Genomic DNA, 72,089 nt, shown 5'->3' on the forward strand with positions numbered 1-72,089 from the left:
TTCTGTGTCCTTGGCACAATTTATTACAGTTCTTATTACACAAATTACTGTAAATATCCATATGGGGAAAATGAATTGTAAAATATGAGAGGGAGGCTGATAAATAGCCAAGTTTGTCAGCCACTTGAAAGGACTATTTTTTCCCTTAAGATTAAGCCACTGATTTGCACGTTTTACTAAAATAAGTTTCATCTATTAAAAAAAAGGTTAATTTATAACTTGATCTCAACTCAAGTTTTGACAGTTGAATTTTTACATAAAAGCTGCAAAATTTCAACTAAAGAACAAATAAAACATTCAGAGGTAAGTTTATTCCAACTTCAGCAAATAAAGAATCACTGCGTATCCATTTACGTTATTTCTCTGGTCCAGAATGATACACTTTCCATTTAAAATATTTGTGATCACGCTTCTGTGTGTCATGGACAGCTTCTAGTGGGCATTGGTATATAGTCTGTTCTTGATGAAGACAACACTGGAAAGATGTTGCCTGATCCCTGGATAATGCTGAATGTGACAAAACCAGCGAGACACATTAAGATATTTCTCCTTTTCTTGAACTGTCAGGTCAACCTAAACAGAGATTAAAAACACACACAACACAGACATTGCATAAGAACAATTTTCAAAATCATTTGCGTAGAAGATAGAAAACTCAGGGAGAAAAATTCCAGTTCTCAAAAGCCAATATATTTAGAAAGGAGGAAGAGTTTCAGCCACTTAGAAGAGTCATTTGTTTGATGCTTTTACATTCAGTTCAACACTGGGCATGCCTTTTAGGGAAGTCTCAAATTTTCAACAAACGCCAAGAATTACATTAACCCAGCATCTGGAGGTCCAAGTGTTACAGAACTTGGGTTCCCTCAGTGCCCAAGGCTGCGCGGCTTCAAAAAATGAAGAGGTCCAGATGAAGACTGGTGGACAGCAAATATTGAGGAAGAGTATGAAGTTCCTGGAGAGGGAGGGGGGCCTGAGTGGGCTGCCCTCAGAGTTTCTAAGTTTAGGGGGTTTTATGAACTCTTTTGCAGAACTTTCTTAAGCAATCAGGGTGTGTTGAGTCGTGCCAATCAGGGCTTTGGTCAAGTACATATGTCTATTAGGTTAATGTCCATGTGCTGATGGTCTTTTTTTTTTGCTGACATCTGGGGGCCCAGGTCTTAACTACCTCTTGCCTGTGATATTGACAAATACTTCTGTGGTTAATTGTCTTATTTTAGAACGTTTTGCAGAAGTCATTTCTGCAAAGGCTGCAAAGCAGAATGTTGGTATGATCCTGTCTAAGCTGCAAAATAGGATGTTAGTGCTATTTATCCTAGCTGTTCTGACTCCATATTTTCTTGTTGGGGACGCTGGCTCTGATCACCAAACTAACAGAAAGAGTTTTGCTTTTTACTTTTCGGAAAGGAAGATGGAGAAAGGAAGACAATAGCTTTCAAAAGGCTAAGACATTGGTTCTTTCTACAATATTTTTTAGCAAATCCAAAAGCAAGTTTTATTAGGATTTAACATGCTTAACAAGGGAATACCATGTAAACTTGAAACAAATATATACTTCCTTTCTATTAAACTCTGGGGAAAAACTGTACTCAAGAAGACAATGACCCACTTAATTTCAAGTGATTATTGCCAAACACAAGAAGGAAGGGCTATTTCCAGTGGCATATGCCTCAGATGAACAACAGACCTTCTCAATTTGGTCTGCTACAAAACTGAACTCTATCTCCAGTGAACGTAGTAGGTCACAATTTCCTGTCAAGCTACAAGAACGTCCAGAGATTTGGTTAGAGAAAGACGAAAAAAAGAACAGTTGGTGCCGGTCATTTCACTGGGCTCCAATTCCAGAGTAGGTGACTCAGAAACTTTTCTCTGAGACAAATCTTGGACTGGAATCATAGAGTTGTCAGATAAAGAGAGAGCCAATATGGCAGTAACTACAGCTATAACCCATGTTTAAGAATAGGGCAGCTGGCTCCTTATCATGTTGTTAAATTAACATTTACTCAACTACTATTACAAGTGTCTGTAAAACGGACTGGCATATTCACACAAGAGGAAAAAAAAAAACCTCCTGTGGTTCAAACAGGAGTTAGCAGGCAGCTTGTTGGAAGGTACACCTAGTGAGACAGACGTCTTGTGGCTGTTCAGAATTTAGCACATATTCATGTCTACAGGCAAATACTCTGCTATGTTACTGAGTCAACAACATTGAAGGGCAAATCACTCTAGTAGGCAAAGTGTATTGCAGAATACAAAACAGTATTAATAAAATTAAAAGCAGACACACAGTATTCTCTCAATAAATGTTTACTTGAACTCATACTCCCATTTCATATTTACTATGAGGCAATTTAAAAAGAAAATTGATACAAATCATCCTGTTTTCCTTTTTACCTTAGATATGAGGATATTACTGTATCAATATCTGATATCTGAACATTGTCTTTGGTGGCCTCTGATGTCCAACTCTGTTGGCTCAGTTTACCTAAATTATTAGTAGTGAGTCTCCTGCTTTTGCTACATAAAAAAAAGTTAAATTTCAGATGTAGGTCCTTACTTATAAGCTGCTAAACAAATTATAAAAATATACTCATCTTGTTTAAGGCAGTATACGGTTACATCTAGTTATCAGAAATATGTTACTATAACTGTTTCACCTATAATATAGTTCATCTATGGCCTGGAGGTACAAAATTAACACATTAGTCAAAAAAATTGGCCAAGAATGTCTTTTCTTAATATAAAACGTACTTTTTATTAAAAGAGAATTCATTGCTTCACATATGAAGAATTATCTTATCCCTAAGAATTATCTTACTCCTAAGAATTATCTTATTCCTGGTCTGTACACAGGAGGCAAATAAACAACCACTACAGAATAAACTAATTATCAGTTTATATTTTGAAAGGTAAAACACGTTTTGTATAAGAGCTGACACTTCATTCTTTTTCCAAATCTTTCCCATATGAGAACCTCATCACTGACTTCAAAAGAAGACACAGGATTTTTTAAAAATCTCAACAACTAGTAAACACAGTGACAAATCTAACAGGAAATGGGGGGAGAGTTTTCTTCATTCAAACATACATACGTATGTACATACATATATTTGAAATCAACTTCAGCAAACCTCTTTCGCGAAAACAAGATACTATACACAACAAAATCAATATTCTCCAACTTAAAAATTTCACACTAAGTCTCTAGTGTAAGAATTATGAGTAGACTCATGGCACAAAGGAATTTGTCACTTTTTGTTTTTTGGGGGTACAAAATAAACGTTGAGATTTTTTTTATTTTAGAGAGAGAGCAAGTGAGTTGGGGGGAGAGAAAGAGACTCTCCAGCAAGCTCCCCACTGAGCATGGAGTCAAATGCAGAGCTCCCTTCCACAACCCTGAGATTATGGCCTGAGCTGAAAGCAAGAGTTGGACGCTTAACTGACTGAGCCACCCAGGAGCCACAGTACAAAGTAAGTTTTATTCCAAGAGGTTCTAAAGCTTCTGCTAACATTTCCAATTTATTCCAATAATTTTTAACTAGATGATCTACTTCAGAGAATGTAAATCTGTTCATTTTCCCTCAGAAAAGTTAGCCAAAAATACACAAGAACTTTCCCAAAAGGTTCAGGTTACCACTTACCTTCTTCTTAGTTTAAACTCTGGAGCCTATCCCATGAATCTGGGAAACTTGTAACTGATCTCAATTTGTTATCTCTGCCACATTTCTGGTAGACATTTTATTTCTGAATTTACTGTAAACAAACACAAAACAGATCCCTCCCCTGCAAAGAAAAACCTTATAATTTTTTAGAACTTTTTAGATGGAATCCCCTGGGCCCTCTCACGTACAACATTGGTCTTCCAGCATCCCTCTCTAGTTGGCTAGTTTCTTTTCCTTTCTTACAGCAGGAAACACAATGTGACTTTTCAGTCACCACTTCCTGTTTCTTACTGGCCCCCATGCCAGTGTGTCTATAGCGATGATGCTTGGCTCCTTCTACCTAATCATCCCTTTTTACTTATATAAATTGGCTCCCTATATCTAGTCTGAACCTTCAAAGCCAAAGAGATGATATTCTTAGTCACCAATTTCCCACAAAGACATGTGAGCACCATGTTAAGTGACCCATTCCAGATCGGGGCAAGGGGCCGCTTTGCTATCTTCAGGACATTCTTTAGTCGGTGCTCCTGGACTGCACTGCAGCTGTTTCTTGTACTTTTCCTTTCTTTCTAAAAGAACAACGTACCTCCACTGGTGTTCCTAACTTCAAAACAAATGTATTTTCGTTGATAACAATCTCAGTCAAGCAGCACATAACACTACAAAGGATTTCAATAATCTTGAGTAACAGTCTGTTCACAGGGACGGCTATCTATGAGTGAAATCACTTTAAGAAAGCAATGAGTCACTGGTAGGATAATAAACAGCCACGCTAACTGGCAGTTTCACAAAGGAAGAACAACGTAATATTCCTCAAAGGGAATTAAGATAGACCAGATCTTATAATTAGAGTAACTTAGCCACAACTAAAATTGGGCTCACAATGAAACAAAATACTGTGGGATTATCTGATGACTTGAAGGTTCCCTGACTGCTGTTTTGTACACTGTGCTGATTACATATTAAGTATTTAATAATGGGAACAAATAAATGAAGGAATGCATGAGGGCAAAAATAAATATGCTGCCAAAGCAAACAAAGTACAAGAAACTGTCTCGTGAATGTGAACAGGTAGCCAGCCTGAGCTACACATGACTCTGCCTGAACTTAATACTGAACAATCCCCTTTTTCTCATCTGGATATATTTACACCTAAGTCAAGAGGGTGTCATTTAACACCACTGTGCAAGTCTATCAGAGCAGAGCTTTGAGTCTGTGAGGAGTTCCTTGAGAAGGTGTTTATTTCTCAGATGTACTTTACCTGCACACAGACCAGGCTGAGAGAGATGTTTTGGTTATGGACTCATTTCATGAACGCACAGGGACGGTGAGTTGAATGGTTTATATATCACTCCATTCACTGTTATTTTGAAAAAAAAAAAAAAAAAAAAGAAAAGCGGAATATCCTTCGTAATATCCTACTCACTACATGTAAAGGGGATATACATCCCAAAACAGGAAACATAACTGGGCACATTATCATTAAATATTGTTAATGTAACCCGAGTTTTAACATGCTGCATGGAACAAAACACTTCTAACCTGCTTGAAAATCAAATGCTCTCCAGGGCACCTGAACTTATAATTAAATAAATCTGTAGTCTGTGCTATTAATATTTTGCTTTATAGAATTATGACCTTGTTCACACTGCTGGCCAAGAAGTTCCAGAAAGCTCCCTCCTCCTGAATATTTCCTTTCCCTACTGCATGACCTGCATAAGCCAGAACAGAGAAAAACGTAAATACACACTTGGTTTGCAAGAGTTACACTTTATTACATGGGAGAAATGCTGTCCTTAACGAGAGCTCTATGCCACAAGAAGCCCGGCCTTCACTAGCCTGCTGACAGCATCACACACAGGGTTAGAGATGACATTTCTCCTAATATTAAGCTTTTAAAATGAAGTAATGCCATGTTTAAATGTTTTAAAAATGCCTACAAGGGTGCTGTTGTTAGATAGAAGTTGTTCTTTTGCTCCTCTAGAAAGTAGCCATGGTCTTAACAGTGGGCTTGCCCTCAAGTCAAGCAATGGACACCTCCTAGTTTAAAGACCGTAGATTTGCCGCCGGGATAAAGATAGGTAGATACCGTAACAGCAAATTCTCTTTAGCTAGAGGCTTTCGTATTTTGAAATGAGGTAAACTGTGCCACGTCACCATTCTACATTAAAAGTTACTAAAATATTTTGAATCTAGAAAATAAGAGAAGGCTGCTGTGATCAAATTTACTTCAGCTCTACTTAAACTGTCTTCACATTTGAATAAGGTTTTAGAGTTAATCATACTGAAGCATAAACTAAAGACTGCACTGTAAAGATATTACAACCTAAAACAGGAAGTACCAAGAGGAAGAGACTGCTAAGTATTGCTGATCTCAATAAGCATCTAGTTGTAAGATGCATGTGCGCAGAGCTGGAAGGGATACAAAGAGAAATAAGACATGATCCTCCTTAGTTCCCTTATTTTGCTTAAAATAGAGTCTTATCTCTTTGAAGTACAAGGAACATTTGTTCTACTTTTTTCCGGTTGTACCAATAATTATTAGTAACTCTCCTTTCACTGTCAAAACTATTGTTTTGAGAAATCAGATGGTCATTCTACTTATAGGCAAGATTTATATTCAAACTTATCATAAGCCTTCTAAAACAACACAAATTCCCTTAAATAGCCAAAAATCCTGCAGATATTTTTCTGACAATTTCATGATTCTCCATTTTACTTTATTCTATTTGCCTCTTTAAGTTTTCCATAATATTCTGACCAGAAATTAGCACTTTGCCTTATTCAGTTCTTTTCATGTGAAACAGTCTTACCTCTGTGAAGAGATCAACAGTTGCTTAAAAATAGGGGTTTGTATTTATGTCTCTCAAGAACAGTATTATGGACACATATAATGAACTCAGTAAATACAGTTGTAATAATAGAGACTAGCAGGGAGTGAAAGATCCTATTAGGTGGTTACCGTGATAATGTTATAGAACTGAGCACGATCCCTTAGGGATTTTAGAGAAACGATGTTTAGTAAGTTGAGTAAATCCACTGAGCAATTAGAGCTTGAGGGGGGATGAGGAAATATTATCATACATTATGGTATTTGATGGTGTATGACGGGCGTCCCCGTACACTGTGACACCTGCAGCAGAAGATGAAGTTTGTTTTGGCTCCTCCAAAACCCAGGCTGTGTCTTCGCACAAGGCACTTGATGTTCCAAGCCCGAGTTTCCTTCTCTATCATAGAAGGATAGTATTACTAGCCCCATCTCCTTTCGAGTTATGAGGTAAACTGAAAGATCTAGAGGAATGCGTTATGTTATTCCGTTTACGGAGAAGAGTGCAGACGCTATGCATGTGGGAGGCATTCCGTCAGATGGTAGCGTTACAGAGATGAGGTGCTGTGGTGTGTGGCTCAAGCAGTTTACGATTTAAGAGACAGACATTTTCCAAGAATGACAGCAGAAACTGAAACAAACCAGAGCTGAGGGAGTCTGTGAGGCACAGAGAGAGACAGAGCTAAGGGCACTTCAGGATGCTTCAGGAGCCCGAGAGAGCTTCGCCAGAAGTCAGTGCTGCAGCTGCGTGACACCTGCTGAAATGTGCATGAGTTTGGGAGCCAAAGAGAAAAGCAGCGCGCGGACCCTGAGGAGAGGGAGCACAGGTGAGAGACCAGGGAGTATGTTACAGCTGAGAGAGGGGTGTGTGGGGAGAACAAGGGCAATGAGGCCGGCAGGGGAGGCAGGGTCAACTCGAAGGAGGGGCTCCGATCCCAGGCAGTGAGGAGCTACTTAATTATTTTGAGAAAGACACAATTGTGAGAAAAATCAGTCCAGTGGCAATGCAGATGGACTGTATGAGATGAGAATGGTGGCAGGAGGCCATTTCAATAGCTCTGACAGAAAATCATGAATTCTGGAACTAGGGCAATGTCTCCCAGGATCACAGGAAGACACGTGAGAGAGGCATCCAGGAGGCGGAAATAAAAGAATCTGATTAACTAGATGCATGAGGTGCAGAATACAGAAAAATGTATGGGTTATTTTTTTCCCACGAGGAGAAGCTGGGTGTTGGGAAGATGTTTAGGTGCAGACAGACTTAAGGAAGCACAAACTCTGGAGCCAAACTGCCTGGTTTCCAGACCAGGCTGTGCCACTAACTGGGTGATCTCAAGAAGATACCTGACCTCTCCGTGCCTCCCTCACATCATTTGTAAAATGGGGATAATAATAATAGCACCTACCTTGTGGGGCTGCTGTAAGGATTAAACGGGTTAACATTTATAAAGCATGGAGAACATAGGGAGCGCCATATAATGTTTGTAAATAAATTTAAGATGGGATACAACTTAAAAAAACTGACCAGGGGGCATCTGGGTGACATGATTGGCTGGGCGTCTATTTCACCTCAGGTCTTGATCTCAGTGTCCTGGGATCAAGCCCCAGGCTGGGCTCTACATTCAGTGGGGAGTCTGCCTGAGGATCTCTCTCTCCCTCTACCTCTGCCCTTCCCTCACTCACACTTCACTCTCAAATATGTAAATAAACTAAAAAAATAAAGAGACTCACCAGATAAGGGGAAAAATTGCACATACGGGAAAGAAAGGATATAAAATTTGGGACAAGATCCAGAAACGGGGCAGGAGGGTGAGTCCAGTAAGAGGGCAGTGAAAGGGGACAAGGCAGAAGAGGACGAGCACGCAGTGGGCTGGAAGGTGAAGGCATTCGAATCAACAGTCTCCAGTTTCTAGGTGGAAGAGGGAGGGCGGCTCTGGGATAATGACTGAAGATAAAAGGGGAGTGAAAGCATGGGGTTAAGGAAAGTACTAAAGGTCTGGGAATACGCCTCAGAGCAACGAAAGAGCTGGTTTATAGGAGAGCCCGGCGGAAACTGGATAGTATAAATTTATAGCTGTACCAATCTCTACTTTGGGATGACTCTAACAGAGCTCAGCCTAGCCGTGGGACTGAAGGCATTTATTAGAACTGAACAAGAGGTGGGGACTTACAGGCATAGGGTGGTGAATGCACCATGGAGCAAAGAAGCTGCAGATACTTACAGAAGTTACATAAAAGGGGATCTAAGTTGGATGGGGAAAAAGTATATGGGTCTGGAAAATGCAAAGGAATCCAATTGCCTCAGATAATGATGGGATTAGTGCATAAGCGATTAAGAACTAAGGATTAGAGGTTGCACAGAATATGGGGCACTGCAATTAAGATGTTAGAAGGAGAGTGGGATGGTGGTGATGGGGGCCAGGCAATGATGATGGTCAGACTCAAAGGCTCGCAAGAGAAGTAGGTGTGAACAAGAGTAGAAACAAAGATAGGAAGTAAACGCTTTAAAAAACAGGAAGCTACTCTATTTGATGGAACTGTAGAAGGAATATGGCATAACATACCTTGTATAAAAATAATTCATTTTTATTTGAGAAGGTGAAAATGCAAATTTGATTTAAGACAAATAAAAATCATTCTGAACATTACAGAGAAAAAAAGCTAACAATACTCACTATAAAGCGATGAAGTCCATAGTACAATAGGATATCTGCTAAGGTAAAGTTATATCCTGTAAGGTAGACTTTATCTTCAAGATATGAATTTAAGTCCTAAAAGAAACAAAAAAACAAAATTTTAATTGAAAAATAAGTAATAATTGGGTGGCTCAGCCAGGTAAGCATCCAACTCTTGATTTCAGCTCAAGTCATGATCTCAGGGCTGTAAGATCAAGCCCCACATCAGGCTCCACATTCAGCACAGAGTCTGTGTTGAGATTCTCCCTCTTCCTCTGTCCCTCCCCCTACTCATGCATATGTGTATGCACTCTATCAAATAAATAAAATCTTCAAAAAAAAAAAGACAGTAATTATGAAGTTAATTACCATATCACTGGACTTCAAACATTTATAAGACTATGAGAAAACAAAACACTCATTTTTAATTTGATAAATTTAATCTGACATTAATAGATTCAGATTCATCCAAAGGAATGGATCATATACCAGTCACCTCATTTTAAAAAATAGGGTTAATGTTATTAGTCCTATTTTATTTTAAGGAAATAAGAAAACATTAAAAAATGCTATTCAAAATGCCACCTATGACCATTTCAAAGATACCAATGGGCATCTTGGTATGCCCATTTGGCGGGAGGGCAGAAATAATTTTGTAAATTATGTTGTTACATTTACTTTTTCCATTAAAACATAAAAGCTCTTCAACAATTTCTCTTAAGATGATTATAATTTATTGGTTTGCTCTGTTTTTACATATGTATATTTAAAAACTTTTAATTGTAATACAATCATGTTTCCATCTTAGCCACTTTTAAGTGTATAATTCAGTATATATCACGGGTCTTCACACTGTTGTGTAACCAGTTTTCAGAATTTTTTCACCTTGCAAAACTAAAACTCTATTCTATTAAACAACTCCCCATTTCCCCCTCACACCAGACCCCGGCAATCACCACTCTTTCCGTTTCTATGAATAGGCAACTTTAGATACTGCAGGTAAATGTAACCATAGGGCATTTGTCTTTTTGTGACTAGCTTATACTTAGCATAACACCATCAGGGTTCAGTCATGTTGTTAACCTGAGTTAGAATTTTCTTCCCTTTGGGGCTAAATAGAATTTCATTGTTTATATATATATACCACATTTTGTTTATCTAGTCATCCGCCAATGGGTCCTTCTAGGCTATCATCAATAATACTGCTATGGATGTGGTGTACATACATCTCTTTAAAACCCACTTTGAATTACTTTGGGTATATATCCATAAGTAGAATTAATACACACACACACACACACACACACACACACACAACTAATTCTACTTTGATCTTTTGAGGAATCAGCATATTGTTTTTCATAGCAACTGCACCATTTTACATTTATAATTGGGTTCTTTGTTTTTTTGTTGCTGGGCCATAGGAGTTTTTTTTTATATATTTTAGATATTAACTCTTTACCAGTCACATGATTTGCAAATATTTTCTCCCATTCCATGGGTTGACTTTTCACCCTGTTGATTATGTCCAGTGATGCAGAAAGTTTAAAATTTTGATGTAGTCCAATTTATCCATTTTTACTTTAGTTGCCTATGCTTTTGGTGTCATATCCAAGATAACACTGCCAAATCAAATAACATGATATTTTTTTCCCTAAGTTTTCTTCTAAGAGTTTTATAATGTTACATTTTACATTCAGGACTTCAATCCATTTTGAGTTAATTTCTATATATCGTGTAAGGTAACATTCCAACTTCAACTTCATTCTTTTACAACTGGAGATCTAGTTTTTCCAATACGTGTAAGACTCCACAGTTTCTTAAAAAATATTTATTAATTTACTTGAGAGAGCGAGAAAGAATGCAGGCATGGATGTGGGGGAGGGGCAGAGGGAGGGAATTTTCCAGCAGATGCCATGCTGATTGTGCAGCCCCATGTAAGGCTCCATCTCACAACATGTGAGATCATGACCTGAGCCAAACCAAGAATCTGACACTTAACCAACTGAGCCACCCTAAAAGATTCCAGGTGTTTTTGTTTTTCAAAGATTTTATTTATTTATTTGACAGAGAGACAGAGATCACAAGTCAGCAGAGAGGCAGGCAGGGGGGCAGAGGGAAGCATCCTCCCTGCTGAGCAGAGAGCCTGATGTGGGGCTTGATCACAGGACCCTGAGATCATGACCTGAGCCAAAGGTAGAGGCTTAACCCACTGAGCCAGCCAGGCGCCTCAAAAGACTCCAGTTTTAAACACCACTTAAACCTACAGAAAGTCCTTTGCCATTTGTTCTCCAGACCACAATCATCAAAATGCAATGTTAAGTTATACACACAAAAGAATTCATTTTAAATCTTTAATAACAACAACAACAACAACAACAACAACAACAAAATACTACTAAGCACTGAGCTCCCTCAATGGTGAATAAACACTTTTGAAGGAAAAAAAGAATTAAAGTACATGTTAAAAAATGAAATAAAAATCTTAAGAAATCCTAATCCAAATCAGAAGTAAAGTCTGACAGAACAACATGAATTAATTAATTACCTCCCAGAGAAAATAAAAAATGTAGATTAAAAATCACATGAATACTTTGGGTTCCTCTCAAAATTAACACATAATTTAACAGCACAGGAATTCATGATGCATTGATTATGCTGCATTCAAATCAAATGAGACAAAAGATTCCTATAGCCTTTAGACAAAGGTTTATAAATCAGTTACATGGTTTATTATCAGGTATTCTCATAGGCTCCTCCTCTAAGGACTAGTTACAGAACACTGCTCAGTGGTCAATAGCATTTATTCCAGAAAAATGCCTTAAATTGTAGAGAACGTTTTTTTTTCCTCAAATCACATCCCAAATACTGGGCACATGGTAGTTCCATATATTTGCTGAATTGAATTTAATCTCTTTGAGTATGCCCATGTCTTCATCTAAAGACAGTAATTTTCTTTTTTAATTTATTTATTTGACAGACAGAGATCACAAGTAGGCAGAGAGGCAGGCAGAGAGAGGGGAGAAAGCAGGCTCCCTGCTGAGCAGAGAGCCCGATGCGGGGCTCGAACCCAGGACCCTGGGACCATGACCTGAGCTGAAGGCAGAGGCTTTAACCCACTGAGCCACCCAGATGCCCCTAAAGACAGTAATTTTCAAAACACTATATAAACATGGGAATTGCCAGGGTTGGTAGAGATGAGGGCATAAAGGAATTGGATAAAAATGAAACAAATGCAGAAAAATCAAAGTAAAATTTGGGTACAGAGAGTGAAATAGACTGGTATATAAGGAGCTACCACTTAAATTCTAGAGTGATCTGTGAATGGAGATGATATCTCTCCAAGTGTCTTCAGATGAACAACCTGGATAAAGTTAAGAATAAAATAAATATATCTTCAATTTAATTTTAAGAAGCATTTTTAAAAAACGTCTAAACCAGTAACTGAGCACTGCTCTGCACAGTGCATATTTTCTTAAAACAGAATCTATGCGTAAGTTTTTGTTATAGAGACTCTCAAGGTTGTTGTCTTTAAAATGTTTTTGTAATTAAAAATTTTCTGATTAGTGATATAATTCAAATCTTCTCTGCCATATCACAGAATTTCACATATTCAGAATATTCACAGAACATTCAATATTCATTTGTTTTAAGCAAATCTTTCACATGCTACTACCAAAGTTTAACAAACATTTCCCCCTATAGAGTTCTACCTGAGGTTTTGTTGGCTAATTAGTATTAAACTTTCTAATAACATTGAAAAAGCAGGTAATAAACAGCTATATATTCTCCATCTAGATTCAACAACTGTTAGTGTTTTGTAATGCCTGTCATTTTGAAATTATATATTACCTTAATTATGAGCCATTTTTAAACTTAGAATAGCAGTTTTAGCCTGAGATGGAACTTTAGAGAGTAAGAAAGTAAGTAATACAAAGATAAATAGCCTGGTATTAAAAACAGGCAAAGAATGCATACAAGGAAATTTTTAAAAATTATTTAAATCCTGGTACACCTACATGAGGTAATACTAACAGGTTATCAAAAAGACAGCATCAATGAATATTTTGTGGACATGAAAGATGTTCGCAACTGTCAGTGAACAAAAAAATGCAAGTTACAGCAGCCAATAGCTGCCCACTTTTAAAAAACACACACACATATCTATATGGAAAGAAAAGCATGGAAAGAACATGAAGGGATTTCAATAAATATCTGATGACCAAGTTTAAGTGTTAATTAGCACTTCTCTCTTGGTGGGACTACTAATGCTTGAGAATTTTTTTCCTTATATTTTTAAAAATTTCTTTAACAAGTATATACTGCCTTTAAGATAAAAACAGCAAAAAGCAAAAGAAAAACAGAAAACGCTTTCTCATCTATGCTCATATGGCCAAAAATCACACTGCAGTCGATTATACAATACATTTGTCTCCCCCACTGGTCTAAGCCCTGTAGAGGCAAAGACTGTGCCCACTGGGTCACTGTACCACTGCCTTTAGAACTGCATCAGGCCTATCAGCACAGGTACAAGTAAGGAAACTGGCAGAGCAAGGATGACAACCAAATAACCTGTTCCTTACACACTTCAAAAGTGGCAAGATCTCTAGTCAGATTCTCTTCATTGGAATTTCAAATATTTACATATTGCAAATACAACACTTTGGTGGAAGTACTTCCATGTTCTTAATACCCAATCTCTGAGTACAACTTTTGAACTTATAAACCTAATTTGGTGAAATCCTGTTCACATCTTTCAGAATGAAGTACTTTATTACTATCCTTGATTCTGGAAAATTTTAAGAGATAGTTGTATTTTATTTGCCTGAAATCCCACATTCACTTAGAGGTAAGACATGCGTGCTTCGCTCTGGAAAGGCTGCTGAGCACGGCAGAGGACAGTGGGAGGGGTCAGTATGGATATTAATTAAGCATGTGTAGTTGGTCAGGATAGACCTATAAAGGAACAAGGTCGGAAATTCATTTTTTATCAGTTCTCTTGATGATATCTTTCAAAAATATAGTTTAAACCATTTCCCCCAGAGTGATCAACGAAAAGCTTTCAGTTCTATGAGACCTTCTTTCACAACTTATACTACCAGTTTATATCATAATGGGAACAAAATTACAAAACAGAAGGGATTCCTGCAGTGATATGTGGTTACCTGGATATCTCTAAGGTTCCTTCAAATTCTAAGCTTCTATTAAAAAAAATTATTTTTGATCTGCTTTATTTTTATGTAAATAATTAATAAAAAATATCATTTAGAATGTTTCTCACTGCTGGTGACTCTGGAGCCATATTCAGCTTATACCTTATATCAATAGATTCTTTTGTTCTGATTTTGCTTCTTTGGAAAGAAAATACAAATCTTAAAGCAGTAAGTCTGAAGGAAAAAAATGCGGGTTTTTTTCAGATCAATCTAACAGGGTTTTTTCAGTAGCTCCCAATGATCCTGATTTACTTCTTGCCTTCGAGAAAGTACTTTACTGCTGAGTGGAGAAACTAAGTATTAAGACATTAAAAAAAGAATCATACAAATAATGGTTGAGTGTTAGAAAGAAAAAGCATATAGAACAAGGACCCGCATATGTTAGAGAGAGGTGGTCAAAAACATTTCTGGGGAAGGGACATCTGAGCTGAGATCTGAAGGGGGAGGGCAGGCAGAGTCTGTTTGCAGCACAGGTAACAACAGGTACAAATTACCCTGAGGTAGAAGGAAACAAGAAGGCCAATGGCTTCGGCTAGTGAATCCCAGGGGAGAGAGCTTCCTGCTACAAACAGTTCATGCGTTTTAACCTCTAAAGAGAAGTCACCATACCTTCAACAGAGTGCGGATATCCTCTTTATTGGAGTGTCCATCTACTCGAGTTACCCTGTATTCCAACCACTGCTGAACGATTGCTTTTTCTTCTGCAGTGCTCCCCAGCAAATATTCTTTGTTGGCCTGCTTGACAAGATGAGCTGCTATAGTAGTGAGTCCTGTTAGACTTGGACCATTGTTTGTCTGAAGAACTGGAATCTTAAAAAGAAAAAAAATTCTTTTGATAAATTTAAAATACAGATCTCAACAGGACCTCAAGTTCTAAGGACTTGCTAAATCCCTCACTGGTTTTTCAAATGCCCTAGGATTCTACTCTAAGATACTAAGATATTCAAATGAAAATCAGGAAAATTGTAGTTAAGATGTTATTTACAATTTGATAACAGATGTTTCAAGTGAAACCAGTAGTAACATTGCAAAAATCAATGTTTCTACATTAATTCATAATCATGCATACACAAGAGGAAAAAATAGAAATCCCAATAATATTGTATTAATTCTAATCAAGATTACCAATATCCTCTTTTAGCAAGATGAACATACTTAAATAAACCTGACTTCTATAATAACAAAAGGATATGATTACAGTAATGCTGACTTAATGTCAATATAGTTAGAACTACCAAATGAGATCTGGGCTGGTTTTAGTGATAAGCGATCTAATATAATTATATCTTGTTAACACAGGTATGGACTGTGACAATGACTTGGTTGCCATGAATTACGTATCTACCAATTTTCAAATCATTTAGAGTGAAGTCACTGTTGGCCAATATTTTATATCTAAAAAACATTGCAAAATATAATTGGGGGCACTGATAATAGTCTGGGCTTCAGGTAATCATCCGAAAAATATTACAGTTTTTGTTTCCCTTATTAGAACAGCAATACAAAGACTCAGATTATAAGAAATTGACAATTAATTTAAATGTTCTTGATGCACAACCAAGAAATTTAAAGCACAATGAGAAATTTTTAAAAAACGGAAGGTATCATCTGATGGGGAGACTGACCAATTACAAGTAACAATACACAATCTAAATGACCCAACAAACCAAAAAAGCGTATTTTCTTGGGAAGACTGGCTGATTTCTGCAGTCACTAAATAGTATCTTGTATTTGTAAAGTGATTTACACTTTGCAGGGCCCTTTCATGCTCACCTATAGGTCAACAGGACTCTGCAAAGTATCAAAGATACTAACCTTTTACAGATACAGATTCAGAGGTTACCTCCTACAAGTCCAAGGAAGTAATGAAAGCCACTCTCTGATTTTCCACTTCTCACCTACTTTCCATTTACTACTTAGCTCCTAGAATTTTCACTTTTGCCTTCACATTCAAATGAAGCCTCCACCTCTAAGATCACGAATAATATCCTTTTAACAAATGCACTGAAAGAAAACAAGAAAACAAAAAACCCTCTGGGGATGCTGGTTCTATTCTATTTCTTGTTGGTTGGTTCCTTGTCTGATTACCTACCTGTGTTCACTTTGTGGTAACTCACTGAGATTTATTTGCTTTTCTGAAGGTATGCTATACTTTAAAAACAAAAAAGAAAAACAAACAGAAAGAACTTGCAATCAATGAGTGTGTAGGAGAAATGACATTTAATTCTAAAGAGAATTATTTGTAAAAATAAATGATCCACCATCCTACATTGCTGACTCAAAAACTTCCCTGGGTGGCTCAGTGGGTTAAAGCCTCTGCCATGATGTTCAGGTCATGTTCAGGTCATGATCCCAGGGTCCTGGGATTGAGCCCTGCATCGGGCTCTCTGCCGCCTGCTTCCCTTCCTCTCTCTCTCTGCCGGCCTCTCTGCCTACTTGTGATCTCTGTCTGTCAAATAAATAAATAAAATCTTAAAAACAAACAAACAAACAAACAAACAAAAACCTTCCCAATTACTTCCTCATCACATCTTCTAAGTTGGTAAGTAATTTCATTATAATCTTACAGACAAAGAACCAAGGTCACCTGCTTTGTCACAGCAGAATCAGGGTCTGGATAAGGTAAGATTGACTTGAAAGTCCCTTCTCTTTCCTTCCTACAGCCTAAATTACACAAATCTTATGTAGTTGCAATTGTGGGATATATACTTTTTCTACATTCATTTTAGGATGCCATGGTCTTCTAAGTAATCATCGTCGATGGCTAGTAAGTAATATTATAATATGCTGATGTACCATACTAAACTCTACATATACTATATTTTTTCTATAAATACCTATGATAAAGTTGAAGTAATAAATTAGGCACCGTAGTATGAGATTAACAGCAATAACTGATAATAAAGTAGAACAATTATATCAATATACTGTAATAAAAGTTATATGAATGAGGTTGGTCTCTCTCCAAATATCCTATTCTACTGTGCTCACTCTTCTTGTGATGATGCAAGATTTCAAAATGCCTATATAATCAGATGAAGTGAGGTGAATCACGTAGGCATTTTGACACAGTGCTAGGCTACTCCTGACCTTCTGATACTACGTCAGGAGAATCCTCTTTTTCTGGACATGGCTACCACGGGTAACCAAAACCACAGATATCGAAACCATGGATGGGGAGGAGATACACAGATGGGTGACTACTGTATAACTGGTAATGTTGCAAAGAATGCTCTATTGATGTGAAGAACAAAGGCTAAAGAAAAAAATTAAATTTCCTTAGAACTTACAGCCCAATGACAAGTCCTCGAGACAGGCAGAGTGACATTCCTCTAGGAACTCAACTGCCTCCATCGATGTTAATACTTTGCTAAAGGCAAAAGGCAACCTTAGCTTAAGAGTAGCCTGACCTCCAGGATCCTGTAAGTCTTCTTTAACAAATAAAAATCCCTTTCAAAACTTCCTTTATCTCTACCCCCCAGGATATATGTTAGTACTCAACCTCCAAGCATATGGCCCACTGATATATGTCTGAAAGGTCTCATGACTAAGGTTTTACTAGACAGTAATAAAAGATCTTTTCCTAACAACAGCTAGCACTGCAAGATCCTAGAAACCTTGCTTCCAGATTCCTTAGAGACTAATGCTATCCTCAGAACTCTCCCAACTTGAAAGTATATAATCAGTCACTCCTCACAACTCCTGTAGAGCTCTTTTTGCCCATGGGTGCTGTCCCTGTGCTTAAATAAAACCACCCCCTTTGCACGAAAGATGGTTCAAGAATTCTTTCTAGACAATTTGTTCCCAAACCCCAACATTTTCACACCATTGCTGGCTTACTGCTGTCAGTTGTCTCTTCCCCACCAAAAACAGACCAAATACTTTTATTTATTCCCATCCCTTTCACCAAACATATAAATAGAAATAGAAACTTTTAATAGCTGCCTTTTGCTAAGATCACCCCTCACCAAAGAAGTTTCAATTAAAATAAGAAACCACACTCTGAACTCCACAAAGCCCTCACAACTACCCTCAAACTATAATTTTGGGCTTATTTCGCATTGTAGTATTTTTCATATTGGTCTACTCCTTGTCCCAAACTTCCCAATCTTTCATAATTTTGGTCTCACACGCTTTAAACACCTTCTTTTCTGTGAAGTTTACCACGAATTCACTCTCACAGTCAAAATTAACTTTCTCCTCCACATTCCTCAGCAATGTCTCCTCTGTTTAGTATGTGGAGGCCAAGAAAAACAAAGCTGTACCCACCTCAAGTTTAGCCTTGACATAAGTACAGCCATCTTGGCCCTGGCAACCATCTTAGGTCTCTGTAACCGGTAAATGACCCCTGGCTCCAGGAAGACTGACCAAAGGCTTTGAAAACAACACACCATACCAAAAACCAATTAGGAATAGGATAACTTAACGAGGTAATAAGTCAAGTCAGGAGTAGGATAGCTTGACGTTGTAATAAATCATGTCAGAAATAGGATAGCTTAACACTATAATAAATCACAAGAACACAGGGATGGCGATCGTGGCCCAATCACCTACTGCCAAGTCCACCCCTACCCTGTCTTTAAAAACTCTTGACTGTAATCTGGTTTGGGGTCCAAGTCCCTACTCCGCTGTGTCGGGTATACTTGGGCCCAAGTGTAAGATTCTCAAATAAACCCTCGTGTGCTTGCATTGGTGTTGGCTCCTTGGTGGTCTCTTGGACACGAAACTTGGGCGTAACAAGTAGATGTTCTGTCTTGCCTTAAGTTAATTGCCAATGGCTATTTCTCATACTAGGTAAGCTACCTGAAGGCAAGACTCATGTCTTGGCAATGTTCTCCAAAAAACAGAAACCAAACTAGGGAGCAGTGGGTGAAAGAAAGGAATCAGCATGAGGCCAGAGGAAAAAGCAAAAGCAGGTGGCCTGGTGTCCAATCAGTGGGTTCATCTTAGGCGAGCCCCCAAGACCTTCCTAGGCTTCAGTTGAACTTACGTGTAAAAACTACACTAGGACTGCTTTTAACATAAACCAAACAAGGGCCTCCTGGGTGGTTCAGTGGGTTAAAGCCTCTGTCTTCAGGTCAGTCACGATCTCAGGGTCCTGGGATCCAGCCCCACATTGGGCTCTCTGCTCAGCAGGGAGCCTGCTACCCACCTCTCTCTCTGCCTGCCTCTCTGCCAAATTGTGACCTCTTTCTCTCTGTGTCAAATAAATACATAAAATCTTTAAAAAAAACCCCAAAAACAAATGAAGAACAGAAAAACTAAGAACAAAAAATAAACATCACATGGAAAAAAATCTCAAGGGGGGGGCAAAAATGTTACCTATCCAAAGTAGTCTCCTTACAATCATTCTCATTTTCTAATGCTTTCCAACCACGTTAAACAACGTTTATGAACGAAACACAAATGTTCTTCACTGTCCTGAGAAATCTGAGTCCTTAAATCTTACCAGCTTCATACTCGATTAACCTTCCCCTTCATTCTCTGCACGTCTCACACTGAACCTGAACTCAGAAAAACCTTCCTTGAATCTCCCACATTGGGCCAAGACCAAGTATGTGCTCTCTCAGCCATCTCGGCTTCAGTGTAGCATTCTTCACTTACTGTAATTAAAATAGCAGCAGTCTTTGTCTACCCAGGTTAAAGCCAAGGTTCCTGGGAGGAAGGAGTGTGTCCGTCTTCTCAATCACTGCTGCATTCCCCAGTCCCAGCACAGGGCTACCTGACACCCCGTTAGCTCTCTGGAGTAGCCGCTGGACACTGAATGAAAACTAATGTTACAGTAAGTGCTGTCACTGAACCTAAATACGGGGTCCTCACATCGACCTAAGGGCTCTCTGAGGACCCTCCTCGCTTTCCTAAAACAGACGACAATTTCCCAGGAGGAAAAGTTCAGGCAACGCCGGAACAAGGCAGATACCCCTGAAACCCTCAGGAGCCAGGGCCGCAGGAGACCGAGAGACGCCAGCCAGCCCGCCCTGCGGCGCAGACACGTGGGGAGCAGAGCCGCATTCTCCGCCTCTGCCGGCCTGCCCATCTTACCTGGGTTCAAAGGGCCCGCTCTTATCCCACCTCTTCCCCTCCACGCCGCCCCGCTTCTCACCTGGCGCTCGCCCTGAGCGCTGTATTTGTTCCCTTTACTCAGCCCCAGGGATTTCTCCAGCAGCGTCAACTCCGCGGCCGCCGCCATCTTCCGGCAGGAGTGCCTAGCAGAGGCGGGACCAGGACAGCAAGGATTTCCTGCATTGGCTGGGAGGGAAGGCCCTCTCCCACAAACGGCACCAGCTATTGGCTGAACGCAGGGGGGCGTGGAAAACGTGCCTGAGCGAGGAGGCGGGGCCAAGATAAGGGGCGGGGCAGAAAGATGGGTGTAAGACAGGTGGAAAGGTGGTGGCAAAGAATTCTTTGAGTTCTTGGAGGTCTTGAGGACGTTTTGGCATAACGGGCTTTGGTGTTGCAGTAGACGGAGTCTGCCCATTTCTAGACAGCAGGCTATTGTCCTGGTTGGCAGAGTTAACTGGTTAGCTGATTTGGCATGCTAAGAGACTTTTTATGCATAATTGAAATCGACATTTACGGTAGCTTGGCTTGGGAATCTCTGAATTTGAACAATCAAATTAAATAGCAAAGAGTTCATGGTCTATTAGGAATTTCTAACAGGGTGTTATTCATGGGGATTTTAATTGTATTGGAAAAACAAATTTTTCTTCTTTCAATATACAGCTCAATAGTAGCAGAGCATTAAAATTTAAAGATTATTTATAGAGCACTGGGTATATTAGATACCATCAAACAATTCCTGTGTCCCAGGAAAATCAGCCATCAATAGTTTTAATGATCTTATTTTCAGTTCTACAAAGATAAAGTATTGATGTGATTTCTGTAGCTTTTATCAAGTGCATGAAAAATGCACATAACATCTTCCCCCTGAGCTGTTATATGCTTATGTCTTTAAGTAGAAAATGGGTAGTGTATGTTGAAGCCTGGACTACTTCCAAAAGATTTCTGGAATTTTTTTCTCCACATTAAAAAGTGAATAAACAAAATGTGTATTAGTTTGAGAGAAATGAAGTACTACAAGGTAGCTATCACTTCAGAAATATGGCCATTTCATAGGGAAATGTGTCTATGTATGATACCTTCCTTACCCCCACATACTTAATGAGTTAACACTGGCAGCAGAAGTTAATTTAAGGAAAAGGAAAGTTGGTCAAATCAACATAAACAAAATACAAAGGAAATTCCAGTGGAAGTGGATTATTGCACATTGATTTTCTATTTTCCATATACAGAGAATTGAACGACTAGGCCAGTTCTCTGAGAAAATTCACCTGTTTTCAGTATTTAGATTCGGGTTCTGCTTATAATAAAACATTTTTAAAAATTCCATAGTTATGTAATTCCAGTGGACGGTATATAAGTTTTGACCTAAATGACCCGAACTATGATTTGAACTCCAGGATAAAAAAATAACTGAATGGATATTCCCCTAAATGATAGAAATGATAATTTGAGGGAGTAAGATTTGATAAATAGGTAGGATATCATCTTTAAATTTATCCAGTTCTAATTATTACAGATAGATTTTGTAATTAAAAAGAAAATTTGTTTTAATATAGATAGAAACTTCTTCCCTTTAAGCCCTGAAGTTTTTTAATATTGAATTTCTTTTTTGCTTTCTGGTATTCTTACTTTTTTTGTGGATGTTCATGAATGGGTTGGGGGGAAACTAGTGACCTCATGCAGTGCTTCTGAAATGAACAGGAAGGGAGATGGTGCCATGTAAAAGAGGCAAATTTAAACTGGATTCCAGGAGCCAGAGGTTCCATACTCTATTCAGAACTAACTGGTTGGGTCGCTGTAGGCAGGCAGTTAGTCTTATTAAGACTCAGTTTCCCCAAATATAACCCCAGTGGGCTTGAATTCTATCTGGTTCCTTTTCGTGTTGACATTGTGTCTTTCAATGTTTAAGGTAAGCACACGTATTTCACTTTTTGCCTTAAAGTGAACATGCAATTTTATATACTTTTCCCTTAAAGTGAACACGTGTTTTTGAACCACTTATGTAATTTTGTAAATGTAATTTTGATATGTAACTGCACACTAAAGTAATTTTGTATGGTTGGCTGGAAAGTCTTTTGTCGTGGCCAATTGTGACATATAAATATCACAGCTTGCTTCTTTTAAACAGAAGTGAAGGGTGGCAATGGAGGGATCTAGATGTCCCCATCATATTCTCTTTTCTTAACAGTAACAGATGAAAAAGAGATCAGAAGTGCTTCATATGGACACGGCAAGCTTCATGGGCATGCAAGCTTAGAAGTGCCCTGTGGTTGGTTTAAGGCTCTGCTGTTGCCATCTTGAAATTCATTATATATTTAGTATTTTTTTTTGAGAGAGACTGAGAGCATGTGTGCATGCATGTGTGTATACCTGTGAAAGCTGGGGGGAGGGGAGTTGTGGGCAGAGGGAGTGAGGGAGTCCTGAGCAGGCTCCTTGCCCACTATGGAGCCCCATGCAGGACTCAGTCTTACGATTCTAAGGTCATGACCTGAGCTGAAATCAAGAGTCAGTCACTTAACGGACTGAGCCACCCAGGAGTCCCCCCATTTCCCCCATTGTAGTTTTTTTTTAAAGGACCCTGCATTTTCATATTGCAGTGGGCCCCATGACTTATATAGCCAGTCATGTATATAAACCTTGTTACCTTTGCTCCTGAGTTTAATAGACCAGGGAGATTCCAGGAAACATTTGAGGTTTGGACATTCCATGTCCAGTGCTTGAATATGTCTTTAAAAAATGCAGATCTATTTCAGAAACTTCAACATGATCTACCATGGCTGCCTGTGTACCTCCTTATTTACCTCCTCAGGAACCCAAAGGGAAACTAATCCTTGCTGAGCACTGTTGAGTGTCTACTCAGTGTGTTAGCATAATGTATATCATTCAATCTCTACAAAAATAGTAGAAGATGTGTGACCCTCCAGGTATGATTCAAGTCAGGACGTTTGGATACAATCAACAGTATCTACTCTAGGCAGGAAGTACAGAAGAGGATTTTAAGAAGGTCACAATAATGTTCAGCTGGAGGCTAGAGAAATAATCTCAAACCTAGGATTCTAAAACCAAGTTGGAGAATTGGCCTGTTGAGGAACTTCTACCATATATGTCATGGCTACATAGTACAAACACCAGAAATTAGATGTTACTGCAGTTACGACTGCTAACAGCATCAATGCCACTTCTGCCTCAGGAACATGACCTTCAAATCATTGGGAAACTTCTCTTTCATCATTACATGTAGAAGCTGGATGCCCGGGCCACTAGCTTTTTCAGCAGAAATGGCAGGTCCATGCACAGTGGCTTCCTAACATTCCACACCTCTGGATCAAAGCTCTGATTGCAGAACTTAGTCACTTGCTTGTGTCCAAGGCTGTAAGTTAATCTAGGAAATTGAGTTTTGACTTCTACATTCAAGGGGAATTGATTTTATCTTTTTTAAATAAAGATTTTATTTAATTATTTGATAGAGAAAAAAGAGAGAGAGAGAGAGAGATCACAAGTAGGCAGGGCTGGGGGTAGAGAGAGAGAGGGAAGCAGACTCCCTGTTAAGAAAAGAACCAGGACCCTGAGATCATGGCCTGAGTTGAAGGCAGAGGCTTAGCCCATTGAGCTACCCAGGTGTCCCTGATTATCTCTAGTACCATGACTAAATGATGAACATAATGGAGGTAGTCATTATACAATGCTTATCTTCTCTGCATGGTAGGAACAATATAACTATAAAAAATGTAAAACTGTAAAAAACTATAGCTATTTGTATAATTATCGAAAGTGGGGAGACAAGATGAAGAACATATGGAACTGAGACTAGCTTGCTGATTGGTGTTGGTTAGAAGAAAAAAGCTATTATTTCACATTAGGTGCTGAAGGAGCAGGAGGGAAGGAGAAAGAAAAGATTTCTAGCAAATTCCAATATTGTTCATAATAGGTAACTGATAGGCAGTATCCCCAAGAAGAGAGGATTCAGTTATTATATAAAGGTATTGTTCTAAAAGTAACCATAGAGCAAATACATAAGCTGTCTTAAGCACCAAAAGAAAGAGAAAATGTAAGCAAATAAAGCAGACCATGTAAGTGGATGGCTGTATGTCTGCCTGTACCAATTTAACAGAACTGAGGCCAAGTGTATGGATTATATTAATAAATATGTAAGTTTAATTCACCTATAAAAGAAAAGGATTTTATTTTTTAAAGATTTTTTTTTGTATTTACTAGAGAGAGAGAAAGAGGAGCATGAGCAAAAAGGAGTGGCAGGGGGGAGGGAGAAGCAGATTCCCTGCTGAACAGAGAAATCTGACACAGGGCTCCATCCCAGGACCCTGAATCATGACCAAAGCCAAAGGCAGATGCATAACTGACTGAGCCACCCAGGTGCCCCAAAAAAGATTTTAGAACTGTCTAACAAAGCAAAATTCACATGATGCTGTTTACTAGAGCACATCCCACATCCAAAAGAACAAAGGGGACTTTATAATGCTAAAGGCTACAATATAGGATAAAGATAAAATAGTGATTAATGGGGGCACCTGGGTGGCTCAGTGGGTTAAAGCCTCTGCCTTCGGCTCAGGTCATGATCCCGGGGTCCTGGGATCGAGCCCCACATCGGGCTCTCTGCTCGGCAGGGAGCCTGCTTCCCCCTCTCTCTTCCTGGCTCTCTGCCTATCAAATAAATAAATAAAATCTTTAAAAAAAATAGTGATTATTGTTCCATACCCAGAAACATGAGAAAATTTTTACCAGGAGATACAATAGGAGATGGCAGGGGAAGTAGAAACTCAGGAATAATAGGAGCCTTTACTATATCTCCCTCAATCTGAGACAGAGCAAGCAGAAAAAAAAAATTAGGAACAATATAAAAAATCCAGAAAGATAAGGAGTAATTTAGAACATAAACATATGTACAAATCTCTGAAACCTGATAAATAGAGGAAACACTTCTGTATTAGCTTATGGCTGCTGTGACAAATTCCTACCATTCTGGTGGATTAAAACAACAGGAATTCATTTGTCGCATTCTGGAAATTAGAAGTCCAAAATCCGTTTCACTGTACCAAAATGAAGGTGTCGGCAGGCTGCATCCTTCCAATCAAGGCCAGCATCTTCAGATTTCTTCCTGTCCCATCTTCTCATACCCTTCTCCTTTGTGTGTGTCAAGTCTCCCTCAGTCCCGCTCTCATAAAAACGCTTGTAGTGGCATCGAAGTCCCAATTGGGTAATCCAGGATAATTTCCCCATCTATAGATCCTTAACTGAATTATATCTGCAAAGACCCTTTTTTATATTCCTTTATAGAGTAATATATTTCCAGGTTCTCGGGATAGGACCTGATATATTTGAGGCCCTTGTTAGCCTCCCATACCTTCATTTCGAATGCATATGAGCATTCATGAAAATTGATTGCATCTTAGATCATGAAGAAAAAAATAAACTTGAAAAGTCATAAATGCTAAAGAATAAAAATAATTTTTGACCACAAGGCAGTAGAATAAGAAACTAATAAAAATAAAAATTTAAAAAGACTTCTTTTAGAAACATAAAAACATTGTAATAAGCAACTCTTGGATCAATGAGGAAACACAGGGTAAAATAGCAGAATCTTGTGGATCTATGAATGCAGTTATGATAGGAAAATTTATATTGTGAAATATTTATATGAATAAAAGTGAAAAATAAATTAAAATAAAATTGTAGTGTAAATAATTAAAAAAATAAGCCAGGGGAAAGCACAAGGGAAGAAGTGATAAATGTAGAAGAATTGTGTAAGAAAACAACAATAACAAAAGAGTAGAATCTACGAATAAATTCAAATTGCAAAAGTTGAAAAATTCACAAAATTAACAAACCACTAGCTAGTATGTAGTGGAAAACATAAAAAGAAGAAAGCATAAAATACACAGAATTAAAGTGACAAGGGCAATAACCATCCTAACAGAGAGAATTTTTAAAAACATGAGATTTACTTTGTAGAAGCCTCTGTAAATAAATGTAAACTTAGGTGAAGTTTCCTACAAAAATTGTTTGAACTTTTTTCTAGAAAAATGCAATGTTATCAAATTGACACCAGTGAGAAAGATCTCCTAAAGATTCCACAGTAATTACTATGGAAGAAGTATAGGAACTAGTGAAAAGAGCTGCCTGACAGAAAAGTTCTAGTTCCAGATATGTAGATCATGGAATTCTATCAAAGTTAAAGATCACATCATCTTCATGCTGGTTAGACTACTCCAGAGCAAAAAAGAAAAACTTGGAAATTTGATTTACAAAGAGACTAAAACATTGATCTCTAAACCTGTCAATGGTATCTCTCTAAACCGGAAAACTACAGAACAATCTCAGTTATAAATATATGTGTTAAAAATAATAAACAAAATATTAGCAAATAGAACCCAATTACACATTAAAAATACATAATGAACACGTGGAATTCATTCCAAGAATTCTAGGGTGGTTCAACATTAGGAAATCTGTTAATATAACACATCATGTTAATATGGCTAAGGAGAAAGATCATATAATCATCATTGCAGGCTCAGAAAAGTCATTTGACATTATTTAATACTCATTCATATTAAGAACACTCAATAAAATAGGAATTTATGTGTGTGTGTGTGTGTGTGTGTGTGTGAATGAGTGTGTGTGTGAGTGCACTTGTGTGCCAAAATCCCAAAGGTAGAGTTTGCTTTTTATTTAATAGGAGAACATTAGAAGCTTTCTTGTTAAACTCAGGAAAAAAGCAGAAGAACTCACCATCTCCACTATTTTATAACACTGTGTGAGAGAGTTTTAGCCAATGCTTTTAGATAAGAAAAAGTAACTGGAGGCATTCAAATGGAAATGAGAGGTCAAAATCTATTTGTAGAGAATTTGATTTTATATCTTGAAAACTCAAGATAACCAATGGAGAAACTACAAATAAGAGAATTTATCAAAGCAGCAGATTATAATAGCAACATAAAAAATTCAATAGTTAGAGAAGTTGTAATTAAAGCGAAGATCCCATTTGTATTAAATATTAAAAAATGGAGATATAGGGGTGCCTGGGTGGCTCAGTGGGTTAAAGCCTCTGCCTTCAGCTTGGGTCATGATCTCAGGGTCCTGGGATCTAGCCCCACATTGGTCTCTCTGCTCAGTGAGGGGCCTGCTTCCCCCCTGCCCCGTGAGCACACTTGACTGGGGTGAAGAATTTTTTTAAAGTACTGTTGGATTTGATTTTGGTGGTATCTTGTTGAGAATTTTTGCATCTATGTTTATCAGGGATATTGACTTGTAATTCTCCTTTTCAGTGGCGTCTTTGTTTTGGAATCAAGGTCATGCTCGTCTTGTAGAATGAGTTTGGAACTTTCCCTTCCATTTCCACTTTTTGGAACAGTTTGAGAAGAAAAGGTACTAAGTCTTTAAATGTCTGGGAGAATTCACCCGGGAAGACATTTGGTCCTGGACTATTGTTTGTTGGGAGATTTTTGATTATTGACTCTTTCTTTGCTGGTTATGGGTCTGTTCAAACTTGCTATCTCTTCCTGTTTCAGTTTTGGTAGTTTGTATATTTCTAGGAATTTATATATTTCTTCCAGATGGCCCAGTTTGTTGACAAATAATTTTTCATGATATTTTCTTATAATTATATTTCTGTGGTGTTAGTTGTTATCACTTCTCTTTCAGTCATGATTTTATCTATTTGGGTTCTCTTTTCTTTTTGATTAGTCAGGCTAGGGGTTTATCAATTTTATTAATTCTTTCTGAGAACCAGTTCTTAGTTTCATTGATCTATTCTCCTGGGTTTTGTTTGTTTGTTTGTTCCTACATAATTTATTTCTGCTCTAATCATTATTGTTTCCCATCCAATGCTGGCTCTAGGCTTTATTCATTCCTTTTATAGCTCCTTTAGGTATAAGGTTAGGTTGTATATTTGAGATTTTTCTTGCTTCTTAGGGTAGGCATGTATTACAATATAGTTCCCTCTTATGGCTGCCCTTGCTACATCCCCAAAGTTTTGGATCATCATTGTTTCATTGTAATTTGTTTCCATGTATTTTTTAATTTCTAATTTAATTTAATTTAATTTCCTGGCTGACCCATTCATTCTTTAGTAGGATATTCTTTTATCTCCATGTATCTGTGGTCTTCCTGATTTTTTTCTTATGGTTGACTTCATGTTTCAAAGCATTGTGATCTGAAAATATGCAGGGAATAAACCCAGTCTTTTGGTACCAGTTGAGTCCTGATTTGTACCCAGTATGTGATCTATTCTGGAGAATGCCCCACGTCCACTCAAAAAGAATGTATATTCTACTGCTTTAGGATGAAATGTTCTGAATGTATCTGTTCAGTCCATTTGGTCCAGTGTGCTATGCTGATGTATGAAGCAACTCAATGGCCATGTCTTTTGTCCCATGAGAGGCAGTGCCACCTCTCCCAAATGCACTCTAAGGGGAACTGTCTCTCCCAGTGGAATCCAGGGGACCCTCAGACTAGGCTGGACTCCCAGGCCCCTGCCCTTGTCTACAGTAGCACCACTGCTCCCACCAGGCTCCCTCTGGTAGTGGCACAGATTCCTAAAACTTCAGACTTTGAGCTCTGTTTTTATAAAAATTTGTGACAATCAGCCCTTCTTATTTTCCCAGTGATTTGGGGTAAGTGTTTTTCTTGTGCAATCCCCCCAAATGCTGCTTCCCTTCTCTCTGTCTCTGTCTCTCTCTCTCTGTGTGTGTGTGTGTGTGTGTCTCTCCTCTGTCTGTGATCAGAGTTCTTACCCCACTACAACACCTGCAATTCTTTTCTCCCCCAATTCACCTCTTTGCATCTCTTACCTTCCCACAATGTGGCCTCTTTTGTCCCTCTCATTGTGCAGTTTGTTCTTTTAGTCTTTAGATCGATTTCCTGAGTGTTCAGAATGATTTGATATTTGCCTAGGTGTGTTCAGACAACGAAGAAAGCATAGGGTCCCTCTACTATTCTGTCATCTTAACTCTTTACCTGTAATATATGGTTATTTTCTTAAGCCTAATTCTAGCAAAAAAATGTTAAATTAAAAGAAAAAGTTAGATGGTCTGCCATCCAACTTTGGTGAATGTTGACCACAGTCCATTTTGTATACTAGGGATATTAAATTGCTTTCCCAAATTCACATAGCTAATAAACACATGCATGAATCACCTGGAGTTTAAGAAAATCCAAATGTCATGCCGTACTTCCCGAGATTCTGGTTTGCTCTATCTGGGTTGGGACCAGGTATTGATATTGAAAGAAAACAAAATGAAAAGCAGAGACCAGGTGATTTTTTTTTTTAAGATTTTATTTATTTACTTTGAGAGATGGAGAACGAGAGAGTGAGAGAGAGGGCATGACTGGGGTGAGGGGAAAAGGCAGAGGGAGAGAGAGGATCTCAGGCAGCCTCCACCCTGAGCACAGAGCCCACCTCAGGGCTCAATCCCACAACCATGAAATCATGACCTGAGGTGAAATCAAGAATCAGACACTTAACCAACTGAGCCACTCAGGTGGCCCTAGGTCCAGGTGATCCTAAAGTGCAACTGAGCTTGAGATTCCCTTTCATAGACAGAGGATCTGAGATTTCAATTCAGCTTGCTTTCTTTTTTTTTTTTTTTTAAATAATGTATTTATTTATTTGAGAGAGAGAAAGAGAGAGAGAACTACTGTGGTGGAGAGGTCAAGGGAGAGGGAGAAGCGGACTCTGCATGAGCAGGAAAGACTGATGTGGGGCTCCATCCCAGGACCTCGGGATCATGACCCGAGCCAAGGACAGATGTTCAACTGACTGAGCCACCCAGGTGCCCTCAAGTCACCTTTCCGTTCTCAAGCCCATAGAGTTCTAACTTCCTGCTATTTCCTTTCTCTGTGAGTATGGTGGACTGATGCATGCTCTTTTTTTTTAAGATTTGTATTTATTTGGGGCACCTGGATGGTTCAGTGAGTTGAGTCTCTGCCTTAGGCTTGGGTCATGTCCTCGGAGTCCTGGGATTGAGCCCCGCGTGGGGCTCTCTGCTCAGAGAACCTGCTTCCCCCTCTCTCTCTGTCTGCCTCTCTGCCTGGTTGTGATCTCTCTCTCTCTGTGTCAAATAAATAAATAAAATCTTTTTAAAAAAGCTTTTTATTTATCTATTTGACAGAGGGAGAACACAGCATGGGGAGAATCAGACAGAGGGAGAGGATGAAGGGGGCTCCCTGAGCAGGAAGCTCAAAGCAGGACTCGATCCCAGGACCCTGAGATCATGACCTGAGCTGAAGGCAGACGCTTAATGACTGAGCCACCCAGGCACCCTGATGCATACTCTTCACTCAATGTTAGGCATAAGGAAGAGGAGAAAGTGAATTTTATTTAAAATTAAAATCATGTGTTATAATGAACGCTGGGTCTTATACGCAAATAATGAATGAATCATTGAACACTACATCAAAAACTAATGATGTATTGTATGGTGACTCACATGACAGTAAAAAAGTGAATATATTTCTTAGATGGATTAGAGATATCCCTGTCAAGGCAGCCCGACTCATAATAAAAATAACTTGAGGATCTGATTTTGTCAGATGGTACACTTCTCTAATCTGCTGTTTTAAATCCACAGTACCTTAGGATACAAATTGAACGTCAAATGAAATTAATTTGGCAAGTGGAACATGAACTGGCTGACTTTCCTTTTCGGAGCAGGCCTGACAGCTATCTGTATGTCATATTGGCATCTGTTAAAATGAGCTGCATATGCCAGAAATTGTTACTGTATCAGATTGCTCTTAGCAGTGCCTATCAGACAATTTTCAGATTTAGGAGAGAGCTTAGCTTTCTATTTCAAAACATGTTGGAGTTTTGAACCCATGTTCAAGTGATGTTAAGATGTTAAGTGACATCAACTGTGAAGTGAATAGTGCTGTATGTACCATGTGTGCTGGCTTCTCTTTGTCACAGAGACCTCCTGTTAAGCCATTATTATATGCCAGGCACTGAACCAAGCACTAGGGACACATTGATGAGCACCCCTCCTCCCCATCAAGCTTAGGGCATCTTGAGGGAAGAGACTGGAAAACAGATAATTGCAACCCTGTAGTAGATAATGATTGGGAAGCAGAGTCAAAGGCAAGAAGAAACAGAGGGACACTTAAGGTGGAACTTGGGGGAGGCGGGGGTCAGGGACGTTTCCAGGAGGTCCTGGTACCCAAGCCAAGACTTGAAGGATGAGCAGGTTGGTTGGGACAGAGGTAGGGTGGCGTGGTATTGGGGGAGAATTCTGGGTGGTGGGAATTGCACGTGCAAAGACTGTATTTGCAAAGAGAACATGATTCTTTGCAGGATCTTCCCAGGGTGAGTACTGAGAGGGGACGCTGGACAGGTAAGAGGTGCTGGATGAGAAGGGCCTTGTAAACTGCATTCAGAAGTCTTTACTTCAAAGTCTCTTAGGTGCGTCAAATTCAGCATGTCTGAAGTGAGCTCACTGTACTGTCTCATGCCCTCTCCCCAGGGCTACCCCTTATCTCCTCTCTGTTTCACTGAATGACATGCAAACATTTGCCCAAGTCAGAAGTCCAGGTGCCATCCCTGACTCTTACCTCTCCTTCATGTTCCAGTGTGGCCAACAGAGGGTGATTCAAGGCCCAAGACAATCTTCCTTCTCCTGCCTCCCCAGAATGGGCAGACTGGCTAAGGGGGTCTATACTGGACCTGTGTTTGGGCCCAGATTTCCTTCTGGTCACTGTTACCCCATGCATGCTGCTCTGCTGTTCTCCATCCTCATTACTCATGCCTTCTCATGAGCACCATCATTGACCATTTGGAATTTTTCAGCTACCTAGAGTAGGTCCTACCAGGGGAACGTTTCTCCTGCCTTGAGTCCTGATATCCATTTTTTCCTCTACCCTTCTGTCCACCACCCTGCACCTACAGACGTCTATCTAAACTGTCAGTCTATTTTGGCAGTGTCCTGCTAAGGACTGAGAATTTAGTCCAGACTCCTTGGCCCAGCAACTAAGGTCCTGACCACCACTGACTTCTTCAGACTAATCTTTTGACACTTCTTCCCTTACGTTGTCTTCTCCAGCCCTGCCTGTCTCCTCACAGTCCTGAAAGCTCCCTGTGCCCTCTTGCCTTTGAGCTTTTGTATCTGTGGTTGTCCCCACCAGAAAGGCCCGCACACTCCTACCCTTACCCTCACCTAGGGCTGGGGCTCTGAGCTCTCATAGTAGCCTTGGGAATGCTCTCTCCACAAGAAGTACCCCACTGCATTGAAACTGCTTTCTTGTCTCTCTGCCTGCCGCCAGCAAACCTTCCGAGGGCATAGACTCTGTCCTGTTTATTGCTGAGTCATCAATACCTGACACAAGGCTCAGGACAGAAATGGGGATAAATTCACTTGTTGAATAAAAAAAGGGAGGTGCCAAGACACGGAATGATGTAGACAGCTAGTCTGATGGGTCAAAATGATTAACAGGCAAATTGTGAAGATATGGTAGAGTTCCGCCTTTAAGTGTTAAAAACCCACAAGCAAGAAATCCATATGTGAGCTGTAGGCCAGTGCAAATGAAATGATTCAGAAAACACAAATTTGGAGTTGGCAAGCAGTTTCCTTAAGGAAAAATAATTTCCCTCAGTGGCCCCCAATCAGTCATTTACTGGTCACCTGAACCACCTTCCTTGAGCTCAGGAAGTGGCCATTTATCATCGCATCAACACCATCTCACTGTCATACTTGTCATTGGACTATGACATTTGTCACTCACTGTTGTGCCCCAGACACCACGCTGAGCTCTTTACTTGTATTGACTTGCGGATCCTCACAACGAGGGTAAGAAAATGCATTTTCAGAGGATTCAGAGAGAGAGAAGTACCTTAGAAGAATGAAAGAATCCAACGTCCCCCAGGTTTTGAGGTCCCCCTCCCTGCTGGATGGGTTCCTTGCAGCCTCATACCTCTCAGACTCAGTGGATCTCAAGGAAGCTCTAGACTCTTCTTGGGGACAGCACTTCATTAGAACTCAGCTAGAGCATGGCCTGAGAGCCACCCAGGGGTCACTGCCTTGCTGTGGTGGCTTGCCCGCCCGCCAGCTGCTGCTGCTGGTGCCAACATTGTTGCTGAGCTGAGAATGTGTTAGGGAAGAGCTGTTGGCCCAGCTTCAACCTCAGCCCTGGAGGTGATGATGGCAGATAATCACAGGATTTGTAGCAGCAGAGTATCTTCCCAGTGTGTCTGGAGGAAGGTCCAAAGGCGAAACGTGTCCTCTGTGCTACCCTTAAAGTGAAGAGTTAGCCTGTGACCAGCATACACCGACCCATCTCTTGGGGCGGGCTAATTCTTTCTCATAAGAGCAGTACAGGCTGTTGGATGCTTATGTGTGTGTAGAGCTACTTCTTTTCAGCTGCTCCGGGTCACCTTTTCTCTGAAGACTTTCCTAATCCATCCATACCTGGACCTGCTCCTGACCATTGCAGAGCAGAAGCTGGGCACTCCTCCTTTTGGGTCCCACTGAACTCTACAGGTACTTCCAACAAAGCACTTGCTATACTTCATATCTAGGACTCTTCCAAGTAATCAGTAAGTCACTGGGAAGGTGGCTGGCACAGAGTTATCATTCAATAAATGTTTCTAGAATGAGTGAATGAAGATTAAATGAATAGTAATCATAGGAATGAAATCTTAGGAACACAGAATAACATTGAAGAAAGAGGATGGGCTTTACAGTGGCCCAAACTACATACACAGGCAAGGACTAGCAGTCCCCATGCTGGTGTTGAAAGGCCCCACTTGTCCCCATTTATGGAAGATATGGTTGAATTCCTACCCAAAATCTATTTTCCTTCCTTTTCTTCTATACAACAGAGCATGCCTTCAATAATACTGGCAGAAAGTACAAAGGCAAAACTAATGAACCAAAGGTTTGATCATTTTGGTCCAAAGTAGGTAACCTATTTTTTCATGGTCTTTTATTGCTAATAATTTTTAGGATGGATTTTTAGAAGTTATTTTTAGTCTCTTTTGCAAACTTCAACTCAGTTTAGACTTTTTCTTTCCCAATGATATTCATGTATATATTGGTTACAGTTGTCTAAATAACAGTTCCACAGACTCAGAAGCTTAGCGCATACAAATTGATTTCTTGCTCATGTCACTGTTGAGTGTGGGTGTCTGATCAATAGTCATTTAAAAACTCAGGCTCAGCTGGTCTAGTAGTCCTTGGTCTTGAAGTCCTTCTCTGGACCCTTTCAATCTGAACTATGGATGGAAACACTGGAAGAACATTGAGGGCCATGTCAAGTGCTATGGGCTGGGATTGAAATGGTCACATGTCACTTCTTTCCACATGCTATTGGGTAGAACTCTGTTGTAAAGTTTCACCAAACTGAGGAGAGGCTGAATAATTGTTTCCATGTATCTGCTGGTTCTTTGACTTTTGCCCACAGGTTCCATTTTCCATTCTCTTTATTTTATTTTATTTTATTTTAAGATTTTATTTATTTATTTGACAGACAGAGATCGCAAGTAGGCAGAGAGGCAGGCAGAGAGAGAGAGAGAGAAGCAGGCTCTGCACTGAGCAGAGAGCCCGAGCGGGGCTCGATCCCAGGACCCTGGGATCATGACCTGAGCCGAAGGCAGAGGCTTTAACCTGCTGAGCCACCCAGGCGCCCCTTCCATTCTCTTTAGCTCTGCTCTGAGCTCCAGAAATCTGACATCACCCTATGGATGACGTTACCCAAGATTTCTCAACCTCCGGCTTCTAGAAAGTGTCATTGTGGGAGGCACAGACAAGGAATTGCAGGGCTGGAGTTTAGAGTTTATATGCCTTACTCCCTTCTTCCATTTATTGGGCTGTCTGATAGAGTCTGACTCAATTTTTGATGTTTGATGGATGACAGCTTTTAGACTTCTGGCTAACCCTTCCCCACCAGCACATACCTGGGACTTTATGTAAGGAAATTCCACATACCTCTTTGAGCTCTTGACATCAGTGGGAAGTTTGAACCTCATAGTCCTAGTCTGGGCATGGGAACCCTTCTTCATTCTGATGCCCTAGGCATGATGAAGGTCAAAGCAACTCTCTGCTCTTTGCTTTTGCTATTCTAGACAGCCTTGCACCTAAAGTTCCCTGGGTGTGAGTAATTCGTTTCCTTCCAACTCTCTTGGTGGATGAAGAAGTGTCATTAGTCAAGATGGCCAGCCTTCAGGAAGAGTTCATCCTATATGTATGGGATGACCAGAAGACAGGCTATGCTATCTGAGAGCAGCTGGCAACCTAGCAGTGGTAATGGCTTTCTCTTCTTCCTCATCTCTGGGTGCCTCAGTATCCCTTATTGATTTTCTTAATCATTTCCACACCTCTGTAAATAGTTCCTTCATTAAAGTTTCTTGAGGCATCAGGGTTGGATTCTGTTTCCTGCAAGAATTCTGATTGATAGTGGAAGAGGAAACAGATTTGTGGAACATTTAGTCATTTGCTGTTACATGATGGTCAGTGCCAACCTTTAGATTTTATCTTTGACTTTCAGCATATATGGCCATGCCAACCTAAGTAAATGGGATTCAGTTAGGAAGATGAAAAGAGGACCATCTTTTCCAGGTACTTGACATTATAGTGTCATTTTGCTCTAAAACATTTTTGAGAGAAGGATGGCATTTACACATGTATTGGAATGAACACCACTCACCTGAGCCTGGACTCCAGCTAACATGGGACAAGCATGTATCATGTAATTTTTCAGTGTAAGGCCAACTGTGATTCTTAGTAAGGCAGCACTGCTATGAAGATCAGTCTACAAACTAGATACACCTTTTCCTCCAACTCGTCCTCCTGAGGTGTATATAGATGTGCATATAGATGTCCTTGGTTTAGAATCAGCTGGTGCTGGAAACAGGTCCATGCAATTAAGGAAGGACCTGCTACAGAAAATCGAGAGGACAGATATGTGGTCTTGAAATATGAGGTCAGATACAGTGGTCTTGAAATTCCACAGATGACCTGGCTGCTTGTACCTTATTCTCATTTGCTGCATTTAGATTAAGCAACTGAAACTTGTGTTGCTGGACTTTCTTTGATTTCCTATCAAGCATTTTCCAAATTGAGAGGCATTTTTCAAATTCCCTTAAAGTTTGTGAACAGGAATTGCCAGGGAGGTTGGTGTCTTTGCTCCTGATTTGTGTGCCTTCACTAGCTTCCAGCTCCTTCCAGTTTCTCTGGTGATAAATTAATAACAAATGATGTAGAGCTGACAGGTAGGTGATGATGGAGAGTACCATGATATTAAAAAAAAAAAACAACTCAATCTGTTATGTAGCAAAACGTAAAACACTTTGTCAAGTTTTGCCTGTAGGTATCTTAATTTAACTTAAATATTTTGCTCATATCTCTTTAACCCAGAAGATGGAAACATGGCCTTCAACCTTTCTCTTAGCAGACTTTGTACCATATATTAGTGTGATACAGGATAACAAACTTTGCCTATTATTTGGAATTATTTGAAAAATGCACTGAATGCTACAAAAAGGATAAATATGATTTCTTGATGGGGGAACTATCTGGTTCTCATTTGAAGTTATAAGAGCTCATACTTTTGATCAGTATCAGCATTTTCTGACAAAGCAGAACTATCCAACTCTAATTGCCTCAAAATCAGTGTGCTCTTTGTCATTCTGAGTATGTAAGCAATGGTAAACCACCTTGGAAATGATTCTTAGCAAGTATGCTGAATCTTGGAAGCATGTTTTGACAGTATTTAAACTGTATGCATTTAGTTTGTTTTGTAGATTAGGTTTCAATGCAATATTTCTTTAAAATATTTTTTGTGGAAAATTTCCAACATACACCAAGTAGAATAATATAAAGAATCCCTATACCAATTCCTCAGTTTTACAATGACAATATTTCTTTTGAAGAGAGGTGCTGCCACTGAACATGAATTTAGAAACTTCTGGATTGGGTGATGTCTCAAGTTCTCATCATTCAGTTTTATAGGCTACTTAAGCTTTCCTGTTTTGAAGGGTCTTGGTATAAATTGAATGAGAAGATGTTGATTTGTGCTCCTCCTGAGCTGTTCTTTTGGCCGCCAGTCCTCTTCATCTCTGCTCTCATATTTCCCATGGACATCTCATCTACTCATTTCTCTGCTGGATACAATTTTTTTGTAAATTTTGCTTCCAATCTGCATGCCTGAGGAGGGGTGAAGTTAGGCACACTTTACAACTGTTTCTGGTCTTTTCCTTTGTTTTCTTTCATACCATCTAATTTTACTGAATGGTCAACGCAGCTATAGGGAATTATAACAAAAGGAAGAAGGCTAAAACTGAATCCAAATCTGACTAGGCTGTTAGTTCAAGATCTGGTGCCTATCCCGGAAGTTATACCTTTCTTGAGAAACATACCCAGGATACCCTCATAGACCTTCCCAGATCCTAATTGCATTTCTCCCATCCATAAGACTGATATAATTTCACAAATGGTTGGGACTTGAATTCCATATATCAGTTCCAAGGGAGTCTGGGATTGAGAGTTTCTGGCTTCTACCTTGAGAAGGTAGAAGGAAATTATAAGAATGTAGGGCAGTTGTTCAGAGATGCTAGTTGGCTACATGTGATGAATATGTAAAATGAGTGTCTTGTAGACAGCATATGGATAGATCTTGCTTTTTTATCCAATCTGATACCTTATATCTTTTGATTGGAGCATTAGCCCATTCACAGAGTAACTATTGAAAGATATGAATTTAGTGTCATTTTATTAACTGTAAAGTCACTGTTCCTGTGTATTGTCTCTGTTCCTTTCTGGTCTATGTTACTTTTGAGCTCTCTCTTCATTTACAGGATCCCCTTTAATATTTCTTGCAGGTGGTTTAGTGATCACAAATTCTTTTAGTTTCTGTTTGTCTTGGAAACTATCTCTCATTCCATTCTGAATGACTGTCTTTCTGGATAAAGTACTCTTGGTTGCATGTTTTTCTCATTTGTACCCTGAATATATATATCTTGCCACCCCTTTCTGACCTGCAAGTTCTCTTTGAATAGATCTTCTGCCAGTCTAATGTTTCTTGTAGTTTAAGGACCTCTTCTCTTGAGCTGCTTTCAGGATTTTCTTTTTATCTCAGATTTGCAAGCTTCACTATTATGTCAGGTGTTGACCTACTTTTTACTGATTTTTGAGGGGGATTCTCTGTGGCTCCTGGACTTGAATGTCTGTTTCCTTCCCCAGATTGGGTGAGTTCTTAACTATGATCTGCTCAAATATATCTCTACCCCTCTCTCTCTTCTTCCTCTGGACCACAATAATTTTAATATTGTTTTGCATTATGGCATCTCTGATTCCTCAAAGTCCCCCCTCATGATCCATCAATTGTTTTTCTTTCTTTTCCTCAGCTTCCTTACTTTCCATCATTTTGTCTTCATGTTACTGACTCTCTCTTCTGCTTCATTTTCCCTAGTCGTTAGAATGTCCATTTTAGATTGCATCTCAGTTCAAGTATTTTTAATTTCAGCCTCATTAGATTTTAGTTCTTTTATTTCTGCATAAGAGATTCTCTAGTGTCTCTTATGCTTTTTATCAAATCCAGTTAGTATTTTTATAATCATTTTTTCTAAATTATGACATTTTACTTATATTCATATGGATTAAATCTATGGCAGGGAGTATTTCCTCTGGTTCTTTCTTTCTTTCTTTCTTTCTTTCTTTCTTTCTTTCTTTCGGTAAATTACTCCTTCTAGTCATTTTGTCCAGAGAAGAATAGATGAACAAGAGAACAAAATAAAATATATCAACCATGACCCCAGCAGAATATACACTAGACACATCTGCATGCATCTGAAACCAAAAAAAGAAAAGAAAAAAAAGGGAGACAAGAGAGCATATAATCTCACAGGTGGACAGAACAGGGTGATCCACTTGGTCCTGGGTGTATTTTGGTATATTCTGTCTGTTAGAAGACACTAAATTCCAGTATTATAAGGAAGAAAAAAAATATATATATATATATACACACAAAAATAAAATTAAATACAATGAAAGGAAGCCAAAAGTAAAAAATATACCTATAAAATGTAAAGGTAAAAAGGAGTATTTTAAAAAGACTTAAAAACAAAGAGTTGATAAAATAAGAAACTAGTTGAAAAGGAAAAAAAGAAGAAAGAAAATTTAAGCTGAAAAGCTAAATACTCATGTGAAAAAAACCCTTGAATTCTGTATACTGTTTTCCCCTAGCACAGAGGTTTTTCAGTTCTGTGTGATCCATTAACTTGGCATTAGCCTGATGTTTCTGCTGGTCTTCTGGGTGTAGAGCCTGTTGTACTGATTCTCAGGTGTCTTTGCCTGGCTGGAGTTGCACCACCCTTTTTGCCAGGGGGTGAAGCTCAGTGTAAGTGGCCTTGGATTTCTCTATGTGGCTTTGTTGCCTGAAAACTTTCCATGCTACTTGAAAGAAGTGGTTCTTTTCTATTTGTAGACTTGTACCAATTCTTTTCTTAAATCTCAGGTTGAATTCACAGGTGTTCAGAATGATTTGATAGGTAGCTAACTGAATTAAAGGGACCAGGTGAAATGAGAGATCCCTTCTCTTCCATCACCTTCCCCCCAGCACTCTCACACTTTCTTTGATTTCCCAAAGGGATGTATTCACTTCTTTTATGAGGCTTCTTCTCTTCTTTTAGTTGTGGACTTTGTTCCATCAGTCTTCAGGCTGATTTCTCAGGTATTTGGGATGATTTGACAGTTATCTTATGTTTCATGGATAAGACCAGCCTAGAGTCCTCCTACTCGGTTGCCATCTTAGCTTCCTGAGCCCATCCAGTCTTATCACAGCACCAGATCAGTGGTGGATATCCAGTTCTGAATTACACTTTTAGTTCTTTCTTTTGGTCTTTTTCACATTTCAAGGGATGGTCATGAGTCATTCTGGTTGTTTTAATTTTTTTCCACTTTTCTGGTGAGGATCCATGGGGAATCTTAGAGCTTTATGCATTGAGAAGAGGAGTTGCAGCTTTCATACAGATCGATGACATTTTGAAAAATTTACTTCTAAAATTACCAAGGCTTGGGAGTCTCAGTATCAGTTTTATCCCAGTCTATTAATGAAGGGTGCCCTGACTCAGGGTACAGGGAAATAGAACTTACCTCTGAAAGAGCAGCTTCAAACTTCTGGAAGAGCATGTGGGACTAAAACTATTTCTGCAACCATTTTTTGGAAAATGCCATCTTCTAGAGTCTTCCTTCTCTCTTCTTCCACAATAATTCAAGTCTCCCCTGTATGGAAACTATACTTGCTCCAAATCCTCACCTGAAACATGGGCTCCAACTCAATGTCCAGTATCCCATCATTTAGGTCTTATCCAGGGGAGGATGAGGCTTTTCAGCATTACCTCTGAAACTACTCCTTGACAACTCTTTTTTTTTTTTTAACGAAAACACCTGTAAATACAGTGATACATTACCTGGATCCCACTTAACACAACATGCAATGATGGAATAGAAATGGGATAACCATTGTAGACATCCATGTTCAGAAAAGATGAAGGAACATCCCTCCTTTACAGGTTTATAAGAATCCTGAAATCCAGCTGGGTGAGTATTGCCAGTTCCATGATTAAGACCAGCTCCAAGATTAATGCTTGGGGATGATTCACTGTGGTTCTTGGCTCCATCTTCTGAAATAGCTTTCCTCTTTCATTGGATGTGGACCTTGTTTGAAGCTGAATAATTCTTCAGTCTACTTCCTTACTGTGCAAGTTTTAGCATTCATTTTGTACTGTCTATCCTCTCAATTCAAGCTAATATTACTTCTTTAAAAAATTCATAGATTTTTTGGGGGGGAATTGGTTTATAATCCATCCCATTAGACAAAAACAACACCCCAAATCTCTTGAATGAACCCCTCTGCAGTTTAGATTCCCTGAAAGGAAGCTGAGGGACAATGACTTTTAAGACCCCCCATAGAGACTTTTCCCTATTTGGAAGTCTTCTGAGGTCTTAAAAAAAGACTTTTCAGTCACAACCTTGTCTTCATCTTTAGGCTATGTTCTCTTGATCATGCCTTGGATTCAATCTTTTTCCAACATGTATTTCTTAGTTTTATCACCATTTGCCATCTGTAAAGGCTGGGAGTGGAAAAAGAGTTTATTTATATTTATTTATTATTATTATTTTTAATTTTTTTATTTTTAAATTTTTTTAAAAGATTTTATTTATTTGACAGAGAGAGAGAAATAACAAGTAGGCAGAGAGGCAGGCAGAGAGAGAGGAGGAAGCAGGCTCCCTGCAGAGCAGAGAGCCTGACGTGGGGCTCGATCCCAGGACCCTGGGATCACGACCTGAGCCAAAGGCAGAGGCTTTAACCTACTGAGCCACCCAGGCACCCCAGTATTTATTTATTATTTAAAGAGAAGAAGAGAGAGACGCAAGGCTGGAGACCTCATGACCCTGAGATCATGACCTGAGCTGAAATCAAGAGTTGGAGGCTTAACCTACTGAGCCACCCAGGTGCCCCAAGAGTGTTACTTTGAACCTAGCAAGTCCTGGATCCTTTTTACATATTAGTTCTTTAGCTTATTTAATTTACTTTATTTCTGTATTCACATTTCACGCTATACAGCAAATAGAGGCAGGTGGCATTCTCCTATCTCCTTAGCTTAGCAAATAGAGGCAGGTGGCATATCTCATATCTCCTTAGCTTGATTATCCATTTCAGACACACATTTCTATCTTTGCATAACAACAGTATTGCTAAATTTTCTGATACTATATAATGAGGATCCCTTTTCCCCTAGCGTCTCAGAATGTTTCTTGATTTTCCTTTGAGCTCTCTGCAACTGCCTCCTTGGGTCCATTGATAAGATTCTGCTCAAGGACCTCCCCTAGGCCTTCAGGACTACTACCAATAATTCTGTCCTGAAAACTTGCATGTATTCTAGGATTTTGTCAGGGCAGCACCCCACTTCGGGGTCCCCAAATCAGGTTGTAATTTGTCTGTGTCATCCACAGCACAGCACTCGGTGGGTAGTGGATATCTGATGCAGAATGGAATTGTGAGCTCTTTATTTTTGTCTTTCACATTTTTGGTGATAATCATAGTAGTTATGTTATTTTCATTTTTTTTTATTAGATGGAGCCTATCTTAAAGCTTTATGAATGAGAAGAGAGTAGTAGTTTTTACAACAGATCAATGGCATTTTGAAAAATTTTCTTCTAAAATTACTTATTACTAATTACTTATTATTAACTATTAGGTAAATTAAAATTACTTGAGCAATTTGAGACACTATGTTTTTACTCCATAGGAGCATTCACAGTAACCAGGTAATCATTTATAAAATAAATACAAAGATCAAAGTCATTTGATATTCAGGCTGATTTTCTATCTTTGTTTGCAGGGGTGGTGGTTGCTGAAAATGATAAACTTTCAATACATTTTTATTTAGGCTCATTCTTGTCAGGAAGTGAGATTTAATCCACTTCAACCGTCAAACCATTGACTCTACATTATATTTATTCATTAAAGTAATCAATCAGTGGGAATGAGGTTTTCTTTTAAAGATATATTAAATGATGAAAATGATGAGTTTATTAAAATGTCTGAGAACTTTCATTTTTCATCTTAGCTCCGCCTTCTGCAATAGTATGATCCCATCTATGGGTATGTGACATAACTCACTTGCTTTTTGAGTTGTTTCAGGTGCCTGTGCACCATTTGTGTATATATGGTGGTTTCCCCATCTCTGCATAAAATGAAAGTGCAAGGGACAGTAATTAAAATTAGGGACACAAAAGAGAGCAGAGACATGAGCATTTACACATTTGGGGGGACAGATACTGCCCCCAAGGTCAACATGCTGATGCATTCCTCCACTCGTCCCTTTGTCTACTGCCTACAAATCCCAGTCGTCTGTCTTCAGTCATGGAGGCTTGCAGGGAAAAAATCCACTCACCAACCTTGAATTGAATTTCAAAGGTAGGTGATAACTGAATGCAATTACCATAACTATTATTTTTCTGTGAAAAATAAATGATTGATGAGGGTGGATTTCTTTCATATTTTTTAAGATGGTTGCTATTGGGGGGGGCACCTGGGTGGCTCAGTTTGTTGAGTGTTTGACCCTTGATTTCAGCTCAGGTCCTGATATTAGGATCTTACGTTCAAGCCCCATGTCAGGGCTCCACACTCAGCCAGGAGTCTCTTCTCCCCCATGCTATCACTTGCTCTCTCTAAAATAAATCTTTTTAAAAATATGGTTGGTATTTGTTACTATTTGTTAAAAGGATAACAGCACAACTTGCCTACAGAAAAGTGCCCCAGTCATGAACATGTGGATCAATGAAATTTCACCAGTAGAACACATGTGTGTAACTCAAATGTGTGTCCAGATCAGGAAGCAAAATCTCCCACACCCCTTCTAGTCATGACCTATCCCAAGGGGAACCACCATAGATCAGTTTTGCCTGTTGTCAAATGTTACATAAATATAATCATATGGCACGTTCTCTTTTAAAAGCTTTATCAAAGCATAATTGACATAAATAAATTGCATATATTTGGAGTGTGCAATTTGATGGGTTTTGACATGTGAATGCACTTATGAAACCATCTCCACAATTAGGATAATGAACATACCCATCAACACCAGAGTTTCCTTATCACTCTTTTCCAGCCCTATCTCTCCTCTCCCCAGGCCACCACATTCTGTCACCGTAGATTAGTTTGCATTTTCTAGAACTTTATATAAATGTAGTCTTACCGAATGTGTTCTCCTTTTTTTGTTTCTCACTCCCCTTAATTATTTTGAGACTCATCTGTGCTGTTGCGTGTATCTGAAAGATCCCCCCGGGGCTCCAAGCACCCCGGAATGGACCCCTTCTCAGGAGGAGACCCCCGGACCCAAAAACCAAGCCGAGTCCACTGGTCAGATGCAAACAGCACGAGGTTTATTGAGTAGACACAGGTACCTACGGGCGGTCAAGTCTTAGGAGGACTCGCGTGCCAGCCCTTAGTTCAGGGCCTTTTTATGGGGTTTGGGGAAGCGAAAACATACGTACAGAAGCAAAAGCACGGTTACAAAGTTTTCATTGGCTGGTTTGAATGTAAAGGCATACTTGGTGTTTGTAGATTGGCTAGTTCAAATGTAAAGGCATACTTGGCGCGCGGGAATACCCCTGATTGGTTCGCTCAGCATCCTTCATTTACATAGTGAGAAGTTACTTTCATTGGTCGTTAACAAAAGGGAAACAGACAGTATTGGCTAGATTTCAATCCTTCATTAGCATGTAGACTGCCATCGGCATTGGCCAGATCCCAATCCCTTATTTGCATGTAGACTGACCTTTCAACATTCCTTGTAGTATCTTATCACTTTTTACAACATGGGAGGATTGTTTAAGGGAGTGGGAGAAGGGGGTGTTGGCTAAGCAAAGAGAAGGGGGAAGGAGGGGGAAAGGGAGGGAGAAAACCCTTTTCATATCTAAAGATTATTCCTTGTAACAGCTGAGTAGTAGTCCTTCATGGATATACCAAAATTTCTTTATCCATGCATCTGTTAGTAAGTACTCTTTGGCATCTGGCTTCTTTTACTCAACATTATGTTTGTGAGATTCATTCCTAGTAGGACATTTGTGGGAGAAAAGGGGAAATGATTTTGTAACACTCCGTGGGATACAACTCTGTACTAGAGAAGATAAATCTATCTACATTTAGTGTGAGGTCACTGTCAATGTTGTCATTCACAGACTAATTCAAAGCATTTATTGAGCATCTAATTTGCACAAGACTCTGGGCATTTTAGAGAATGGTGGATTGCAGTATTGTTTCTAATTGTTTTTTGCCTTCTCTATAACAGCATTATATATCCTTGTTTGTAACCATGTGGCTTGGAATGTCTCCCTGGGGGAGGATTATACTTCCTCATCCTCCTGATGTTGGGAAGTGGATGTTTGACTTATTTTGGAGAAATTGACTGGCCATCCAGTGATTTGGTCTTAGCTCCTTTCTCTGCCGCAAGATTACTGTGTCCTAGACACCAGACACATCTTCAGCCTGGTATCTGAATGAAGAAGGCACATAGAACAGAAGAAGAGCAGATGTGTGGCTGAGATGAGTTGTGAGCAAAGAGTCTTTGTTATTGTAGCAGTAGTTATGGATAAAAACTTAGCTACCTTCTGCATAAGAAAATCAACTCAAATGATTGAGTTATTGGTTGTGTTTATATGGTAACGCTTTCCAATATCTAAATTTGAAGGCTTTCTACCAGTGTTAATCAGTCTCCTTATTCTTTTTTTAACAATGTATTTCCTTTACCCTTAAAATGAGTTTTTGAATTAAGAAATAAATCATTTCCCAGGTGGTGGGTATTATAGAGGGCACGGCTTGCATGGAGCACTGGGTGTGGTGAAAAAATAATGAATACTGTTTTTCTGAAAATAAATAAATTGAAAAAAAAAAGAAATAAATCATTTCCTGACTGCCTAACTTCTTTCACTTAATACCTTTCTTCAACACACTGCTAGGTTTCAGACAGTTGTTTTCAAACTCTGCCAATTGCTCTGTCAATCTCAAGAATATTTCTTAATCTTGCCTCTGCTTCCCACTGTGAATTATAGGCATAGTGCTCTAGATTCTTCTTCCATCCTTGCCTTCTGGTTCTGCTTCAACCACAGCATCTCCTGTACTGTTAAAAAAAAAAAAATGGAATCCACAGGATGAAGAAATTTTCAGCACTGTGCCAAAATTCCTACCAAAGGCTTTTCTCTGGTAAACCAATCAAAGAGGTCTTAGATAGGCTGTGTTATATTTTCTTATGATCAAACCCCTAAATCATTCATTTTCTTGTATATTAAGCTGGGCCTGGGCTAACTGAGCTGTGCAACACTCCAAAAGGGGTCATTTTATGTGTTAGCATTGTCAGAGACCGTAGCTCACTTGCGCTCAGCTTGTCACTCAATATCATAACATTAAAAATCATTCCTGATCCATAAAAGTCACATAGTTAATTTGGACTTATTATTATATTGTTGTCACTGGAAGGTTCAAAAGTGCCATTTCTAGGAGCTGGCTTCTAAATTTGTATTTATCACCAGCTATCAACATTATAGGCACACCCAGGAGGTACTGCAGGTTTGGTTCCAGACCACCGCAATAGAGTGAGTGTCGCAATAAAGTGAGACAAGTTTCCCAGTGCACGTAATTGCTCTGTGTACACTCCACTGTAGTCTGTTAAGTATGCAAAGGCATTATGTCTGGAAGAAAAATGTACATATCTAAATTTAAAAATACTTCATTACTGGAGTGCCTGGGTGGTTCAGTGGGTTAAAGCCTCTGCCTTCAACACGGGTCATGAGTCCTGGGATTGAGCCCCACATCGGGCTCTTTGCTCGGCAGGGAGCCTGCATCCTCCTCTCTCTCTGCCTGCCTCTCTGCCTATTTGTGATCTCTGTCTGTCAAATAAATAAATAAAATCTTAAAAAAAAATACTTCACTGCTAAAAATGCTATCATCTGAGCTTTCAGTGAGTCCTAAGTCACTACTTAGAACACAGATCATCATAACTGATACAATAATAATAATAATAATAATGAAAAACTTAAACTATTGTGAGAATTGCTAACATGTGACACAGAGACATGATAAGGGCAAATACTGTTCGAAAAATGATGCTGATAGACTTTCCTGGACCCAGGGGTGCCTGTTATATTTAATGTTATATGCCATTGAATGTTATAATGTTTGATTTGTAGAAAACACAGTATCTGCAAAACACAGTAAATCTAATTGCAATAAAATTATGTCTGCCTATATATATTTGGAAGAAATATGAAAATCTAATTTATGTGCCGGTGTTACTAGTTTACTCAGGGATTTCTGGCTATAGTTGAGTTTTAAACATTTTCCTGAACCATTTCCTCTCTAACTAGGCTGTTGTTTCTAATCTGACCAGCTGATGTCACTATGGGACCATGAATGCAGGCCTATTTCAAGGCCCGTGGTTACAGAAACTTTGGATTGGCGTTCCAGCAGCCCCAGGAAAGATAACCTCCCTCCCACCCGGCGCCAGCCTCCGCCCCGACCTCCTCTCTCCCCCTGCCCGCATAGTTTATAAAATTGAGAACTAGCTGACGGATTTAATTTTGATGGAGAATTACCTGTAGGCAAGAGGGCAATCAAACCCATACTGTTAAGGAGAGGGGGCCAAGATAATGAATCTATTATCTCTGTTTAGCAAATGGAGAGTGTCAGGCTAATAATCTGTCAGTTTCTTTTTCCTACGCTATAAGCTTTCATTTCCATCATTAGGTACGACTAACTTAGGACTATCTATAAAGGGGCTGATTAACTGGGTGGTATATTTTCTACACTTATGTCCTGTGTCCTTTTCTGTGTCTGCCCTTGATCTATCTGGGCTATCACAGAGTCCCTGCTGGACCTGAGACTTCCGATCAATCTCTTGGTCACAAAGTTTTAGAAACCGAGGGGATCCTGCAGGGGGAAGGTTGAGAGGAAGAGCTAATAAGAGTTTTGGGATTACCTAGAGGCAGAAGACATTTATGCTAACACTTTCTATCAGCGTGACAAATCATGGATAGGTTCCCAGAGGTCACAAGGGTCACTTTATTTACTTATTTTTGTTTTTTTTAAATTTTATTTTATTTAGGGAAGGAAAGAGAGGGGTGTGGTCAGAGGAGAGAGAGAATCTCAAGCAGGCTCTACACACGGCATGGAGCTGGGCACGGGGCTTGACCATGCAACCCTGAGAGCATGAACAGAGCCTAAATGAAGAGTCAGACATTTAATCAACTGAGCCATGCAGGCGCCCCCGCAGGGGATCACGTTATTTATTTATTTATTTATGTTTAAAAGATTTTATTTATTTATTTGACAGAGAGAGACCACAAGTAGGCAGAAAGAGAGGAGGAAGAAGGTTCCCGGCTGAGCAGAGAGCCCGATGCGGGACTTGATTCCAGGATCCTGGGATCATGACCTGAGCCGAAGGCAGAGGCTTTAACCCACTGAGCCACCCAGGCGCCCCCACAGGGGATCACTTTAAATTTAAAGTTTAAAGTGGTATTAAAAGAAGAGTCCTACTAACTCAACAATCACCAAATGCCCATCTCCAGCATTCCTTTGCTAGAGTCTGTGCAACAAAGTATCACAGACTGGGTGCCTTGAGCAACAGAAATTTTCTCACAGTTCTAGAAGTCCAAGATCAAGGTGTGGGCGGGATTGGTTCCTTCTGAGGCTCCTCTCCTCAGTTTGCGTCCTCCAGAGGCCACTCCTCTGCACAGGGGAGCACCCTTGGTGCCTCTCTTGTATGTGCTAATTTCCAGATTGGATCAGGACCCACCCTAAGGGCCTCATTTTAATGTAATCACCTCTTCCAAAGTCCTGTCTCCAAGTGCAGTCACATTCAGAGGTACTGGCTATTAGGGCTTCAGAATATGAATTTGAGGGAGGAAAACAGTTCAGCCCATAATACTCCTTCCACTCCCCTTTCCTGATTTAGGTTGATAGATGGATCAGCATCTGGGATACAGATTATTGGACAGAAACATGTTTCCCAATTTCCTTACCTTCTTTATGTCTTTTTGAGTGGCATAGAATAGACTTGCCAACAGCCTCTTTAGAACCATGAGATCTCAGGGAACTTCTGCATGACCAGGGATCCCCTGAAGACCACGGAACCTGGGAGAACAGGGATCTGCTCACCAGCAGGAGCCGAGGCTCAAGCCTGGGATTCATAATGAGATTTTGATTGATCCCAAAGTACCTTAACTTGGACTCCTTCCATTTACCCTCAGGCTATAGATATGCATTTTTTAGGAACCCTATACCAAGATGCTCTAAAACTTAAATTATTGAAAATAGACTTAATGCAAAAATAATTGAATTGAGATTGTGCTTTTGCTTTGTAGTAGAGATGGCTTTAGCCTTTTACTAAATAAAAGTAAAGCAACACAAGTTAAAAATCATGTGCTAAAGTTATGTTTATTATAAAATTAGTAGCATGAAAATACTATGTTAAAAAATTTAGGAAGTATAGATAAATAAAAGGAAGAAAAATCAGTTAGCTATAACTCTTAACATAGGGATTATTTATCTTTTCTTTATTTCTCTCTGAAGAGATCATACTATAAATACTGCTTTTCAGCAAAGAAAGAATCTTAACTGAAAAGAAGGAATGATCTCCTAAATTGGTAACTTAATAGAATGTATGAATAAATTAATTCAATCACGTCTTCATTAACTGTTTATTGAGCACAGACCACACCAAGATGGGGGGGGGCTAGAGACATTGTTGTAAATAAATAGGCAAAATCTCTGATCTCACATTCCAGCGAGGAGACACAGAGCAAATATAAAATACATAAAAGTGCATTTTTATTGATTCCAAATGCATACAATTATTAAAATATGTTTGATACCGGGTTGCATCTTACAGTCATCATTGGTCTGTATTGGTCAAGGCCTGAAACTTGTGACATCAAAGACTTCCCAATGAGTGTCAAGAGCTTGGAAGAAAATTCTAGAGACAGTGGGTATCCTCAGTCTTTTAACCTCTGTGATTGGGTGGTCTTGGGGTGAGAGTTGGAACAGGGATGAATCTGAGTGATATAAAGCAGCCTCCAGGAAGATGGGATCCCAAAAGGCCCACACTGCATGATATGAAGCTGAGTGGGAGCCCAGGTCCAAGGAGTTTAAGGTCGCCTGTGGATTTATTTTAAGAAAAGTTGCAAAAAAAAAAAAAATGTTGCATGGCCAGAGATTTTTAAGACACCAAAGATGACATTGAATGGTAGAACATAACCATAAGATGGGTCTGGGTTTTCAATGAAACCTCAAAAAATAAAAGGATGAATCTGCGTAAAAAAAGAAAGATTCAAAAAGTTGCACTCAATGAAAAAGTCTTAGTGATATCTTAAGAAATTTATTTCACTTTCTACAAATGTTAGGTACAAAAGAGATAGCTGAGAAAATCTTTGCTTAATCTGGTTTAAAAAAGCTCTCTTAATGAACATAGAATGATTTTCTGTGAGGAAAGGAAGCATTGTTTCCTAGGAGAAATGGAGGTAGTTTTTCTCTTGGAAGTACACATAAGATCCTGGTGTATGTCTCAATAGTGTTTTATGTTCTATGAAATATGGTGCTGTATCAGGTAATAATAAGTCACTTGTATAAGTTCAAGATAAGTTTGGAGGCTGTATTAGTTAGCTCAGGCTGTTATAACAAAATACCACAGACTAAAACAATAGACATTTTTTCTCACAGTCCTGGAGGCTGGAAGTCTAGATCAAGAAACCTGAAGATTTGGACTTGGTTCATGATCAGGAGGGTCCTCTTTCTGGCTTGCAAAAGGTCCCTACTTGCTATATCTGGAAAGAGAGAGAGAGAGAGAGAGAGAGAGAAAGTGTTCTGATCATGAATTCCAGCATGGAAACTTCACTCTTATGACCTCATCTAAACCTGATTATCTTCCAAAATCCCATCTGTAAATAGCAACACAATGGGGCTTAGAGCTTCAACATACAAAATTTTGGGAGGAAGTAAACATCCAGTTCCATAAGAGAGGCACCCAGTTAGAACAGGTTTGCAGGAGGAAACAGGAGCACTAGTATTTTGGGAGTGACTCTGGGGAAATCTCTTACCTTCTTTCAGTCTCAGTATCCTCATTAACCAAATCGTACCTGCCCTCCATATTTTGTAGGGGTTTATTGATGGCCACCTGGTATTTATTCATATGATCTTCACTGAGGACCATGCCCCAGGTCTGTGCTTGGTGTTAGGATGATGGGATTGAAGACAGCAAAGATGGTAACCTCCTTGAGAGGGCAACACTTATGGAGTACTGGGCCAGCTTTTCCCCATCTATCCAGGGAGGCTTTTTCCCAGTTCCTTTTCCTTTCCCAGTTCCTTCTGCTTCCTCTGGCCAACTGATGAAAAGTAATGTGCAATATGCCAAAAAGGGTGGGAACAGTTGTCGTCCTTTGAGCCATATTCAAAAAGGGAATAAATGAGTTTGAGTTGCCTCTCACTGAAGTTACTTAGGGTTTATTTAGTTCTTTCAGTATTTGCATTGGGCCTTGGAAAAAATGTTAAATTAGGAGACGCTGGCTTTCAGGACCTGGGGCCCTCTAAGACCGCACTCTGTCTTTCTACCCGCCCTACTTCCCCTACACATTCTTGCTGTCAACACTTGAATTTGGGAGATAACTTATACTAAGGAGTAAATGACTGATAAAAGCTTAAAGTCTACCCCATCCTAAATGCTTTGTATTTTAAGTGGAATCAGTGCTTTGAGGTAAAAAAGTAATTTTTTTTTTTAACAGTAGATTTTAGGTCATAATCGTTAAATTAAAAACGTGGTCTCTGCCACGCCACCTAGAGGTCATGTAGGAAATTTTAAATCATCAGGGTTGCAACCACTTAATTTTCTTTCTGGAAACTTTGGTTCTACTTAGGAGGAAACTTTCTTGTCATTGTTGTTATTTTACTTATTTCCTATTACAAATAATATAGTATTTATCAGACTTCCTCAAACTCAAATGTACGTTTAGGGAAAACCTGTTCCTTAATTCTTAACAACAAAGGCCCTGATTCTAACTCTAGAGAGTTATATTTTACACTTCATTTCCTTGAACAGCTTCTAATTTTTATTTTAAAACGTGAATTAGATAGTAAGGTGATATTTAGGGTTGGACAATGACTTTCATTTTTTAAAAACTCTGAAAATAATAGATATAAAAATATATTTCATTTATACTCCTCCTTATACTTACATCTGATTATTCATTTTATTTTTTAAAAAAAATTGTGATTTCTTGATTTAAACATGAGTGGCTTTTCTTTTTAAGCTTAGAAGACTTTTTCTTTCTTTTCTATTAATACCAGCTAGTAGGATTATAGACAATAGACAGTGCCTGCTATCCTGAAGAATGTATACAATTGATCCTTGAAGAACACTGGGATTAGGGGAACCAACCCCTCCCCACCATGCAGTCAAAACTCTGCTTATAACTTTTGACTTCCCCTAAAACTTTACGAATAGCCTGCTGTTGGCCAGAAAGCTTACCAATCACATTAACAGTCGGTTAACACATATTTTGTAAGTTTTATAACTATTAAATACTGTGTTCTTATAATAAAGCAAGCCAGGGAAAAGAAAATGTTACTAAGAAAATCATAAGGGAGAGAAAATGCATTTATAGTACTATACTATATTTATTGAAAAAAAAACAAAACAAAAAACACCCAACATGACCACAGAGTTCACATCCATGTTCTTCAAGGGTCATCTGTATTTGTTATAGCCCAGGCTTGGTTAATATAATCTGGGGAAACATGTTTTTGTCACCAGGGAAGCCTAATATAATGTGAAATTTTGGGAAAGTATGTTCTCAACAGTGAACGACCACATAAAAATCACTATGTTGTTAGCAGGTTTCATCAATCAAGATAGCAGCATTAAATATGCTGCACTTTTCTGTGTCCTAGTAAATTGTCCTCTCTCTCTCATCCTGCATTCTGTCACTCATGGAAAGGGAGTCTACTGGGAACAGTGCATCCTTGCTCTGGAAGACGTGGAGGCACGTTTGCAAGGTCTTCTTTTGTAGTTCAGATTCTAGGGACATGGAGGCAAGCTCTGCTCTTGCTCTATAAGCTTCAAGACCAAGAGTGGAGAGAACTAGTCCATCTTTGGTGCTCCTACTGCTAAAGAGGGACGTGAGAGGGGAGAAGGGCACCAAGGACCACCCTTCCCATAGAAACACCAACCAGGTCAACAACCTGAGCAATGCTGGGCAGTCGGATGGAGGAAGCCACTGACAGATCATGATCCACCGCCATTCTCCTCAAAGAAAGTTCATTTTCCTCTTGACTCCCCCAGGGAAAGGAGGAGTTCAAGGGCAGATTCATTTAATGTTTACTCTACCTCAAGCACTGCCTTTGATGTCACTATCATTCCTTTCATCTTACAACTGAGGAAGCAACATTGGGCTCAAAATGGTTAAATCACTTGTCCAAGGTGTCATGTAGATATCAATAGAAAAGTCAAGTTTTTGACAACTAAAATAGAAACATATATATACATTTTTTAGAAAATCATGTTGTTTACTTACATAGATGCTACTCTATACTTAAAGAACTTTGTAGAAAAAATGTTTTCAACTACATGCCTTAAAGACAGAAACTCCTGTTACAAACGTTTGGAAAAAGTAGAACATGTGTGGAGAGGGGAAGTGAGTTGAGGGAAGTCGGAGGGGGAGATGAACCTCTAGAGACTATGGACTGTGAAAAACAAACAGGGTTTTGGAGGGGAGGGAGATGGGTGGCTGGAGCATTGGGTGTGGTGCATAAACAATGAATCTTGGAACAATGAAAAATTAAAATAAAATAAAATAAAATAACAAAATAAAAAAAGAACATGTATAGGCTTTGTTATTGAACTCAACAGGGCTTAAAGTCCATGTGCTACTGTGGGTTCTTGTGCTGGGGGTATGTTTACCAACCCCCCCCCCACCTCAGGTTCTTCATTTACAACCTGAAAATGCTTGCCCTTAGAAATAGTAAGCACCAGGAAAATGTTTTCTTTTGTAGAATTCTAAATAAATCACATGAATTGTTAACAATAAGGAAGTATCTGTTAAGGATGAGGAGTATTTCTTTTTCTTTTTCTTTTTTTTTTTGAGGCTGATAGCTTTTATTTTTTTAATTTAAATTTTATTTATTTATTTACTTTTAAAGATTTTATTTATTTGTTGGAGAGAGAGAATGAGCAAGTGCACAAGCAGAGGAAGTGGCAGGCAGAGGGAGAAGCTGACTTCCCACCAAGCAAGGGGCCCAATGTGGGGTTCAGTTCCAGGACCCTGGGATCATGACCTGAGCTGAAGGCAGAAGCTTAACTGACTGAGCCACCCAGGTGGCTAATTTAAATTTTAGATAGTTAACATAGAGTACAGTATTGGCTTCTGGAGTAGAATTCAGTGATTCATCACTAACATACAACACCCAGTGCTCATCCTAACAAGTGTCCTCCTTAAGGATGATGAGTGTTTCTTTTTTTTTTTTTAAAGATTTTATTTATTTATTTGAGAGAGACAGTGAGAGAGAGCATGAGCGAGGAGAAGGTCAGAGAGCGAAGCAGACTCCCCATGGAGCTGGGAGCCTGATGTGGGACTCGATCCCGGGACTCCAGGATCACGCCCTGAGCCGAAGGCAGTCGTCCAACCAACTGCGCCACCCAGGCGTCCCTGATGAGTGTTTCTTGAAGGGGTGAATTCTATTACTCTTCACATGACTATACTGTTCAAATATAATAATTCGGTCAGAGGTGTTTAGTTGATAACTTACGTGTTGATAAAGCAGTTTCAAATTGAATACACTCTACTGTAGATGTCTGAAAAAGATGTATTTGTCCTTATTGTTAACTTAAACATGTATTACTCCTAAGCCCTATTCTCATTGACACTAGAAGATGCATTTTTTTAAAGATTTTATTAATTTGAAGAGACTGTCTTTGTTCCATTGCATATTTTTTCCTGCTTTATCAAAGATTAGTAGACCATAGAGGTGAGGGTCCTTTTCTGGGATCTCTGTTCTGTTCCACTGGTCTATGTGTCTGTTTTTGTGCCAGTACCATGCTGTCTTAGTGATCAGAGCTGTGTGATTGAGCTTGAAATCAGGCAATGTGATGCCCCCAGCTTCGTTTTTTCATTTTCAACATTTCTTTGGTGATTCAGGGTCTTTTTTGGTTCCATTCAAATTCTAAGATTGTTTGTTCCAGCACTTTGAAAAATGCATTGGTATTTTTTAAAAAAATTTTTTCAATTTATTTATTTTCAGAAAAACAGTATTCATTATTTTTCACCACACCCAGTGCTCCATGCAATCCGTGCCCTCTATAATACCCACCACCCGGTACCCCAACCTCCCACACCCCCGCCACTTCAAACCCCTCAGATTGTTTTTCAGAGTCCATAGTCTCTCGTGATTCACCTCCCCTTCCAATTTACCCCAACTCCCTTCTCCTCTCAAACACCCCTTGTCCTCCATGCTATTTGTTATGCTCCACAAATAAGTGAAACCATATGATAATTGACTCTCTCTGCTTGACTTATTTCACTCAGCACAATCTCTTCCAGTCCCGTCCATGTTGCTACAAAAGTTGGATATTCATCCTTTCTGATGGAGGCATAATACTTCATAGTGTATATGGACCACATCTTCCTATCTGTTCGTCCGTTGAAGGGCATCTTGGTTCTTTCCATAGTTTGGCGACCGTGGCCATTGCTGCCATAAACATGGACCCTCAACTCAATGGTCAATTAATCTTTGACAAAATAGGAAAAAATATACAGTGGAAAAAAGACAGTCTCTTCAATAAATGGTGCTGGGAAAACTGGACAGCTATATGTAAAAGAATGAAACTCGACCATTCTCTTACACCGTACACAAAGATAAACTCAAAATGGATAAAAGACCTCAACGTGAGGCAGGAATCCATCAGAATCCTAGAGGAGAACATAGGCAGTAATCTCTTCGATATCAGCCACAGCAACTTCTTTCAAGATATGTCTCCAAAGGCAAAGGAAACAAAAGTGAAAATAAACTTTTGGGACTTCATCAAAATCAAAAGCTTCTGCACAGCAAAGGAAACAGTCAAAAAAACAAAGAGGCAACCCACGGAATGGGAGAAGATATTTGCAAATGACAGACAAAAGGTTGATATCCAGGATCTATAATGAACTCCTCAAACTCAACACACACGAAACAGGCAAACATGTCAAATTATGGGCAGAAGATATGAACAGACACTTCTCCAATCAAGACATACAAATGGCTATCAGACACATGAAAAAATGCTCATCATCATTAGCCCTCAGGGAGATTCAAATTAAGACCACATTGAGATATCACCTTACACCAGTTAGAATGGCCAAAATTAACAAAACAGGAAACAACATGTGTTGGAGGGGATGTGGAGAAAGAGGAACCCTCTTCCACTGTTGGTGGGAATGCAAGTTGGTGCAGCCTCTTTGGAGACCAGTGTGGAGATTCCTCAAGAAATTAAAAATAGACCTTCCCTATGACCCTGCAATTGCACTCCTGGGTATTTACCCCAAGGATACAGATGTCGTGAAAAGAAGGGCCATCTGTACCCCAATGCATTGGTATTTTGATTGGGATGGCATTGAAAGTATAGATTGCCCTGGGAAGTATAGACATTTTAACTATGTTTATTCTTCTGATCCATGAGCCTGGCATGTTTTTCCAACTTTTTGTGCTTTCTTCAATTTCCTTCCTAAGTGTTCTGTAGTTTCTAGAGTATAGGTCCTTTACCTCTTTGGTTAGGCTTATCTGAAGGTATCTTAAGGTTTTTGGTGCTATTGCAAATGGAATAGATTCCCTAATTTCTCTTTCTATAGTTACAGTGTCCACAATGGCCAAAGATGCCCTTCTTTGGCTGAGATGCCCTTTAATAGATGAAAGGATAAAGAAGGCGTAGTCCATATACAATGGAATATTACTCAGCCATCGGAAAGGATGAATACACCATTTTTGCATCAACATGGATGGGGCTGGAGGAGATTATGCTGAGTGAAATAAGTCAAAGAGAGAAACACAATTATCATATGGTTTCACTTATTTGTGGAACATAAGGAATAACATGGAGGACATTAGAAGAAGGAAGGGGAAAATGTAGGAGGGGAATCAGTGGGGGAGATGAACCATGAGAGACTATGGACTCCAGGAAACAAACTGAGAGTTTTGGCAGGGGGATGGGTGAGTCCGGTGATGGGTATTAAGGAGGGCACGGATTGCATGGAGCACTGGATGTTATACACAAGCAGTGATTCATGGAACACTATCTCGAAAACTAATGATGTACTGTATGGTGACTAACATAACACAGTAAAAAAAAAAAACAACATACTGTAGGGGCAATCGTTAAAAATGATTTTATTAATTTATTTATTTTAGAGAGAGAGAGAGTTAGCAAGGGGTGGAGCAGAGGGAGAGGAAGAGAGGGAATCTCAAGCAGACTCCGTGCTCACTGTGGAGCCTGATGCGGGTCTCGATCTCATGACTCTGACATCACAAGGTGAGCCAAAATAAAAAATGAAACGTTTAACCCACTGAGCCACAAATGTCCCGGAAGACACTTACATTTGATAACTAAACATAATGGTCTCTTTCTCTTTAAAATGTGTCCTTTTCAGATAAATTGGTTCAATCCAAAAAACTTCAAATTCCCTTACTCACTCTTCTCCAGATAACATCTGAATGAAGGAAGAAGCCCATGAATCCTCCTGGGGTCTGATGTCCCCTGCTTCCTGGCCACGTTGTGCCTTGGCAGGGATCTGGGGGAAGATGGCAGGTTCTGCATGGGCCTTGGGCATCCTCCTTGTGCCTGCTGGGGAATTCGGCAGCCCCTGAACTCTGAGATCCCTTTGAACTGATCCCAGACCTCCATGGGCTATTGGTTCTCTTAGTACTTTCACTTAAGTTTCTTTCTTTCTTTTTTTTTTTTTTAATATTTTATTTATTTATTCGACAGACATCACAAGTAGGCAGAGAAGCAGGTAGAGAGAGAGGAGGAAGCAGGCTCCCCACAAAGCAGAGAGCCCGATGTGGGGCTCGATCCCAGGACGCTGGGATCATGACCCGAGCCGAAGGCAGAGGCTTTAACCCACTGAGCCACCCAGGCGCCCCTCACTTAAGTTTCTATTGAAGGATGCAAACAATTAAAGAAACAATTTGCATAAATCCTCATAAGTGCTGTGGTAGATAAAGTACTTCATATTGGGGTTATGTAAATCAGAGGAGGAGGGAAGAAAGGTAAAAGTAAGGTGTGTTTAGGTGGAGCTTGGAGCAGCAAAAGGTGAAGCTGGAGAAGGGAGCTGGGTCCATGTGAGGTGGGCTACAGCAACCACAGGAACGTGGTCTAAGATCTTGCTCTGGGAAGCCACCAAAGGTCTATAAGCAGACGAGTTACAGGTCACGTGGTCTCTGCGGGCTGTATACTGCAAGGCCAGATCAAAGGGTCTATTGCATCGGTGGAGGTATTTGTTTGGAGGAATATATAACTAGTTCAGTAAAATACCCTTTTTAGGTCATGGTTTGGCATCCAACATCATTAAACACAATTTTTTTTTCCCATGGAGAAATAGAAATCACTAACATACACTACAATTTTATCAGAAAATTCTAACTTACTGGAAATTCTATATATTCCATGGTTTCTTTCCAACCCATGCTCCACTGAAAGATTAATTATGGGGGGCTCAGTTGGTTAAGCATCTGCCTTCTGCTCAGATCATGATTCCAGGGTCCTGGGATGGAGCCCAATATTGGGCTCCCTGCTCAGTGGACAGTCGCTTCTCCTTCTGCCCCTCTGCCCCACCCCCAATCTCTCTCTTTCTCTCTCTCTCTCTCTAAACAAATAAATAAATCTTAAAAAAACCCAAATAATTATGATACCAAAACCCCTCAATGGGGGGGACTTAAAGATGAAAACACATACATTTAAAATCTGGTGGGATTATAATCTCCCCATGTTTAGGTGACATGTTGTGGACCATTAAAATGATCAAAAGAGATGTGTGATACTGCAAGAAACAGAGATTTGGGGTATAGTTTGTTACCCTAGCATAACCTGTCCTGATGAACATAACTCTATTACAGCATAAAATAATACCATACAAAATATGGAACTTTAAAATATCTCGATTTCCTATGGAGATGGAAATCTGAAAACAGTGATTAACTTGGCTTTGCCAGTATGCTAGTGACTTGTACATGAAAGCGGATGCTTCCCAGGCGTTTAGGTATGTCATAATAGGAAAACAGAGGGGGAAAGGTTAGCCTGGGAAAGGAGGAGGGATGGCTTTCTCCAGACCAAGATGTGGTTCAGGGAACCTCGCTCTCAGAACCTCCCCTTATATCTGGCTCCTGCTGCCCTCCCTGTCCATCTCTCTTCTCTCTCCAGCTTCCTAGCTCAATCCTCGTTAAGCTCAGAGGGAGACTGTCGGAAGCATTCCCCATAAAGATGCATGAATTTGTTGCTTTCGATAAATTGACTGAAAGGAAGTCAGCACCCAGGCATTTTGCTTTAAGATGCCTATCTGCTCGAGCTGATCTTTTTACAGATTCTGTACCATACGCAAGGGGAATATCTGTATCCAGTTTACGGGTCCTCAAATGACACAATTGTGAACAGACAGTTTAGGGAAAGTCTGCAAAATTCAAGCAAATAACATGCATCCCTTTTGAGGAGGGGGCGATCGTCCTGTGTCAATATTTGCATCCTGTTTGAGGAGTTGTAACATTGAAATTCTGGTATTTGATTGTATCGGTAGGTTTGGTTTGTTTGTTAAAGTTCCCTGCATGGCAGTTATGGCTATCTTATATGAGATGGTTCTTGGTGGTGATTATAAAATGTTTGTTCTTATTCTGTGGCCTTTTATGTCTTATAAAGTGCATCCACGTGCTGTGCTGTTTTATGTCTGGAATGCTAATGGAATAGCTGGAAGAAGCAGCAGCTAAAAGACCCCAGGCTCTGATCCTGGGGCATGGGTCTAGTTCCAGGGATAGCAGCCATAGTGAGTTTGTAAAGCAAGGTCTGTGCGGTCGGCACCGTGACCCAAAACGTCGTGAAGGCAGGCAGGAAAGAGGCCCGGACATTTGTTGCTGAGAGAATCCGAAAAGAAGATTTGGGATCATGAATCTTGAAGCCGAAGACTTGTCTTTTCGGCAAATGTCACTAGTCGCTGTAAGTAAGAGAAAATTAGAGGGAGAAGTTTACGGCTGCATGTTATGTATAATTACATAGATGTATAAGGGGGATTGGATGGTTTCCTTATGCTCTTTAGAGGGAAGCCTACGGCGGATTTTATGGAATGGAAACATGGCATGTGAGGAATGGTCTTACCCAGGTCACGGAAAGGCATGTTTTCTCCTAGGGATCTTGCTTTCCATTTCCAAATCGTTGGATATTTTATGTACTTATCATCCCCAAACTATCTGAAGCAGTTCTTGAATATTTGGCCTATAGATTAAAAAACAAACAAACAAACAAACAAACAAAAAAACCCCCAAAATCCAAACCCAAACCTACATGGTCAGCTCATCAGAATTCCAGAGTTGCTCACAAGTTAAGCCTTCTCTTGAGGCACAGGGTGGAAGTTGAAGAACTGGGCCCTGAGTGGAGTAAAATCCCCATAAAAACTTTCTTATTTAGGGGCATCTGGCTGGCTCGGTCAGTAGAGCATGCAAGTCTCGCTCTCAGGGCTGTCGGTTCAAGCCCCATGTTGGGTGTAGAGATTACTTAAAAAATAAAATCTTAAAAAAATTAAAACCGCTGATGGCTCAGTCAGTTAAGGATCTGCCTTTGGCTCAGGTCAGGGCCTGGGATGGAGGCCTGCATTGGTCTCCATGTTCAGCGAGGAATCTCCTTCTTTCCCTCAGCCCCTCCCCTCCTCACGTCCCCTTCCCTCTTGTGAGCATTTTTTTTTTTTGAGTTGAATTCTTTTGAATTTATTGAGATATGTTTTATACCCCAGAATATGGTCTTTCTTGGTAAATAATTTGTGTGCACTTCTGCTACTGTTTGATCAGTCTATAAATGTCAATCAGGACAGGCTGGTTGATAATGTTCCAATGTATATCCTTGATGATATCCTGCCCACTTGGATCAATTAAGAGAAGAGCTTCTATTTCTCCTTGTACTTCTCTCAAGTTTTGCTTTGCGTATTTTGAAGATCTGGTTTTGGATGTTTCAGGTAAGCCAGCTGATAGTTCCAGAAACACAGATATGCATGCTCTCTCACTCAAATAAATAAAATATTTTTAAGAAATTAAAAAAAATTTGAAATATTTTATGTATTTATTTGAGAGAGAGAGAGGGAGAGAGATCACAAGTAGGCAGAGAGAGAGAGAGAGAGAGAGAGAGAGGAGGAAGCAGGCTCCCTGCTGAGCAGAGAGCCCAATGCGGGCCTCGATCCCAGGACCCTGTGATCATGACCAGAGCTAAAGGCAGAGGCTTAACCCACTGAGCCACCCAGGCGCCCTAAAAATGTTTTATTTGCATAGAAGCCCAAAGTGGTTTGACTTTTGTGTCTCCAGGCTTTAGGGGTCTTTCAGGTAGTTTTTTGGTTCTGAAAGTTACCTCACTCAAGGTTAGTGTCCTGTTTTTCAGATGACTGTCACATTATGAGCCAAACACTCTAGTGGATCTGCAGCCTGGCTGCGTTCAACTGGGAAGCCATCCTGTAGTGCGGGTCCCAGGGAGCGCACAGTCCGTGTCAACTCACGTGCATTAGAAGCCTTCCAATTCTTGGCTAACATTCTGAATGTAACAGTATGTCTCCTAGTGAAAATGACTTATTTTTCTTCCACTACAGAAGTAGAGTCCATTTTTCCTTTTATCATGTGTTATACTTATAAAAGCAGCTGTAACCAAATTTTAGGGGTGTGCTCTACCGGTAGTCGTTCCTCCAATTAAAAGTGCGATGTTAACTAATCTACAGATGGATTGCACTTCTTCAAGCCTTTTTACCTTCTCCCCTCTATAAAAGGAAATAGAATTTTTATAGGTTTCCTGGAAAGAAGGGCAGAGGCGCTTTGTGAGTGTGTATTTTCTAAAACATTCTTTTATGTCGCAGACCCTGTGAGCTTCCACATTTATATAGTCAGTAAGGCTTAAGGCAGATGTGAAGAGGTTTTGTTGGTCCAAAATTTAGTTTCCTTAGAAGAGAGGTAAGAAAATTTGGCTGGATAATAAAGGAATCCACTGGAACTTTGAGCCTTTTTGAAGAACATGTTTTATCTTACTTCGGCTAGCAACCTCCTTGTTTTATTTTCTTGCATTTTGGCACAGGAAAAAGCTTATGCCATTTGGAGTTAGAATACACACAGGGCAAATTCTCTTTTTGGAGACTCGGTTTCTCAGTTGAAATAGTATTAGGGGTACCTGGGTGGCTCAGTGGGTTGAAGCCTCGCCTTTGGCTCAGGTCAGGATCTCAGGGTCCTGGGATCCAGCCCCACATCCGGCTCTCTGCTCAGCGGGGAGTCTGCTTCCTCCTCTCTTTCTGCCTGCCTCTCTGCCTACTTGTGATCTCTCTGTCAAATAAATAATTAAATAAAATCTTAAAAAAAATAATATTAGCCAGCCCTCTTTTTGTGAATATTGAATGAGATAGTGTGTAAAAAAATTAGCATTCCATCAAACAAAATAGTCACTCAATAAATATGCATTCCTTTTCACTTTACTCTCTGACATACTCTTCGCTTAAGGAAAATCTGTTAGCCTTATAATGAATAAGATAGAATGAATGAAGCCCTGGAAAAAGGAAGGGAAAGAGAGAGGGAAAAAGAGAAGGAAAAAAGAATAAAGGAATTATGTCACATAAAAATTAGTTCAGAAGCACAAGTTTAGCTAAAATGATCATTTGGTATCATTTAACAAAAGCAAATTGATTCAGGCTTTAAAGAAAAATTGGTTGTGCCACATTTATTTAGCACCTACTAATTGCCAGGTGCTGGGCTTGGCTCCAGGGATTGATTACATGGTGAGCAGACTAGTGCCAGCCCTCTAGGAACATTTCAAACATCAAGTTCATGTGGGGAAATAGATACAGAAATAATAATCTCTAATAAGATATGTTAAATTCTGTAATAAAAAAGAGTCTGCACATTGGTGAGCAGATGGGTAATATTGCAGTACAAGGATTATTCAGATGAAGCTTCCTGAGCTCCAACAGTCACTGGTCCATTACAGAGATTTCATTGCCATGCCCTTTCCCCACGAAAATTCTTCACCATTGGATGGATGGTTGGGGTAATATTCAGAATCAGTTATTTTGGCTTCTATAAAAATTATCTGGGTAGTGAGGCAAAAATGCTGGAGCGTTAAGGAAAGCCATAGACACTCGATTTCCTTGAGGGTGAAGAAGTTTTATCATTTATGTTTTGTTTAGTAGCAAAACAGACAGATGCACAGGAGACCAAGACACAAGTGAAGCATCTCACCACTTGCCTTCTAAAGGAAGTTGGCATTTCCAGAGAGAAGGTACAGGCTGGGAAGAAGTCCCTGTGGCTCATAGCTTTAAGCAGATCTGACAGCTTCTTGTTGAGAGAGAATGCGTTCCTTAGTGGACATGAAAAGTTTTGATGACACACCGCCCTAATTATCCCTACTCTCTGAAAGAGCTGAATCCACAACCCAATTTTGGGTGACATCTTCTTGCCCTTCTTGCTATTATCAGCCTCCGCTGACCAGTCATCGCATCAAGTCAACTTGCAGATAAAAACTCCCGAGTCATTTAATGAGGCCTTTGTGTCTCCACCCAGCACTGAGGTCTCCAGAGAACTCTTTCCTGTCTCCTCTTGTGATGAACAGCATCAAGTCACGGTTGCACTAAAATAAATGCATCTTTGTTAGAGATGTCAGGTTTGGGATCGTCTGGCCTCTGAAGCTGGCTAAGGCGTCACTCCCCTGCTAGGACAAGGTAGAGAGCCCACTGATGTGATTAGAGCAATTATTCAAAGCTACCTGTCACAGCTAATCAGCTCTGGCCCCGCCGGATGGGAAAAGGTGGCCTCGTCCCGCCTGCTCAGACCAAGCGCTGTTGGCCGATGGCATCTTTGCCTCCAGCATCTCCTTAGAAGGGCTCAAGTTTCAAACATTTATTGGCAAAACTTAACTTCCTCGCATCTATTTGCTGTTCTATCTTAATAGTCCTCCTACTCAAGAGAAGGTCCTCTGAGGCGTCTTCTGATTTATTTCTCTTCTGCAATTTCTCCTTCGTCCCACTTGACATGTTTTATTGTGGCATTCCCAGGTGATGAAGCAAGAGTTCTTCTGAGTTATGAACACCTTCTTATTTTCTTTCATCCCACCAAATCATCCTGAAGGGCAGGTGAAAGCCTTTTAGTGAAACCTGGTGTCACCAAGGACGAAAGAAATTCGAAAGCCATGGAAAAATGGTTTGTATTGGATGCAGAAGCTGGCGAAGAGGAAGACTTATCATTAATCATTGTGAGCCCCTTTGTCCTCCTCCTTCTCCCTAACATCGTCTCTACCAGCGTTGTCCGTGTCTGCACGGCCGCTAGGTACTTGCGTGTATGTGCAGTAGCACTAGGAATGCTATAAACATCTAATTAAATGCACAGTCCTGCCTCTCTGTCATGCAATTCAAGGCAACTGATTCATACATAGGCTAATAAAATGTTATATTTTTAATAAAGAGTAAGCAAGAGCTTAGATTGCAGAAATAATTGAAACATTGTCTTTATATATAACACCTTTTTTTTTTTTTTTTTTACGGATGAGTAGTGAAGGAAAATGCTGTGTACTTCACCCAGAGTGAGGTGCGGGGTGAGGGGGAGGTTGGGCGTGGCCTGGAGAAAGCTTTTACTCCCTCCTCTAATTTGTTGGAGAAAGAGACTTAGGGAAGAGGTGGGAGGCATTAGTTTAGGAACTGCTTTGGAAAAAGGGAACAGATGTCTCTCTTGATGGCCACACTGATAGCTTTATTAAAATTATCTTGGGAGTTTTTTTGAAAGTGAGATTATTTCCTTTGTCTGATGCTGGACAGCGTCATAGCAATTTGGGGATTTCTTTGGTGATCATTTCTTTGGTGATCAAAAGTAGCCCTTGATACGTGGCAAGGTTTTGACTTGATCCGGGTCAGTGAAAATGTTCTCTCCTCCAGATTTCTGTTTCTCTTAAGTGCCACCTTACTCTAGAACTCAGTGGGAACTTCTCTTATTTATGGTTCAGAAATAGACTTTTAATTACTTCTATCCTTTCTAAAATCAACATGTTTCCCTGTAGAATTGAAAGGAAGATCCTCTGCCAAGTATAGATCTAGGAAAATGATAATTACTCGCTAGAAGTTGCTCATGTTGTTTTCCTTGCCACAAATACCTTTTTGGATCACCATCATTTACTGAAACCTGCTTTTCCATTCTGGTGTGGCCCAGACTGTCCCTCCTTTGGGAAGCATTTTTTTTTTTTTACTAAAGCTGTTCCTCGTGATATTTGGCATTTGGAAGTGTAGCGTGGTTCTTCTGAATTCCCACAGTATTTCACTGCCTTACAAAACAGATGTTATTTATTATTATTATTTATTCTTTTTTTGCATTAATTCTAATGATACAATGAATCCCTTCAGAGACATAACCTAGTAGAAGCCATTTAATAATGAGTCTTAAAGTTCCCACCTATAATATGGGAGATACTGCTAATACCTTCCCAATCTAACCCACAGACTGTTTTGAAGCTAAGGATGAGATAATATATGTTGAATAAATAAGTGAAAATACGTTGAAAAGTATAAAGGACTGTGCAAAGGTCAGTCTATAGGGACACAGAAGGTCAGCTCTTTTGGATATTGCGCTGGGCCAGTGCTCTTGTTCAAAATGTGAGGACACTGAGTTCTTGAAGGCAAAGCTGCAGAGCAGATTAGTGTGGCTGAGCTTCTGTTCAGGTTTCTGGATTCCGAGCAGGTGTAGTCTCTTCTCCACCCACTGCTTCCCTTACTAGGCAGAACAGTGCACTTCCTAGGTGCCTAATAATTGACCTTTAGAGGCAACACAACTTGATTTCACACTGGGGTGTGAGGAATTGATAGTGCATCCTTTCTTGAAAGTGGAAGCTGATAGAAAGTTGTGGGGTCTGCAGAAAGGCAATGGGTCTTGATGCCTGCAAGAGGAGGGGGAGAGGAAGGGTTTTGAAGGATGAATAGGAGCACACAAGAGGGAGGCTGGGCCTATGGAGATGAACTTTGCTGAAGTTGTGTATTTTCCAGGTTGGGATGACCTGCTTAAATGGGTGGGGAACCTACTGTGGGTTTATGTTTGAATAGGAAGCTCAATTTCTATCTTCTAAGAGCCCACCGCCCTCTACTCTGTGACCACCCACATGCATCCAAAGGGTGACTCATTTCTAAAAGGAGCTACCAGCAAGCACAGTACTCAAGTGGGAGAGTTGATTCTCAACAGTGGGGTCATCATCAGTCTTATCAGTTCATGATACGGGGACAGAAGAAGTCAGATTCAAAGTGCTGGGGTTGTGGGTAGCAAATTTGAACATCAAACTTGGAACAGAGAGAGGGCACCAGAGGCGTGACTGGCAAATGAGTAGAAATCTGTAACAGTCAAGATAGGTGTGGGATCAAGTTGAAGAGATGTGGCCATTCTGGACCAAACTGCATCAGGGTTGGGATGCTGAGCTGCTGAATGGGGTTGGTGATGGGGTTAAGCTGTCCGTCCCCTTTACGGCTTTGCTTGGCACTCCAAATTCTTAGGAAGAGAAGATGGAAATGCAGTCAAGATAAGCCTACTGGTACTTCCCCTTTGGTTACCTCTGTAGGGGGCTCCAGCTGTGTCTCTTTTCAGGTGAACGGATCATTTCTCTTATTCCCACCTCCATGAGAATCCCGCAGCTCCTTCCTTACCACTCATCATAAAAAGGAAAATTTCTGTTTGTGCAAGCAGAGAATTCAGTTTCTTTGTGCATATTATAAGTAATGGAAACAATGCTATTGTTCTCACCAAAGACAAAAGAGACTGCCACCAGGCTTCTTACATTACATACACATACAAGCCCTTACTATTATGCATGTAACACTCAGCAGTCACCTTACACGCTGCAAGTATTTGAAAACAAATACTTAATGGCAAGAGAGTTGTTCACTTCTATCTTGGGTCCAGCTGTTTGCTCAAAGAGACAGACTTCTTCTCTTCATGTTTGGACACATCACAGGCAAAAATCTGTTTGAATTAGCAGGTTGCGGTTCAGCTTTGGAAAACTGACACAGTTGTTCCTGTGTTAAGAAAAATCTTTGTCAAGGATTATCTCACTTCAACTTTATCACTTTCGGTTGCTTCTACGCCCCTCGTTCCTCCTCATTGGTGATGAGAAAAGCCCTCACAGGCACACAGTCTCATTCAATGCCATCACTCGTAACAGAAGCAGAAAAATAACGCTTGTGAATGGTGGTATTGTACAAGCCTGGAGCGTGTGAATTAAGGGTCTTACTGGCGGGTCTAAGTGCTTTATCTCATAACAAGGGGATCCTATGGTACCACTAAAAGTCAGAGAACTTGTGTTTTAACACACTGTGCCTGGAAACATCCCTCTTCACAGCTTGGTGAGGGAGAAAGATACTTTGTTCATTAGAAGAGAGGAAAAACAAAATCCAATGTGAGTGACTGAAACAGTACCAGTAATCTTACAGGTAGTGTGATTACTCATTGTGATATTGCAAAATCCCCTCCGTTGGCAAAAGAAGATGATTGGGTTGATCACTTTCGCCCTCAACAGAGGCAGGAGAATGACAGTGTGCTCATGGTCACACAGAATTTTTACATGTGATATTTACATGGCATCCATTATAGAACTATAATCTAACAGCCCTGGTATGCAAGTTTTTGTATTTCTGCAAACTCTTTTGGGCATTGGGTTGCTACAGTGTTTGCCTGAGTTGAAGTTTCTTCTGAATGGAGTATTGGAAATTAATATATATATATATATATATATATATATATATATATATAAATAGATCGTTTGAAATTGAAAGGTGCCAGGGAAGGATGCCTGGATGGCTCAGGCGGTTAAGCAGCCGACTCTTGATTTTTGGCTCACGTCATGATCTCAGGGTCATGAGATCGACCCCCATGGGGCTCCGCATTGAGCCCTGAGCATCGAGCCTGCTTAAAAATCCCCCTCCCTCTCCCTTGGCCCAGCCCCCCCACCTTGCTTGCATTGTCTCTCTCTTTCTCTCTCTAAAAAAGAAAGATGCCAGGGATATTATAGCAGGGTTCTCCAAAGAAACAAAATCAATAGGATGCATATATATGGAGAAAGAGATTTATTGTACGAAATTGGCTCATGTGATTATAGAGGCTGATAAACCCCAAGGTCTATAGTTGGCAAGCTGGAGACTCAGGAGAGCTAATGTTACAGAACCTGAGAAAAGAGCGGCTGTTTCAGTTTTAGTCTGAAGGCAGGGAAGAAACAATGTCCTGGTTCAAAGACAGTCAGATGGGAGGAATTCTCTATCACTCCCGGGAAGGTCAGCCCTTTGGGTCTTGTCAGACCTTCGACTGATTGGATGAGGCCCACCCACATTAGGGAAAGGAAATTGCTTTACTTAGTCTACTTATGCAAATGTTAATCCTATCCAGAAACACACTTATAGACACACCGAGAATGGAGTGGTTGATACACAAAGTCAAACCGACACATAAACTTAACAAACACAGGCAACAGCTAACAAAGTACTAAACTGGGCATTAGGAGGTCTATGAGATTAGGGTTTTTTTTCACTAGGCTGAGGAGGCAAATTCTTCTAACTCCCTGTTATCACGCAACCCTTCTTATTCCTGCCACTGTGGGTGGGTGAGCCACAGGTCACTCAGTTGATGGCTAATTGCTCAGCTGAATACTGGTCCTTTGATTTTAGAGTTTTCTGTTCTCATAACCAAAGTGGGGCTTACATTCCCTGCCTGTGTGGACTTTGGGAATTCCTTGAGGATCATGTGCTGACTAGGAATTCAGAGCCCTGGCTTTTCATTTGGGTTTGACCACCCCCTTCTTGTGTGTCCATGCAAATGATTTGAGCCTCATTGTTGTTATTTATAAAACAACCAAGTCAGGCATAATTTACATGATCTCAAAGGTCCCTTCCCAACCTCAAATCTTGAAATTTGTAGATGACTTGGAAACTATTTCTAATTTGTTGGTGTCTTAAGTGTGAAGGATTATTTGAGTCCCTTTAGCTTTTTGATATCTGGCAATGATAAGCTTCTAACTCCCACCTTGGAAAGAATTTTCTTCTGCCTCAAACCTCTATTATTTTGCTTTCATCCTCTGTCTAAAATATGCCATAATGATTTTTGAAAATAAGCTTATTTCTTTCCACAGTAATAAAAGTACTGTGGGAAGACTTGACACCCTGTAGGATAATTGTTAGCTCATGACTAGTAAGTGCTAGATTTTGTAGCTCAAAGCTAAAAAACCCAATCTGCGCTTTCCATTGGTCAGTTTTGAGCCCAGTGACAAGAGACACCAAGAAGACATTCAAGAATGTCAGTTCAGGGGTGCCTGGGTGGCTCAGTGGTTTAAAGCCTCTGCCTCTGGTTCAGGTCATGATCTTGGGGTCCTGGGATCGAGCCCCACATAGGGCTCTCTGCTCAGCAGGGACCCTGCTTCCTCTCTCTCTCTCTGCCTGCCTCTCTGCCTACTTGTGATCTCTGTCTGTCAAATAAATAAAATCTTAAAAAAAAAAAAGAATGTCAGTTCACTTTTTTTTTTTTTAAGTTGGATCTGGAACTTGAACCCACAACTCTGAGATCAAGAGTTGCATGAGACTACGGATTGAGCCAGCCAGGCACCCCAAGCATGTCAGTTTACATTTTGAGTACTTTCCTTTAGCATGTATGAGGTTGGATTTACAGTCCATGGGACAGGAGACACACTTTCTCTTGCTGTTTTCTTTTTCAGGGAAGGCAACCAACCCACTGCTTTAGTGATAAGACTGCTAACCTCATCACTTCACCCTTGAAACTGGTCCCTATCTCTTTTAACGCCACACTGTGTCAAGGAGAGAGATGCAGGCTATTGATCAAGATCCTTATGGAATCCCCCCCACATTCTTCATAGAATCATGGCTGACAAAGTGACATGCTATATGTTTTCACAATGACATGGAGATTGAAAATGGAAAAGTTAAATATAAATCTTCATGGAAGTTTCAGTAATTTTTAATAATTTGTTCTTTTGTCGCATGCATATGTGAATGATATATTTGTCCTAGAGCAATACGAATTCATTTCCCCACATCTGTAATATCTGCAGTAAGCTAAATTAAAAATGCATTTGTACTTGTACAGTTAAATGATCATATTTAATGAAATGTCAGAGATGAATCTTAGCAAATAGTCAGGAAATTATTTTAGAGAGGGGCAGCATTTCATTACTAGCAGTCGGGGAAAAGCAACGTGATTAAACAAATGGTTTACTGCTCTTAGGTGGTGGCCGTCCAAGAATAGAAAAACCAGTGCGAGGGGTTACTAGACAAATGTTGCATTTCTAAGTCTTAGCTCTTTCTCTTTTCCTGCTCCCCCTAACCCTCACGGAATCTTGAGTCTGATGGGGGCTCATATGAGGAGCTGGGGAGACTCTCCCCATGGAGTGAGGAAAAGAAGTCATCAGAAAGTAGATAACATGCACGAGAATGACCTCACATGAGGTCTGTCCAACCCAGCTCGAGCAAAGTTTAGGTACCTGAGTTGAGCAGGAGACTCAGGTCAATTGAATGAGAGCAGGAAGCAACTGGGCAGAGAATGATGGACTGTTTAGGCTATAGGCTCTGCACCTGTGCGGCCCTGGGAAGAGGGAAGACATTAGGGAGTTGGGCTGCGGGTCAGAACAGAGTGAATGAGGGTAGGTGGTAACAGGCAGCAGGTAGGAGCAGAGGGGGAGAGGAGGAAAAGGAGAGCAGGAGGGGGTGTGAAGGGAGTGTATTTGGTGATTGAGGAAACAGAGTGGGACCATCAGGCAGCTGAGGAGACCTTCTCTGGCCAACAACACACTGCCACATCCCACACAAATCCCACCAAGCAACTTCATGTGCTAGTGGGTTGAACAACAGTTACTAAGAATTATCAGCTGTGTTGGTGGGAGTTACAGGCTGAGTTGTGTCCTCCAAGAAGACATGTGGAAGTCCTAACATCCAGTACCTCAGAAGCGGACCTCATTTGGAAATAAGGTCATTGCAGATGCAATTAGTTAAGATGAGGTCAGACCGGAGGACGATGGCACCTTAGGCCAATACCTCCGGTGTCCTTGTAAGATGACATGAAGACACACAGAGAGATGGCCCTGTGATGGGGGAGGCGACACACGGAGTGATGTAGTTGCAAGCCAGGGAAAGACAAAGGGTTCCCGCCACCACTTGAAGCTGTCAAGAGACAAGGAAGGAGTCTCTCTAGAAAGTTTTTAGAGGGATCCAGGCCCCGATGACATCTTAATTTCAAACTTCTGGCCTCCAGAGTCATAAGAAAATAAATTTATGGTGTTTTAAGCCACTCTGTTTGTAGTTCTTTTAATGGCAGCTCTAGGAAATGAATACACTTGGTAAAACACAATTCTCAATGGCCGATCAAGAAGCTATGTTTCTCAGTCTTTTGCATTTTTTCTTAAGAAAATTCTGTGACTAGGGCGCCTGGGTGGCTCAGTGGGTTAAAGCCTCTGCCTTCGGCTCAGGTCGTGATCCCAGGGTCCTGGGATCGAGGCCCGCATCGGGCTCTCTGCTCAGCTGGGAGCCTGCTTCCTCCTCTCTCTCTATCTGCTTCTCTGCCTACTTGTGATCTCCGTCTGTCAAATAAATAAATAAAACCTTTAAAAAAAAAAAAAAGAAAATTGTATGACTTTCCATTTAAATTTTTTGTACTGCCATCTAGGACCAGGAGGGGAGCAAGGCATTCTCCTTGGCTGCCAACAACTCGACAAGGAAGGTAAGGAGCATACCGAGGCAATATTTTTTAAAAAAATTAAAACTAATGTAAGAAAGCCATGATGGACAAAATCTCAGAATTTTATTTTATTTATTTATTTTTAAAAAGATTTTATATTTTTATTTGAGAAAAAGCACAGAGGGAGAGCGAGAGGGAGAAGCAGACTCCCCGCTAAGCA

The 72,089-nt window shown here is 39.9% G+C and overlaps 1 protein-coding gene across 2 annotated transcripts; it reads right to left on the reverse strand.

Annotated features, from left to right (window-relative positions):
- Nucleotides 1-289: 289 nt before the first annotated feature.
- On the reverse strand, nt 290-20,588 carry EEF1E1 (eukaryotic translation elongation factor 1 epsilon 1). Of its 2 annotated transcripts, none has more exons than XM_044258671.1 (4): nt 20,478-20,588; nt 14,984-15,184; nt 9,162-9,257; nt 290-573 (listed from the first exon to the last, which is right to left on the reverse strand). In XM_044258671.1, exons 1-4 carry the CDS (start codon nt 20,562-20,564, stop codon nt 433-435), a joined length of 525 nt encoding a protein of 174 aa, XP_044114606.1. In that variant the 5' UTR covers nt 20,565-20,588; the 3' UTR covers nt 290-432. The 2 variants fall into 2 exon arrangements, with proteins under 2 accessions (XP_044114606.1, XP_044114612.1); XM_044258677.1 differs by lacking the exon at nt 290-573 and adding an exon at nt 3,414-6,886.
- Nucleotides 20,589-72,089: the final 51,501 nt, after the last annotated feature.

Source organism: Neovison vison, chromosome 1 (assembly GCF_020171115.1).
Source record: "Neovison vison isolate M4711 chromosome 1, ASM_NN_V1, whole genome shotgun sequence".
In the NCBI taxonomy this organism is placed as follows: domain Eukaryota; kingdom Metazoa; phylum Chordata; class Mammalia; order Carnivora; family Mustelidae; genus Neogale; species Neogale vison.

Bases quoted from the DNA above. Each gene is read 5' to 3' on its own strand.
- EEF1E1 (XM_044258677.1), bottom strand. From the start codon at position 20,564: ATGGCGGCGGCCGCGGAGTTGACGCTGCTGGAGAAATCCCTGGGGCTG. The intron at 9,258-14,983 runs GTATGGTGACTT...TGTTTCTTTTAG, and splicing joins ATATCCGCACTCTGTTGAAG to GACTTAAATTCATATCTTGA. The intron at 6,887-9,161 runs GTGAGTATTGTT...CTTCTATGATAG, and splicing joins ATGGACTTCATCGCTTTATA to AGAAGGAAACTCGGGCTTGG.